The 70,212-nt window shown below is 50.8% G+C and overlaps 3 protein-coding genes across 4 annotated transcripts; all 3 read right to left on the bottom strand.

The window, feature by feature from the left end:
- Positions 1 to 4,663: 4,663 nt before the first annotated feature.
- On the bottom strand, positions 4,664 to 9,626 carry GJB3 (gap junction protein beta 3). Of its 2 annotated transcripts, none has more exons than XM_059896772.1 (2): positions 9,239 to 9,626; positions 4,664 to 6,307 (listed from the first exon to the last, which is right to left on the bottom strand). In XM_059896772.1, exon 2 carries the CDS (start codon positions 6,271 to 6,273, stop codon positions 5,461 to 5,463), a length of 813 nt encoding a protein of 270 aa, XP_059752755.1. In that variant the 5' UTR covers positions 6,274 to 6,307; positions 9,239 to 9,626; the 3' UTR covers positions 4,664 to 5,460. The 2 variants fall into 2 exon arrangements, with proteins under 2 accessions (XP_059752755.1, XP_059752763.1); XM_059896780.1 differs by lacking the exon at positions 9,239 to 9,626 and adding an exon at positions 8,740 to 8,892.
- Positions 9,627 to 36,993: 27,367 nt separating this feature from the next.
- Positions 36,994 to 39,996, bottom strand: GJB4 (gap junction protein beta 4). Its single transcript, XM_059896761.1, is given in 3 exon segments — positions 36,994 to 37,462; positions 37,465 to 38,071; positions 39,913 to 39,996. Coding segments are annotated over 2 exon segments (798 nt in total). The 5' UTR covers positions 38,006 to 38,071; positions 39,913 to 39,996; the 3' UTR covers positions 36,994 to 37,205.
- Positions 39,997 to 41,508: 1,512 nt separating this feature from the next.
- Positions 41,509 to 42,330, bottom strand: GJB5 (gap junction protein beta 5). Its single transcript, XM_059896750.1, has one exon. It carries the CDS (start codon positions 42,328 to 42,330, stop codon positions 41,509 to 41,511), a length of 822 nt encoding a protein of 273 aa, XP_059752733.1.
- Positions 42,331 to 70,212: the final 27,882 nt, after the last annotated feature.

The following is a 70,212-nucleotide window of genomic DNA, read 5'->3' as shown; positions in this document are numbered from 1 at the left end:
GTCCAAGGCCTGGGGCCGGTGTCAGAAAGGTCCTGTGTTTCTCCACAACAGGATTCAATCTTTGGATTCCTGGTGCCCCAGGGTGGGCGCCCCAGGGTCCTGCCTTCAGCCCTCGCAGGAGGACCTCTGGGGCAGCAAGTGTGGTGGGCTCAGCTCAGACCTCAACTTCAGGATCAGGCTAGGCTGGCTTCCCCTTCCAGGACTGTCCCTCAGGGCCATGACGAGCTGAGTCTCCTGGATTTCCAAAGCTGACAAGGAGCCCACGAAATTCTGACCCCTGAGGGCATGAGAACCGAGGTCCCTGGAGGCGGGTTCTCACCACGCCCCCACTGCAGCCTCTGCTCCCAGAGTTCCTCTCATGTGGCTGGGCCCAGGCCCTCCCAAAGCCTTTCTGATCCCAGCTACTGGGAAGGAGGGAGGAACTGCCCTCACCCTCACCCCTTCCTTAGGGGCTCTGGAGGTCAGAGTTTGAATGATCCCTCCCCTTCCTGGAAAGGATGAGCCGGGGTCAGCCAAGACAATCCCACAACCTGGCCATTCCACCTGGGAAACATCCTTAGATCCCCACACCTCCCTCTGTTCCCACTGCCCTGACCCTGTTTAGGCCACCATCTCAGTGGCCTCCCAACTGGTCTCCTGGCTTCCAGCTCAGCCCCACCCTTCCCCAGAAATCAGACCACACACTGCCCTGCTTAAAACCCTTCTGCTCTCCTTTGCCTCCTGGCCTCAGCTACCTCTCCAGCCTCCTCCCTCTTCCCCTTTCACTCAGTGATCCAGCCATACTTGACTCTTGCCTTTGTCCGTGCTGTCCCCTCTGCCTGGGGCACCCTCACATGCTCAGCCCCACAGTCGTTCAGGACTTTGCTCCATGTCTCTTCTCCCAGAAGTCCCCTTGCCGGCCTCCTCTGGATTAGATGAGCCTTTACGTTCTCAGCGGCTCACCTACTGCCCCTGGGTGCGCTGTTTAGTCGTGTTACATACATTCACATTGTTGTGCAACAGATCTACAGAGCATTTTCATCTTGCAAAACTGAAACTCTATACACATGAAACCATCCCCATTTCCCTTCCCCCCACCCGAGGTGCATTGTTTACTTGTCTTTGTCTTTACCCCCTCCCCTATTAGTCTGTGAGCCCCTTGAGGGCAGGCAGCTGAGTCCTGTTTACACGCCCAGCACCTAGCAGGGCCCCAGGCTCATGTACGAATTTATGAATTCAACAAATTATTTACTGAGCACTGCCTGGTGCTGCGGCTCTGTCCTAGACACTGGAGATCAACCAGGAACCAGCAATAACAAAAATCGCTGTCTTGTGGGCTTTACATTCTAGCCGGAGGGAGACAGACAAAATATAGAATGTGTTAGCTGGTGATACCTGTTAGGTGGAGAGTAAAGCAGGAAAGGAGGATCAGGGCGCAGGGGGTGGTGGTTTCAATTTTGAATAGAAGAAGGGAGAAATTCTCATGAAGCAGCTGACCTTTGATGCGGGCCCTGAAGGAAGGGAGGGACCCCTGGGGCTCTCCGGAGGAAAGCACATTCCAGGCAGAGGGAAAGAGAGTGCAAAGGCCCTGAGGCAGGAATGTGCCTGGTGTTTCCTGCTTGAGGGAGAGCAAGGAGGTCAGCATGATTCAGTGAGGTCAGCAAGGAGAAGAGATGAGAGTTCAGAAAGGGAACAGGTGGGGCAGGTCTTGTAGGTCCCTAAAGGCCAGTGTGAGATGCCTTTGGAGGTTTGGGGCAGAGGAGTGACAGGGCTTGATTTAGGTTTTATGGCGTCACCCTGGCTGCTGTGCTGGGAATAGACTGTAGGAGTGGGTGGTGGATGCAGATCTCCCCCTTCAACGGAGGACTCGCTGCCCAGCTGTGCGGAGTCTGGCCAGCTGACAGCCTCTAGGTCTGCTTCAGCTGTGCAGGTGGCCAGGCTCTGCTTGGGGTGGCCCCAGGCAATGGCTGAGCCAAGCATGGTCAAGGGTCCAGCCATTTCCATCCCGTGTGGGATTCCTCTCACCGACCATCTTTGTCTAACGGACACAGAGCTCCCACGATCGGGTCTTGTCGCTCGGTCCTGCTTCCTCCCCTTGCCACTCACAGGTTTTCCTCCCCAGCATGCCCTCTGCACCCCTCTCTTTTGCAGCATCTGCTTCCCAGAGTAGGAGCAGGAAGCAGGGAGATTATTGCAGTGATCCAGGGAGAGATGATGCGGGTGTCTCAGCTCGGACTGCTGTAAAAATACCACACGCTGGGTGGCTTGAACAACAGAACTTTATTTCTCATAGTCCCGGGGGCTGGAAGTCCAAGATCAGGGTGCCAGCCTGGTTGGGCTCTTGGTGAAGGCCCTTTTCCTGGTTTATACCGGGCTGTCTTCTGAGTATGTTTTCACATGGCAGAGAGAGAAAGACCATCCCCCTCGCGTCTCTTCTCATAAGAGCACAAATCCATCCTCCTGACCCCACTTCCCAAAGGCCCCACCTTTTAATAACATCACACTGGAAGTTAGCATTTCAACATATGAATTTTGGGGGAGACACAAACCTTTAGTCCCTACCAAGGGGCTTGGATCAGGGTGATGAATACAAAATAATCTATTTGCCTTGGGCTGCAGGGTGGCTGTCACATCATGCAGTAGATGTGGACTCGGAAGTGTGTATATGAAATCTAAGTCATAATCGTAAGCACTGTTGAAGGAGGCTTGCAGTGAATCCTGACGTGATGGGGGGAAGAGGAGGTAGAGGTGTGTACCCTCATAAGAGAAGGCCAGGGGACATGAGACGTGCGCTGGGGACTCTGCATGGTGAACAGTAGCTCAGTACATGCTGGATGGAAAGCGTGAGCGGCACTGCTGGGGACAACTCTCAGGCCAAATGTGGGACGCTTAGGGCTGGAATATTCCCTCGTCTGTGGTCCTGGCCCGCAGCCTGGAGAAGTGGGACCAGGACTGGAGGCTCAGTCCATGCTGGGATAGCTGATGTTGTTCTCTGGTTGCTCTGACCTCAAAGCCATCCTTATCCAGGCAGTGGGAACCGTCCTGGAAGATGCTGGAATGCAAGACAGCAAATAGGTAGAGATTACCCCTCCCTGGGAGAGATTACCCCTCCCTGGGACCTTGGCAACCATCCACTCCAAGCTGGGACTGACACACGAGATGGCCTGGGCAGCAGGCAGAGACTTTCCTAAGCATGGTTGTGCCTGGATATTTACTGGATACGTTAGCGCTAAACTAACATGTTATGACACTGTATCCTTTTATCTCTACAACAATCCTAGGAGTGGATACTGTCCTGAGTGCTGGGCTGAATATGTTCCTTTTGCCCCTCAGATCTGCTCTGTGCCCTGGGAGGCTGACCCGTACTGACTGCCTCAATAGGCTTCTGTGCCCTCTGGTTTCTGGTTGTGTTGGGTCAGTGGGAGCCTCTGGCAGGTGAGTAGGAGATGGTAGAGTGAAGTCATGGTATTTATTTGATTGCTGTGGTTAGATGCATCCTGGCAGCCTTTGTGTGGCAACCCGTCCATTGCTACCCTGGTACTAGCCCCAGGGTACCTTTTATGGGTTTCCTTAATCATGCCTATACCTTCAAAAACAGTCCCTCAAGGAAACTCTTTGAAGTTCCTTGGTTTGAATGTGCCATCTGTTTCCTGTTGAGACGCTGACTGATAAAATTCCCATTGTATTGATGACAAGACTGAGGTTCTGAAAGCCTGCCCAAGGTGCAGCATGGTGAAGCTGTGGTCATGAAGTGGTTAAGCTGTGATTTAACCTGGGAGGTGAGTGTCAGCCCAGCCCGGGCCCTTTAAACTTGGCTGGCTTATGCACGCCAGTAACGACCACACGTGAGAGCAAAGGTGAACCCCAGCCTGTCCTGTCGACACAATGACCCGTCCTTTCCCTGCCTGCATTGGCTCTTGGCTCACTGCCTCCTGGATTTCTGGCTCCTGGCCTTGGCTTTGATAGATACTAAATGTTCCTCTGGGTGAGTATAGCCTTGCACCCCCTTTTGCTTTCCATCCTGTCCTGGCTTGGATGTTGGTGTTCCCGAAATTTCAGGTCATCCCACAGTGCTGGGAGCGGGGCTGGGATCCACCTGGGGTTGGTTAGTGCAGGAGCTGAGTGTGTCTGTCTCCCCCAGGCTCTGACCTCCTTGGGCTCAGGTCCTATTCCCCTGTGCAGTCCTCGTGTCTGCCAGGGGCCTGGGGTGGAGAAAATGCTCAGGGACAATGGAAGGAGCTGGATAGTGCTTGGGTGAGGCTGGGGCTTCATGCCTTTAGAAGAGCCTGTATTGAGCATACAGGAGTGAGAGTATGAATAACAGGGATTTTGTGTACACAGGGTGGGGATGCACGTTGTGGATGGCGGTGACTGGGTTACAAAGGAGGAAGGAGTGTGGTTTGTCTGCAACCAGAGGGCTGTGACTGTGTGTGCTCAGGGCAGGGCCTCACTATGAAGGGCCAGCGGTGCTGTTGTAGAGGGAGCACAGCGCCCTCTTGTGACCACATCTACAATCACAGCATGTATATCTGTAGGTTCCGCCCCAGATCCCTCCTGGGTCAACCCCAGCCCCAGCCTAAATTCAGCTCCAGCCATGGAGCATTCTCCCCTTCTGAGGGGCTACCTTCTCTGCCCTCAGGGTCTTGTGGGTGGGAGTGTGCGAGAAAAGAAGAGAGTCAACCTGTATAAAAGACAGCCTTTATTGATTTCAAATAAATTGCCTTGGGGATGTTCCTATCAGCACATCCACCTCAAGTCCCTGAGAGTAGGGTCTGAAAGGCTGGCAACAGACTGAGTACACTTGTGGGAGGAAGATGGGAGCAAAGCTGCCTGAGGGTGGAGGAATAAGATGGGAGGGGGGGTTCTCAAAGGGCAGTGGTGACCCAGAGGATCTCTGGGTGTCTCGAGCCGGGGTTGGTGTCACCAGAGCCTCCGCCTTCTCTTCCCAGGCTCACTCTCAGCCTCCAGACCTCCACTGCTGGGAGGATACTTCCTTTCCATCCCAGGAATCTGGGTGCTTCTCCCGAAGGAGTGAAGATTCCCTTTGGTCTGGTACATCTCACCAGACCCAGGGCAAGCATCTTTCTTTTTGTGGCCTCCAGGCCCCTGCACCTGCTTTTGTCTGCTAGGAAGCACTTCTCACCTCTCTTAAACACTCCTCCCTCAGGGAAGCCTCTCCTGATCATCCCCTCCTGGCTTAGGTGAAGCCCAGCAGAGTCCTCTAAGTGTCCCCTTGCAGGCAGTAGTTAATTCGCTTGTCTTTCTCCCAGGAGGGCTGCCAGTGGGCCTGTGGTGTGACCTATGACCTATACCAGATAGACAGCACAGTACCCAGCGCTCAAAAAAATCTGCTCAAGGTGAAATTGAATAGCGTAGTGAATTCAGAGTGGGGCCCCGCAGCACCGGGAGGACAGCTCCACCGGCACAATACCTCCCTGCCTGTCCCCAGGGGCAGCCCCACGATCGCTCCCCAGCCCGTGGTCAGATGGGGGTCATGTTGGGTGCCGAAGCACATAGCTTGTCGTCGCCAGAATCCGGGCCCAACTCCCCGGCCTCCACCAGCTTGTGGTGGCAGCGGCAGGTGGAGGCCCGGCTGGCGGAGGACGGGGGGCCGCGGCCCCGGGGGCCGCTCTTTCTGGGAAGGCTTCGCACGACCCTGTGGAAGACGAGGTAGCAGATCTCACAGAAGGTGAGCACGATGCAGACGGCGGAGGCGCCCACCATGAAGTAGGTGAAGAGCTTCTTCTCGGTGGGCCGGGCGATGTAGCAGTCCACGATGTTGGGGCAGGGGGCCACGTTGGCGCACTGGACCAGGCGGGGCATGCTGAAGCCGTACCAGAGAGTGTGCAGCAGGTAGAGGAAGAGGAATTCGATGAGGAGCTTGAAGATGAGGCTGAACAGGTAGGTCCACCAGAGGCCGCCGTGCTTCTTGCCCGCGTTGTCGTACAGCTTGGCGCACTGGTCACCGTGTTTCTGGCGGTGCCGCCGCTCCCGCTCCTCGCGGTAGGCCACGTGCAGGATGACCAGCAGGGACGGGCACGTGACGAAGATGAGCTGCAGGGCCCAGAGGCGGATGTTGGAGATGGGGAAGAACTCGTCGTAGCAGACGTTGGTGCAGCCCGGCTGCTTGGTGTTGCAGTCGAAGTCCTTCTGCTCGTCCCCCCACACGCGCTCCGCAGCCACCACGTACACCAGCACGCGGAAGACGAACACCACCGACAGCCAGATGCGGCCGAAGGCTGTGGAGTACTTGTTCACCCCGCTCAGCAGGGCCTGGAGCGTCTTCCAGTCCATGGTGCCTGGTGGGGGCGCTGGGGGCCGTGCCCGCCTGACAGGATGGGAAAACCGGTCTGAGAACGAGTAGATGCCATTTATAGAGCATTTACTACGTGCCAGGCGCTGTTCTGAGTTCTCTATGTGGATGGATTCGTTTGATCATCCCAACGACCCTATGAGATCAGGACTGTTATTCTTCCTAAGCTACAGAGAGGAAACAGGCACAGAGAGGCTAAGTAACCTGCCCAAAGTCACAGAGCTATATGCCGGAAGGAAGGGAATGTGCATTTGCTGATAATAACAGTTATTATTTATTGAGCGTTTACAATGAGCCAGGCAAGGAGCTAAATACTTTATGTGCTGGATCTCATTTAATCCTTATAAGGACCTTGTGAGGTAGACACTATTATGCTTCTCATTGACAGATGAAGAAACTGATAATCAAATGAGAAAATGATTGCAAAGCACTCAGTACACAGTAAGTGCTCAATAAATGCTGGCTATCCATTGTGAAATCTAGAGTGGTCAAGTCACTCATTTAAAACTAGAATTGAATTCAAGGCTGGGCTGTCCACCGCCTCCTCTCCATTTCTCTGCTGGATGCCTGCGCCAGACCAGGTTCTCAAAACTTACCTCGTTGATGCCTCGCTATCATGCTGTGAAGTTGGGGTGATGAACCCCAGATAGGAAACTGGGGCTTGGAGAGGGGAAATAATCTCCCCAAGGTCCCACAGGCAGTGGGTGGTGAAGTTGGGAGACCAATTCAGGTTGGGGGGCGTGCATGGAGAGGGTAATGGTCTGGTTCCTGGGGACACCAGATCCAGGAAAAATCTAGGGACACCCCCCTTCCCTGTGCCAGAACCTGGGGGAGCCCCAGACACACCAGCAATCCGGGATGCCGGAGCTTTGTGGGGGGGAGTCATGCTTTGTTCAGGTCCCCAGATCACACATCTTCCTCCCAGTCCTGGAATGACTCAGAGGGTGTGGACAGGTGGGTCTGCCTGAGTGCATCTAGTGTCTACATGCTGCAAAGGGTGTTGGGAGCATGTGCCTCTCCGTGTGTACGTGTGGGCTTGTGTGCACACGTGAGTGCTCCTGGAGCTGCTCTGTGACTCTGAGCATGCATGCTGACTGAGGGTCCACCCCTGCATCACCACTTCTCACCCCTCCACCGCCACCCCCTGCTCCAAACCGCAATCACCCTTGCTGGTATTATGACCAAAGCCTCCTGGCTGGCCTTCAAGTGTCTGCTACTGTGCCCGCAGAGTCCATTAAATTGAATCATGTCACTCCCTTGTTTAAAACTTTCTACTAGCTTCTCATTACACTTAGAATAAAACCCCAGGTTCTACATTCTCACCCTACTCTCCTACACTCTCCACCTGCCTCTCTGCTCGGGCCGCAATGGGGGCCTCTGGGGCTTTATAATTATTTCTGCTGCCTAGAATGCTCTTCCTCCAGAAACTTGCATGGCTGCATCCTTCTCATTACTCAGGCCTCTGCTAAAATATCCTCTTCTTAGAGGCCACCCTAGATTACCCTGGATCTGGAAGCCCCTGCCCTCCCCGTCACTCTGCTCCTGTCCCCTTTATTTTCTTCCCAGAATTTAATTACCAGTGGGAATTAAAGTATTTGTTTAGGGCTTCCCTGGTGGCACAGTGGTTGAGAATCTGCCTGCCAATGCAGGGGACACGGGTTCGAGCCCTGGTCTGGGAAGATCCCACATGCCGCGGAGCAACTGGGCCCGTGAGCCACAATTACTGAGCCTGTGCGTCTGGAGCCTGTGCTCCGCAACAAGAGAGGCCGCGACAGTGAGAGGCCTGCGCACCGTGATGAAGAGTGGCCCCCGCTCGCCGCAACTAGAGAAATCCCTCGCACAGAGACGAAGACCCAACACAGCCATAAATAAATAAATAAAATTAAAAAAAAAGTATTTGTTTAATCCTCTACCTCTGCATTTTCATGAACTTCTGTTTCACAAGGGCGATTATTTTATATGCGCTGGCAGCAGCATACAGTAACATACTTAGAATAAAAAAAAAGTGTCTCCCTCAACTCTGCTCCTTCTAAGACCTGTCCTTTGGGGAGGGGCGGTGGGATGTGTACTGAGCGTGGAGTCACATCTGGATTCAAGCCTCAGCTCTACCCCTTCTACCTGGGTGACTTCCAAGTTTTCCTAATCTCTTTGACCTTCTTTCCTTATCTCTAAAGGGAAATAATTCCTACTTTCTTGAGCTGTGGTAAGAGTCGTAAAAGACCATTCCCTCCCCAGCCTGCCACTCCCCTGGCGAGAGTTCAAGAAGACTGAAGTGGAGGTTGGAACCCTGTCTGCCAGCCCAGGAGGAGAGGGGCCCTGACAGGTGCTTCCACCTGAGCCTTCTCAGGGCGGCCCACCTGGGGGCTGCCCCCTCCTGGGCCCCCACCTTCCACCTTCTAGTCCTGTCTGCCCAGTCCTGCCTAACACACCCTAGGGACGCGACTCACCGGCAAAGAATTTCCCTCCAAGCCCGGGCCCGGGACTGGTGGAGCCGGTTCTGGTCCCCTTTGCGGTCCCCCAGCAGCAGCTCCCAGCTATCCGCTTTTCCCCTGCCCGGGGACCAAGGCGCGCCCAGCTTTCGCCGCCACTCCACAGTGCCGGCCGGCCCCCTCCTCGGGGCAGAACTCCCCTCCCCTCTCCACCCCCCACCCCAGCCGTCCCCAGCACCAAGTTTCCATCCATTCCAGGCAGCTTGGGAGCCTGCCGACGGGGGAGGGGGTTGTCCGGGAACCTTCAGCAGCTGGAGCCCCCTCCCCGCCCAGAACCGAGGGGTGAGAAGGCAGGTGGGGAGTGGGGTGGGGCTAGTTCCCTCGACCTCCTCTCCCATCCCCTCACCTGCCAGTCTCAGCCTGGCCCGAAGGCAGGATCAAGCCCCCTCCCCGCCCGGGGTCGCTGGGAAGCGCTCAGCGGCCGTGGGCGCGGGGTGGGGAGGCGCCCCGCACTCACCAGCAGCGGCGCGGCCAGCGGGGGGCCGGGACCCCGCGTCCTCGAGGCCCGCAGCGGAGGCGAGCGGGGCCGGAGCCGCGTCTCTGCAGTGGCGGCGAGGCGCGGGGCGGCAGGCACAGCCGGGGGCGGCGTGGAGGAGGGAGGGTCAGGGGAGGAGCTCGGGAGCCGCCCACCGCAGAGGGTCGGGTTTTAGTCCCGATGCTGTCACTCGTTCCCCCGGCAACCTTCTCCCGGGCTTGACGCCCGTCGGAGCCTCGGCTTCTTCATGTGTGAAACGGGGGCATCTGTGGCCCTGGGCAGGGCTGTGGCAAAGGGTCCGATGAGATTTGGAGCGTGAAGCGCTCTAAACTGTTAAGTGTCAAGTGGTCCCCGGACGGACTGCAATCGGGACTCGCCCACGTGCGTTACCACGGGTACTGTGTCCGCGCCCTGCGGGTCACGGTCCCCGCCTGGCGCTGGGTCTCGACCACTCCCGGAGGCTGCCCTCCCCGCGTAGGTGCGTGGCTCAGGCTCCGCGTCCTGGAATGGGCATGGGCACTTTGGAGAACCAGGGTGGGGGGCAGACCCTGTGCCCGCAGCAGGAAGGGGCACTGCGCCTGGAAAGGAGATGGGGGGATCCTTTGTCCCGGGGTGAGGGCCGGATGGGGGGAGGCAGTTGCCTGGAGTTACTGCAGGGGGCAAATCCCGTGTGCGGTGTGGGGCGGGGGTAAGAGAGAGGTGAGGGAGCGGAGCCTTCGCTTTAGACCCCCTGCGGAGGGAGGCGGGGCCTGCGGCTGGGCTGGGCTGGGCTGGGCTGGGCTGGGCTCTGGGGACAAGGGTCTTATTTACTAGTGTGCCATGACTAGGAACGTAATGAGAGCCCCGGGGCCTCAGCCTGGTCGGGGAACCCCCAGTGTTTCCGGCCTTCCCGGGAGTCCCGGGATTTTAGTCACCAAAGGGCCTGAGCACTCCCTGTCTGGACAGAGATGGTGTTGCTAGCTGGAGGGTGATTATACATGGCATCTTCCCAGGACTGTACTGGTTTATGCCTGTGGCCCTGGTGTAATTAACAGCCTCCTCTTTTACTCTCAAAAGTAACTCCAAACTTGGAAAGATCAATTACACCATCACCCTACCTACTACTCCTGGTAGAAAACAAACACTGCATTGGGGACTCAGAGACATCTTTGGTCCCGGCACTGTCCCGCAGGCTTTCTTTCATCACCACAGTGCCAGATGAGGAAGGTACAATCCTTCTCACTTTTATGAATGAGAAAGCCGAGGCACAGAGAGGTTATGTGACTTGCCCTGGGTCACACAGGAGCAGAGCCAGCTCTGGAGGCCTCAGCCATGTTGAGTTTCTGGATAGGGCAAAACCACAGGGCAGAGGCCATCTTTTACTTTGAAAATCATTGCTGAGACTGACCAGTGCTGGGGTGGGCCGGGTGCTTCTGTGCACGTGTCAGTGTGGGACTATGTGTGAGTATGATGGTGTCCTGTGGGGGGTCCATGACTGCCACCTGCTCCTTACCTTCTCCGGCTCTGCTGCATTTCAGAGCAAAACCCGTTCCCCACTTCCTCACCTCCTAGTCACTCTTCAACCCGTTGAACAATGTTTTCACCCAACCATATAACTAAAGACAGCCCTATCAAGGGTGATAAATCCGACAGTAATGTCTCTGTCCTCCTCCTGCACCTTCAGAAGTACCTGACACAGCTGACTGCTCCTTCTCTCTCAAAACACTTTCTTCCCTTGGCTTCCTTGACGCCCCACTCCTAGTTTCCTTGTACCTCGGAGGCCTCACATCCGTGTCTCAGCCACCTCTCTCCTGGGTGAGCTCATCCAGTCCTCAGGCTTCCAATACTATCCATTGGCTGCTGAGTCCCACATTTCTAGCGCTTCTCCCTGAACACCAGACTGTGTATCAGGGCTGCCCACCTGACCACTCGGTTCCCAGTTATTGTTTTTTCCTTCCTGAGATCAACTGCATATTCAACTCTGTAGATATTTATATTTCCATTTACCCTATGGAGGTGTGCTGTGTACACGGTTCTGCACTTGGCTATTTTCATGTCCTTTCATGTAACAAAATATAGGACATTTCCTCTATCAGTAGATATAGAGTTATCTCATTTTTTTTTTAATGCTTGAATAGTATTTCATTTTCCCCTATAGTAGATGGAGAGCTGTCTCTTAAAACAAACAAACAAACAGCTGAATAGCATAGGCACTATAATATATTTAATCACTCCCATATTGATGAAAATTAAGGATGTTTTCACTCTTGTATTTCTTTCTGTTGTAAACATCATTGCAATAAATACACTTGGATAAGCATCACTGAACACATTTTTTTTTTTATTGTATCTATAGGATATATTCTTAGAAGTGGAATTTTGGGGTTAAAGTATGCTCATTTAAAGTTCTGATAGATATTGCCAAATCCCCTCCATAGATGTATCAGTTTATGCTACCATCAGACATAAAGTGCATGTTTCCCCATATTCTTGCCAATATAGAGCATTAGCAAACTTTATCTTTGCCAGTGGTATCTCACTATATTTTATTTTGCATTTCTTTTATTATGAGTGAGAATCAGCATATTTTCATACACTTAAGGGCCACTTGTGTTTCTTTTTCTGTGAAGTCTTTTGCTTTTGCCCATTTTTCTGTTGGGTGGTTGCCTTTTTTAAATTATTGATTTCCTAGGAGCTCTTTACATACTAAAGAAATACACCCTGTGTCTATGATGCAAATAACAAGGATTTCACCCTCCCCTCCAAGTTTGACACTTGTATTTTGACTTTGCTTATGGGGTTTTTGCTTTGCAGAATTAAACATTTTTTTATGTAGTCAAGAGTATCAATCTTATCATTTATGGCCTCTGGGATTGGTCATAATTAGAAATGCCTTCCTCCCTCTGACAACTGAAAAAAGTTTTTCTTCCATGGTTTCTTCTAGCTAAACTAGTGCTTTAATGATATAAATCAGATCATGTCCCTCGCCTATTAAAAGCTTACAGTGGCTTACCTTTACTTTTATCCTAGCACCCACTCTCCTGACATTGCCCTACAAAGCCCCAAGTGACCTAGTCCTGACTCACCTCCCATCACACGTCCCCTTGATCACTGCTCCCCAGTCACACTGGCCTACTTTCAAACAGCATGTTCAGTCCATGTTCAGTCCAGCCTTCTGGGCTTTGCATTTGCGCTTCCCTTTGCCTGGACTGCTCTTCAGCTGGCAGGTTCTTCCTCCTTATTCAGGTCTCACCTTCTCACAGGGGTATTCCCTGGTCACCCCACCTGAAGAGACCTCACCCACTTCCTCAGCAGTCACTCTTCATTCTTTGAAATTATTTCCAGGAGAGTAGGGAGCTCACTGGTTGTAGACATCAGTTCTACAAGTTCTATTTGTAAAGTAAAAGTTGGGCGTACATAAGTTTGTGTGTGAGGACTGTCTGTTACTGTGTGAGTTGGGGTAGCTGGGTGTTGAAGGGGTAGCATGAGGCGTAGGTGTGTATGTTTGGTGTGTGTGGTTGTGAATGTGCATGCTTGTGGAAGTGGCTGGTAGGGTTTTGTGAGGTTGTGTGCATGTGTGGCTGTGTGTGTGGTTGGGTTAATCTGCTCTGGTGACCAGGTGATTTGATTGCCCAGGTCCTATTGTAACAGGAGGGAAGGGGGCAGGGCACAACCTTTGAAAGAATGACATAGCCCGAGGACATGACATAAACTGATTAGAACCAAGTGGGTCCAAGATGGCGGACAAGTCGACTTCCACTAGACCTCGAGCCTCAGTATACGCTCACTGTAACACGTCAGCAAGCTAAATGACACACCCACAGGCGCCATGACAGTTCCAAGGCCGACCATAAGGATCAAAAAGTGGGCGGTGGCCCAATTCCTGGAAATCCCCACCCCTTCCCGAAATAGCTGGAATACTCCTCCCACTCATTAGCCTATGAAATGACCCACCCCTATAAAAAGTGACACTCCCATACCCTGGTGCCTTTCTCACCTTCTGAGATGGCCCACACTCTGTCTGTGGAGAGTGTTTCTCTCTAAATAAATCCACTTCTTACCTATCACTTTGTCTCTCACTGAATTCTTTCTGCGATAAGACATCAAGAACCTGAGCTTCATTAAGTCCTGAAACCAGGGGTGTGATCTCAGTTGGAAGACTGTGGGTTTTGTCCGAGTTCGAGTCCTGGCACGTGGGTTCACAAGTCCCAATCTGAGGTGCACGGTTTCACTATCACTCCGACCTTGCCAGATGCCACCACTCATTCCTGACATCAGGCAGCGCCCCCAACAACCGGCCTTTGCTTTTTCTGGAGTGAGCTGGAAGAGTCCCCATTCCAGGAAGAGGCTCTGAGGACCCCCAGGCCCTGCTGGCCCACTCCAAGTTTCTGCTTCCTGAGCAGGGGAGTATGTGGGAGGCCATCTAGGCCATCCTCCTGCCTCAGGGCAGGGCTGTGTTGCACCAGGGCTTAGCAGCTGCCCTGGCCACCCCACTCCCCTCAAGGCCACCCCACTCCCCTCAGGGCCTGCACCTGCTCTCCGGGGGCAGCAGGCCTGAAGCCTGTCACTGTGTTCTTCCTGCTCAGACCTTGGCCCAGCTGGTCTTGCTCCCAGGCAAGAGCCCCTGTGTCTGAAACTCTGCCCAGGCCTCGGGTGAGGGCTTCCCTCTCCTGCTGGGATTTTCTTGTGTTTGTGTGTGTGTTCGCGCGCGGCAGGGACCTGGGCCCTCTCCTGGGCCTGAAGGCCCTTTCTACCTTTGAGCACAGAGGTGAGGCAGGCACAACCCTCTGGAAAGCAGGTTGGCGGAAGCATGGGGGCTTTCCAGTCCTGCAGTGTGTCTGGGGCTGTGGGTAGGAAGAGATGCCCCAGGATCTGGGCTAGAATGTTGCTTTCCTTCCAAGACATCCCAAGTGACCTGGAACTTCTGCCCAGCTTTATCCTCAGATAGAGGTAATCCAGGACTTTTCTGAGTTGAAGTCGGGATTCAGCCATTCTACATGTGTCCTGGGATCCCACCCCTTCTCACCACCCCCAGACCTCACGCCATGTCATCACCCTTTTGCTCTTTTTTTTTAAATTATTTTTTTATTTTTAAAATTTATTTATTTATTTATTTTTTGGCTGCGTTGGGTCTTCGTTGCTGTGCGCGGGCTTTCTCTAGTTGCGGCGAGCGGGGGCAACTCTTTGTCGCGCTGCGCGGGCTTCTCACTGCGGTGGCTTCTCTTTGTTGCGGAGCACGGGCTCTAGAGCGCAGGCTCAGTAGTTGTGGCGCACGGGCTTAGTTGCTCCGCGGCATGTGGGATCTTCCCGGACCGGGGCTCGACCCCCTGTCCCCTGCATTGGCAGGCAGATTCCTAACCACTGCGCCACCAGGGAAACCCCACCCTTTTGCTCTTTACCGGGTCTTTCCCATGACAGTAGATACTCTGGTATTTCTCTATCTTAACAAACAAAAGTCCCTTGACCCCACATCTTCCAGCACCTGCCTCGTTTCTTTCCATTCCTTTATAGCAAACCTTCTCAGATGAGTTGTCTTGATTCCTCACTTCCTTTTATTCTCTCTCTGGAACTCTAATCAGGCTTTTGCTCCATATATTCCACCTAAACTGCTCTTGCCAAGGTTCCCATAGCTAAATCCCACAGTCAAGTTTCAACCCTTATCTTTCCCTGCACTCCCAGCAGCGTTTGGCGGCCAGCACATCACATCCCCTGACTTTTCACCTTCTTTTCTGGCCTTTCTTTCTAGGTCTCCTTTGCTGGTTCCCCCTGATCTCCCTGACCTCTAAATATTGGGGTGCCCAGGGGCTTAGTCCTAGGACTCCTTCTCTGTCCTCACTCACTCTCTTGGTAATGTCATCCCTCTCAGGGTTCAAAATATCAAAATTAGGCTGACAACTCCTAAATACTTATCTCCAGCCCAGACCGTTTCCCTGAACTCCAGACCCCTGTATGCAGCTGCCACTCAACCTCTCCCTCAGGACATCTAGCAGGTATCGCAAACTTCTCACATCCCAAATTCATCTTCTTAATAGGATTGCCAGATTTAGAAACGAAGCAAAACAAAAGCAAAAACAAAAAACCAAACCCAGGACACTCAGTTAAATTTAAGTTTCACATAGTCCATGAGACATACTTAAAACTAAAAAAAAAAAATTTGTTGTTGTTTATCTGAAATTGGAATTTCACTGGGTGTCCTGTATTCTATCCAGCAACCTACTCCTTAGATTCCGCTCCACCTTCTCTACTCATGTACTCCTGGAGTAAACAGCAGTGTTACTCATCTACCTGTTCAGGCCCCATACAGAGGCATGTTGACTCATTTTTCTCATACCTCACATTCAATGGCAGTGAATCATTTTTCTTTTCTCTTCTCTTCTTTTCTTTCCATTTCTTTTCTATTTCCTCCCTTCGTTCCTTCCACTCTCTCTTTCTTTCTTCCTTCCTTCCTTTCTTTTTCTCTCTCTCTTTCTTTCTTTCTTTTTCTTTCTCTCTGTCTCTCCTCCTTTCTTCTTTCCTTCCTTCCTCCCTTCCTCCCTTCCTTCCTTCCTTTCTCTCTCTCTCTTTCTTTCTCTCTCTATTTCTTCCTTTCTCTCTCTCTCCTTCTTCCTTTGTCTCTCCCTCTCTCTCTCCTCTCTTTCTTTCTTGACTTTGGAGCAGAGAAAGGTTTATTGCAAGGTCTGAGCAAGGAGAACGGGTGGCTTGGGCTCAAAGAGCCCACACTTTCAATGTCACTGAATTATTTTGTCTCTACTTTCAGATTATTTTTAGAATCTGGACGCTACTCACTGACTCCATTAGTGTTATTCTGGTAACATTAAAGTCACGAATCATTTCTTTCCTGCATCACTGCAATAGCCTTACAGCTGGTCACCCTGCTTTATTCCTTGCCCCGTCTATCTATTGCTAGAAATGCTCCACGGGCTTCCTGCTCACTCAGAGTGACAGCCAAAGGCATCAGGATGGCTTTTAGGACCCTATGTGAGCTGGTCCTTCTCAACCTCACCAGTGTGCTCTGGCCTCATATTCCACACCTCTTGACTCTCCCACTGCCCTGCCTCATTGACTTCCTTGCTGTCCTGGGTCCACACTGGGTCTTCCCAACCTCAGCACCTGTGACCTTGCCCTTCCTTCTAGCTGACACACTTTCCCCCAGACCTCTGCCTGGCTTGCCCCCTCACCTTGCCTAGCCTCCCCATTCAAATTGCAGTTCCCGTCCCCATGCTCCTTCCATGCCTTCCTGCTTTATCTTTCTCCTTAGCGCTAGAATCATGTGGCGTATTTTATATTTTGCTTATGCTTCTTGTTAATTGTCTCCCAATCACTAGAATCTACAGTCATTTTTGTCTGTTGTGTCCACTAGTGTATTCCCAATGCCTGAAACAGTGCCTGGCACTTTGTGGACAAAAGTACTCACCAAATGAGTGAATGGCACCATCAAGCACAATAAGCTCCTGTCCCAGGCCAGCACATAGCAGCTGTTTAATCAGCCCCTTCTAGCTTAGCCTCCCACCCTCCAACCCTCCAGAGGTCTCTCCCTGACTGCCTGCCCTCCTCCAGGAAGCCTTTACTGACCGAGCCTTATCTGTCTCCCTTTCTTCTTGCCACCAGGCCCAAACCCCTGGAACTCAAGGGTCAGGTGGGCTGTGTGTCTGGCTGAGTCTGTCTGTCCTCATCCAGCCACTGCCGTCCTTCTGGATGGGAGGAAGCTCTTCGCTTGGGCATCAGGGCAGCCAGGGAAGCCAGCCTGGGGTGCGGCATGTGCAATATGCCTGAAGCCAAGCAGCCACCTGCAGTGTGGGAGGTTCTGGAGCCTTGGTCCTGGGCCGACTAGGTGATGGGCACCGGGCACCGGGGACTAGAGCCTAGACTGGGTCTGGGCTGCAGGACTGTGTTTCCTGAACTCACTGTTCCTGCGAACTGGGGAGGTCATGATCTTGGCACCTGTGTAGGTGGTTTGCCATTAGCTGAGCTGGGAGCACAAGAGGAACAGACAGGGTGGGGAAGAAGAAAATGGTGGGGGCCTTGTGCCTGGAGTTTGCTAAATGATATTTGTGTTTGTAAATGACATTCCCTTGCAGCCACTTTGACAGGGGCCATCGGGACATTCTGACGTGGCTGTAAAAACCCTTTCTTGCGATGCAAGCACGTAGAAGACAGTTTTGCCCCGTTTGCCACTCCACCCCTGAGCCTTACCGGAAACCCAACCCTTGGCCTGTCCCAGGTCCTCAGGGCTGGGGCGTGGCTCAGGACTGGTTGTTTCTATACAGCCAAACTGTCCTCTGCATCCAAATGCCCTGCCAGGTGGTCTGAGCTCCCTGTGGGACAACACGCACGTGGATGTCCGGAGACATTTGGATGCATGGGCCTGGGCCTCGGGAAAGAGAAGAACACTGGGAACTCTCATGCCTTGCTAGTGCAAATGCAAAACGGTGCAGCCGCTGAAAAAAACAGCTTGGTGGTGACTCAAAAAGTTAAGCATAGAATTACCACTTGACCCAGCAAGTTCCCACCTAGGTGTATACCCGAAAGATCTGGGAACAGGGACTCAAATACCTGTGCACGAATGTTCATAGCAGCACTGTTCACAATAGCCAGTGTTTGAAAACAACCTGAATGTCCATCAAAGGAAGAATGGATGAACAAAATGTAGTCTATCCATACAATAGAATATTATTCAGCCATAAAAAGGAATCCAGTTCTGGGGCTTCCCTGGTGGCACAGTGGTTGAGAATCTGCCTGCCAATGCAGGGGACACGGGTTCGAGGCCTGGTCTGGGAAGATCCCACGTGCCGCGGAGCAACTAGGCCCGTGAGCCACAACTACTGAGCCTGTGCTCCGCAACAAGAGAGGCCGCGGTAGTGAGAGGCCCGAGCACCGCGATGAAGAGTGGCCCCTGCTTGCCACAACTAGAGAAAGCCCTCGCACAGAAATGAAGACCCAACACAGCCAAAAATAAATAAATAAATAAAAAATAAGTAAAAATTAAAAAAAAGAAAGTAAAATCAAGTTCTGATACATGCTACAACATGGATGAATCTTGAAAACATTATGCTAAGTGAAATACACCAGACACAACGGACAAATATCGCATAATTTCACTTATATGAAATATCTAGAATAGGTGAATTCATAGAGACAGTAAGTTGTCAGAGGTTACCAGGGGCTGGGTGGAAGGGTGAGTGGGGGTTAGTGTTTAATGGGTATAGACTTTTTTTCAGAGGTGATGAAAAACTTCTGGAAATGGTAGTGACGGTTGTGCACCTTGTGAATGCAATTAACATTATTGAATTTTACACTTAAAAATAATTAAAATAGTAATTTCATTTTGTATATATTTTATCACAATTAAAAAAAATGAAGGAAAAAGAAAAAGGGGATGGAAATACGGGTTTGGGGGTCAGTGGTGTCCAGATGGTAATGAAGGCCATGGGGGAGGACGAGTTCACCCAGGGGGGGCGTGGACACTGAGGACTGCGGATGGACGGCCTGGGACAGAGCCCTGAGGACCTCCCCAACGAAGGGGGCAGGTGAAGGAGATTGAGGGGGAGTGGTTGGAACAGCGGGAAAACTGGAAGAGCGGTGTCCTAGAAGCCTGGGTGTATTTGTCGGCACCCTGGATTGCAAATGACAGAAACCCACCTTGAGTTAGTTTGGGCACAAAGGAGAATTGATTGGTTTGCAGAAACGTGGGAAGGGCAGGGGTACCTTGGGACCCCACAAGCACCTGGCCCAAGTCAGGTCTGCTTTCTAGGACCTCTCTCCTGCTTGCCTTCCTCTGTTCCTCTGGGACTCCTGGCTTCCTCTCTCCTCGTATGGACAGGCTTCTGCAACAAGGCTTTTTTTTTTTTAATTTTAAAAATTTATTTATTTATTTATTATTTATTTTTGGTTGCATTGGGTCTTTGTTGCTGCATGCGGGCTTTCTCTAGTTGTGGCGAGCGGGGGCTGCTCTTTGTTGCGGTGCACGGGCTTCTCATTGTGGTGGCTTCTTTTGTTGCAGAGCACGGACTCTAGGTGCGTGGGCTTCAGTAGTTGTGGCACGCGGCCTCAGTAGTTGTGGCTCGTGGGCTCTAGAGCGCAGGCTCAGTAGTTGTGGCGCACGGGCTTAGTTTCTCCGCGGCATGTGGGATCTTCCCAGACCAGGGCTCAAACCCGTGTCCCCTGCACTGGCAGGTGGATTCTTAACCACTGCGCCACCAGGGAAGCCCCTGCACAAGGCTTTTGTTCATGGCCTGCAGCAACCTGAGCACACACCTCCCCAGGTGTTGCTGCTACATGCTTCCCTTAGGAAGGATTCAAGTAACCTGGAGAAGACACCTGAGTGGGCCCACCTCGAGCACATATCCACCCTGAGGTAAGGGGGCCAGGATGCATGCTGATAGTTGCTTTTGTTACCGAGTCTAAGCTCATACTGCTCGCTCCACGCAGGCCAATAATTGAGAGGCGAGTTGTTGGGGCAAGGGATAACGACTTTATTCAGAAAGCCAGCAAACCGAGAAAGATGGTGGGCTCATACCCCAAAGAACCATCTTGCTCGAGTTAGAATTCAGGCTCCTTTTATACCAGAAGGGGAAGGAGTAAAGTCAAACACTTCCTGGTTCCCATCAGCCTCCGGAGGGGATGTGTTAATTTCTTCCTCCCCGCAGTCATTCACAGGTGGGCCTGGCCAGGATGTTTCCTGTGAGCTAAACAAAGGTATTTGAGCTTAATGCTGTTACCTGGGTAACAGGGTTCCCAGAGCTGGGCCATTATGTATAATTTAAGCTTATAGGCAACATTCCTTTAGTGATTAACTTGTAATAGAATACAAAAGGTTCTTCCCTATTATACCTTTAGCACCCCAGTTTAGAGGGAGGGGAGACTCCTGGGTGCACAAGACACATAGGGGAAGAGGCTCAAGAAGGAAGGCTGTTTAACCTGTAGGATGACTCACGGTTTAAGATGAGGACTAGGAGCACCTGCTGGGCTTAGCCACAGAAGAGTCTTAGGTGTGCTTGGCAAGGGCAGGTCTGAGTGCTGGGGCAGAGACTGGCTCATACCTGGTGGGAATGAGTGGGAGGTGAGGACATCGAGTCAGTACGTGAAGACCAAGACCTCTGACTCAGGAGGCACAGCTGTGAGAGCCAGGAGAGAGATGAGGAGGTAGCTGCGGGAGATGGGTTCGAGGAAGGGTTTTGTTTTTGTTTTTTGGATGGAGAGAGGTGAGCATGCTTGGATGCTGGGAGAACCTGGAGAGAAGCAGAGGTTGAAGAAACGGGAGAGAGTAAGGTGATGGGGAGGGAGGGCATCTGAGCATGGGGTGAGGGGCAGATTAGAGCCTTGGCTGGAGCAGGCTCACGCCTTTTTCTGTGCTGGGGGAAAGGAGGAGGACCCGTGTGGATATGGTTGGTCTATAGGTATGGTGGCTGTAGACGGGAGAGCGTTCTTCTCAGGCAGCTTTTATTTTCTTGGAGAGGTAGAATGAAAACAAGATGGAACTGGATAGAAGGAGAGTAGAGAAAGTTGAGAAGGCTACCAGCATGAACAGCAGCAGAGAGACCAAAGCAGGGAAGAATGAGGACAGTCAGACTGGACTGGAGAACATGAATTTGCAGTGGCCTCATGCTGGTGGCTTGATTCACACCAGCAGAGCCCATCACAGGGTGTAGAGATGGGAAAACAAGCAGGAGGGGCAGAGGGACAATAGGGGTATTGGTACGATGGCAATTCATTCCAGTTTTATCTCAGCAACTATTTCTTACCCCTTGACTGTATATCAGGTGTGGTGTAGGGCCTGAGGATACATTGGCAAGCCAGGCAGATTCTGTTCCTGCCCTCAGAGAGCTTGCCCTCTAGTAGGGAGGGCAGACATCAATTTATTTTATTTATTTATTTAAAAAAATTTGGGGGGGTATAATTGATTTACAATGTTGTGTTAGTTTCAGGTGTACAGCAAAGTGAATCTGTTATACAAATACATATAACCACTCTTTTTTAGATTCTTTTCCCATATAGGCCATTATAGAGTATTGAGTAGAGTTCCCTGTGCTATAGACTAGGTCCATATTAGTTATCTATTTCAGCGGTCCCCAACCTTTTTGGCACCAGGGACTGGTTTCGTGGAAGACAATTTCTCCATGGACCAGGGCGGGGGTGGGGGTGGGGGTGGTTTTGGGATGATTCAAGCGCATTACATTTATTGTGCACTTTATTTCTATTATTACTACATTTTAATATATAATGAAATAATTATACAACTCACCATAATGCAGAATCAGTGGGAGCCCTGAGCTTGTTTTCCTGCAACTAGATGGTCCCGTCTGGGGACGATGGGAGACAGTGACACCCAAAGTGTGTTGCTTATGTCCAGTCTACTCCATAAGATGCAGCTTAATTGTCACTTGCCACCAACTGATAGGGTTTTGATATGAGTCTGCAAGCAATTGATTTATTATGGTCTCTGTGCAGTCAAACCTCTCTGCTAATGATAATCTGTATTTGCAGCCACTCCCCAGCGCCAGCATCACTGCCTCAGCTCCACCTCAGATCATCAGGCATTAGATTCTCGTAAGGAGCGCGCAACCTAGATCCCATGCCTGCGCAGTTCACGGTAGGGTTTGCACTCCTATGAGAATCTAATGCTACCAATGATCTGACAGGAGGTGGAGCTCAGGCGGTAATGCAAGCAATGGGGAGCGGCTGTAAGTACAGATGAAGCTTCACCTCCTGCTGTGTGGCCCGTTTCCTAACAGGCCACAGACTGGTAGTGTGGGGGTTGGGGACACCTGGTCTATTTTATATATAGTAGTGTGTATGTGTCAATCCCAATCTTCCAACGTATCCCTCTCCTCCCTGTGCCCCCCAGTTAACCATAAGTTTATTTTCTTTTTTTTTTTAGAATTTTATTTATTTTTTTATACAGCAGGTTCTTATTAGTTATCCATTTTATACATATTAGTGTATATATGTCAATCCCCATCTCCCAATTCATCATACCACACCCCCTCACCACTTTCCCCCCTTTGTGTCCATACATTTGTTCTCTACATCTGTGTCTCTATTTCTGCCCTGCAAACCAGTTCATCTGTACCAGTTTTCTAGGTTCCACATATATGCATTAATATAGGATATTTGTTTTTCTCTTTCTGACATTTCACTCTGTATGACAGTCTCTAGATCCATCCATGTCTCTACAAATGACCCAATTTCATTCCTTTTTATGGCTGAGTAATATTCCATTGCATATATGTACCACATTTTATCTATTCGTCTGTCGATGGGCATTTAGGTTGCTTCCATGACCTGGCTATTGTAAATAGTGCTGCAATGAACACTGGGGCGCATGTGCCTTTTTGAATTATGGTTTTCTCTGGGTATATGCCCAGTAGTGGGATTGCTGGGTTATATGGTAATTCTATTTTTAGTTTTTTAAGGACCTCCATACTGTTCTCCATAGTGGCTGTATCAATTTACATTCCCACCAACAGTGCAAGAGGGTTCCCTTTTCTCCACACTCTCTCCAGCATTTACCATTTGCAGATTTTCTGATGCTGCCCATTCTAACTGGTTTGAGGTGATACCTCATTTAGTTTTGATTTGCATTTCTCTAATAATTAGTGATGTCGAGCAGCTTTTCATGTGCTTCTTGGCCATCTGTATGTCTTCTTTGGAGAAATGTCTATTTAGGTCTTCTGCCCATTTTTTGATTGGGTTGTTTGTTTTTTTAATATTGAACTGCATGAGCTGTTTATATATTTTGGAGATTAATCCTTTGTCTGTTGATTCATTTGCAAATATTTTCTCCCATTCTGAGGGTTGTCTTCTCATCTTGTTTGTAGTTTCCTTTGCTGTGCAAAAGCTTTTAAGTTTCATTAGGTCCCATTTGTTTATTTTTGTTTTCATTTCCATTACTCTAGGAGGTGGATCAAAAAAGATCTTGCTGTGATTTATGTCAAAGAGTGTTCTTCCTATGTTTTCCTCTAAGAATTTTATAGTGTCCGGTCTTACATTTAGGTCTCTAATCCATGTTGAGTTTATTTTTGTGTATGGTGTTAGGGAGTGTTCTAATTTCATTCTTTTACATGTAGCTGTCCAGTATTCCCAGCACCACTTATTGAAGAAACTGTCTTTTCTCCATTGTATATCCTTGCCTCCTTTGTCATAAATTAGTTGACCATAGGTGCGTGGGTTTATCTCTGGGCTTTCTATCCTGTTCCATTGATCGATATTTCTGTTTTTGTGCAAGTACCATATTGTCTTGATTACTGTAGCTTTGTAGTATAGTCTGAAGTCAGGGAGTCTGATTCCTCCAGCTCCATTTTTTCCCCTAAAGACTGCTTTGGCTATTCGGGGTCTTTTGTGTCTCCATACAAATTTTATGTTCTAGTTCTGTGAAAAATGCCATTGGTAATTTGATAGGGATTGCATTGAATCTGTAGATTGCTTTGGGTAGTATAATTATTTCCACAATATTGATTCTTCCAATCCAAGAACATGGCATATCTCTCCATCTGTTTGTATCATCTTTAATTTCTTTCATCAGTGTCTTATAGTTTTCTGCATACAGGTCTTTTGTCTCCCTAGGTAGGTTTATTCCTAGGTAGTTTATTCTTTTTGTTGCAATTGTAAATGGGAGTGCTTCCTTAATATCTGTTTCAGATTTTTCATCATTAGTGTATAGGAATGCAAGAGATTTCTGTGCATTAATTTTGTATCCTGCAACTTTACCAAATTCATTGATTAGCTCTAGTAGTTTTCTGGTGGCATCTTTAGGATTCTCTATGTATAGTATCATGTCATCTGCAAACAGTGACAGTTTTACTTCTTCTTTTCCAATTTGTATTCCTTTTATTTCTTTTTCTTCTCTGATTGCTGTGGCCAGGACTTCCAAAACTATGATGAATAATAGTGGTGAGAGTGGACATCCTTGTCTTGTTCCTGATCTTAGAGGATATACTTTCAGTTTTTCACCATTGAGAATGATGTTGGCTGTGGGTTTGTTGTACATGGCCTTTATTATGTTGAGGTAGGTTCCCTCCGTGCCCACTTTCTGGAGAGTTTTTATCATAAATGGGTGTTGAATTTTGTCAAAAGCTTTTTCTGCATCTATTGAGATGATCATATGGTTTTTCTTCTTCAGTTTGTTAATATGGTGTGTCGCATCGATTGATTTGCATATATTGAAGAATCTTTGCATCCCTAGGATAAATCCCACTTGATCATGGTGTATGATTTTTTTAATGTGTTGTTGGATTCTGTTTGCTAGTATTTTGTTGAGGATTTTTGCATCTATATTCATCAGTGATATTGGTCTGTAATTTTCTTTTTCTGTAGTACCTTTGGTTTTGGTATCAGGGTGATGGTGGCCTCATAGAATGAGTTTGGGAGTGTTCCTTCCTCTGCAATTTTTTGGAAGAGTTTGAGAAGGATGGGTGTTAGCTCTTCTCTAAATGTTTCATAGAATTCACCTGTGAAGCCATCTGGTCCTGGACTTTTGTTTGTTGGAAGGTTTTTAATCACAGTTTCAATTTCATTACTTGTGATTGGTCTGTTCATATTTTCTATTTCTTCCTGTTTGAGTCTTGGAAGGTTATACCTTTCTAAGAATTTGTCCATTTCTTCCAGGTTGTCCATTTTATTGGCATAGAGTTGATTGTAGTAGTCTCTTAGGATACTTCTGCGGTGTCTGTTGTAACTTCTCCTTTTTCATTTCTAATTTTATTGATTTGAGTCCTCTCCCTCTTTTTCTTGATGAGTCTGGCTAATGGTTTATCAATTTTGTTTATCTTCTCAAACAATCAGCTTTTAGATGTATTGATCTTTGCTACTGTTTTGTTTCTATTTCATTTATTTCTGCTCTGATCTTTATGATTTCTTTCCTTCTACTAACTTTGGGTTTTGTTTGTTCTTCTTTCTCTGGTTCCTTTAGGTGTAAGGTTAGAGTGTTTATTTAAGATTTTTCTTGTTTCTAGAGGTAGGCTTGTATTGCTATAAACTTCCCTCTTAGAACTGCTTTTGCTGCATCCCATAGGTTTTGGATCGTCGTGGTTTCCTTGTAATTTGTCTCTAGGTATTTTTGATTTCCTCTTTGATTTCTTCAGTGATTTCTTGGTTATTTAGTAATAAATAACCTAGCCTCCATGTGTTTGTGTTTTTTACATTTTTTCCCCTGTAATTGATTTCTAATCTCATAGCGTTGTGGTCAGAAAAGATGCTTGATATGATTTCAATTTTCTTAAGTTTACTGAGGCTTGATTTGTGACCCAAGATGTGATCTATCCTGGAGAATGTTCCATGTGCACTTGAGAAGAAAGTGTAATCTGCTGTTTTGGACGCAATGTCTTATAAATATCAATGAAATCTATCTGGTCTATTGTGTCATTTAAAGCTTCTGTTTCCTTATTAATTTTCTGTTTGGATGATCTGTCCATTGGTGTAAGTGAGGTGTTAAAATCCCCCACTATTATTGTGTTACTGTCGATTTCCTCTTTTATAGCTGTTAGCAGTTGCCTTATGTATTGAGGTGCTCCTATGTTGGGTGCATATATATTTATAATTGTTATATCTTCTTCTTGGATTGATCCCTGGATCATTATATAGTGTCCTTCCTTGTCTCTTGTAATATTCTTTATTTTAAAGTCTATTTTATCTGATATGAGTATTGCTACTCCAGCTTTCTTTTGACTTCCATTTGCATGGAATATCTTTTTCCATCCCCTCACTTTCAGTCTGTATGTGTCCCTAGGTCTAAAGTGTGTCTCTTGTAGGCAGCATATATATGGGTCTTGTTTTTGTATCCATTCAGCGAGTTTGTGTCTTTTGGTTGGAGCATTTAATCCATTCACATTTAAGGTAATTATCGATATGTATGTTCCTATGACCATTTTCTTAATTGTTTTGGGTTTGTTTTTGTAGGTCCTTTTCTTCTCTTGTGTTTCCCACTTAGAGAAGTTCCTTTAGCATTTTCTGTAGAGCTGGTTTGGTGGTGCTGACTTCTCTTAGCTTTTGCTTGTCTGTAAAGCTTTTGATTTCTCCATCGAATCTGAATGAGATCCTTGCCGGGTAGAGTAATCTTGGTTGTAGGTTCTTCCCTTTCATCACTTTAAATATATCATGCCACTCCCTTTTGGCTTGTAGAATTTTTGCTGAGAAATCAGCTGTTAACCTTATGGGAGTTGTATGTTATTTGTCATTTTTCCCTTGTTGCTTTCAATAATTTTCCTTTGTCTTTAATTTTTGTAAATTTGATTACTCTGTGTCTCGGCGTGTTTCTCCTTGTGTTTATCCTGCCTGGGACTCTCTGCACTTCCTGTACTTGGGTGGCTATTTCCTTTCCCATGTTAGCGAAGTTTTCAACTATAATCTCTTCCAATATTTTCTTGAGTCCTTTCTCTCTCTCTTCTCCTTCTGGGACCCCTATAATGTGAATGTTGTTGTGTTTAATGTTGTCCCAGAGGTCTCTTAGGCTGTCTTCATTTCCTTTCATTGTTTTTTCTTTATTCTGTTCTGCGGCAGTGAATTTCACCATTCTGTCTTCCAGGTTACTTATCCGTTCTTCTGCCTCAGTTATTCTGCTATTGATTCCTTCTAGTGTACTTTTCATTTCAGTTATTGTATTGTTCATGTCTGTTCGTTTGTTCTTTAGTTCTTCTACGTGTTTGTTCTTTAGTTCTTCTAGGTCTTTGTTAAACATTTCTTGCATCTTCCAGATCTTTGCCTCCATTCTTTTTCCAAGGTCCTGGATCATCTTTTTTTTTTTTTTCTGGATCATCTTCACTATCATTATTCTGAATTCTTTTTCTGGAAGGTTTCCTATCTCCACTTCATTTAGTTGTTTTTCTGGGCTTTTATCTTTTTCCTTCATCTGGTACATAGCCCTCTGCCTTTTCATCTTGTCTATCTTTCTGTGAATGTGGTTTTTATTCCACAGACTGCAGGATTGTAGTTCTTCTTTCTTCTGCTGCCTGCCCTCTGGTGGATGAGGCTATCTAAAAGGCTTCTATTTTATTTTTTTAAAAATTTATTTATGGGGGCTTCCCTGGTGGTGCAGTGGTTGAGAATCTGCCTGCCAATGCAGGGGACGCGGGTTCAAGCCCTGGTCTGGGAGGATCCCACATGCTGTGGAGCAACTAAGCCCATGCACCACAACTACTGAGCCTGCGCGTCTGGAGCCTGTGCTCCACAACAAGAGAGGCTGCGATAGTGAGAGGCCCGCGCACCGCGATGAAGAGTGGCCCCCGCTTGCCACAACTAGAGAAAGCCCTCGCACAGAAACGAAGACCCAACACAGCCATAAATAAAATAAATAAATAAAATTAAAAAAAATTATTTATTTTTATTTATTTTAAAATTTATTTATTTAGCTGCATTGGGTCTTGGTTGCAGCAGGTGGGATCTTTCATTGTGGTGTGCAGACTCTCTAGTTGTGGTGCATGAGCTCTAGAGTGCATGGGCTTAGTTGCCCCACGGCCTGTGGGATCTTATTTCCCTGATCAGGGATTTAACCCATGTCCCCTGAATCGGAAGGCAGATTCTTAACCATTGGACCACCAGGGAAGTCCCCATAAGTTTATTTTCTACATCTGTAACTCTATTTCAATTTTGTAGATAAGTTCATTTGTAGACTTTTTTTAGATTCCACATATAAGTGATATCATATGATATTAGACATCAATTTAGAAGCTCCCATGTGAGAGGAGGGTGGTGGGAGGGATTCTGTGGAGCCTGAGTGTAGGCTGGATACATACGGAAGGGAATGTAGGGAGGGCTGGCAGATTGGGAGAGGGTCACAGGGTCAGGTCTGGAGGTGCCCGTGAGGTCAACAAACATGGGCAGATGTTGAGGGAGAGCGAAGTGAGAGGGCTGGGGTAGCTGCGGTTAGAGAGCGGGTTGAGTCATACCTGCCTCACCCTTTCCTCCTCTCCTCCTGTTACAGTAACCGAACTGTACTTTTCCTGTCGAAGTCTGAGCCTCCATCTGGGCTCTGCACCCCATTCCCTCTGGCTCTCTTGGGGACCTTGACCTCCTTTCCCTTCTACTGGATTCATCTCACCACTTTTAAATATTCCCAAGCCTCTCTCATTATTAAAAAAAAAAAATTGCTTGACTGCCCCCATTCTCTTGCAGCCAATACCCTTTAATTTTCTATTGTTCCCACAGCCACCATTTTCCAACCAGTTGTCTGCTCTTGCTATCTCCATTTGCTTGCCCTTCACTGTCCTTCACTTTGTTGGGACCTGGTTTCTGCACCCCATTCTCTACAGATGATATTCCTGCCATAGGTACCAGTGACCATCTTTGTTAATCCAAAGAACACTTTTCAGTCTTTATGTGATTTGACCCATGACAGTGTTTAGCACCAATGATCACTTTCTCCTCTTCCTAGAAACTCTTCTAGAAACTTCTCTTGGCTTCCGTGACATCAACTTCCTCCTCTGTGACATTGTTTTCCCTTGGCTTGTATGATACCAGTTTATCCCACAGGCCCACTCCATTTGGTCTTTAAGCCTCCATCCTAGGGCATCTTCTCATCTCTCCCCCAAACAGTCTCTGTACAGTATTAGACAGTCTCAGGGCTTAAGTTACCACCTACCACAGAGGCCCAGATATAAGATAAAAACCAAATTAAAAGCAATCCCCTAGATTCCCAATGAGGAGACTCTCCAAAGAGTTTGGAGCCTAATTTGAATACATAAACTTTTAGTGTGGTTGAAGTACTGATGTACTTTATTAACTTAGTTCGCTGTACATTAAAAAAATCACATATTATATAAGACTTTGTAGTAAGACATTATTTTTTTTCTCCCCTCATATTTTATGAAGCAATTTTATTTAAACTTTTAACATTTCTCTTTAACACCTGGGTCAGTACCATTAGAGCTTTTGTTTGTTATCATTAACCTTTTATAGAACACACAAACTTTATTTTTGCCCAAGTTATTTGTGTCATAGTGCTTTCTGAATCTGTGTGATGCTGGAAACTTTATTCTTTGCCACAAAAACCTGATTGCATAATATTAGGTTGCATAAGCTAAAAAAAAAAAAAAATCACCTGTAGGTGTGTATTTGTCATCTCCACAACATAACCAATTTCTTTATTATTCTTGAAGTGATTTTTTTTTAGAAAGACTTGCTTAAAAAGACGAATACTTGCCATTATAAGGTCATACCCCTAGGAATAATGATTGAATCTGTGTGAAATGTCTTTGCCTCCATTTTTTTTCTGATTCTACCAGCGACCTCCATGCATATCCAAAACTTCATTGATTGAGGTTATTTCAGGCTAACGAGTTTTCCCCAAAGAGCATTTTGTTGTTCAAAACGTGGTAATTGAGAGCCTGCCCCGTAATTCAGGAGACTTTGTTAGGACTGGAATATAAGACAAATCTTTCCTACCTCAGAGATAATTTTGGAGCAAAATCTTATCTCATATTTAGATGTTTTGCTGACAACTCCCAAAGTGATATCTCCTGGCCAGGGCTTTTCCCTCTTATACCCAACAGCTTGCTAGACGTCTCCACCTGGGTGCCAATCACTCAGTGGGTGAACGCATTTTTATTGAGTGCCTACTACGTGTGAAGCACTGTTCTGGGTGCTGGTGGATAAAGGGGTGAACATGACAGAGTCCCTGTTCTCAAGGAGCTCATCCTAGTGGGATGATACAGAGAATAAACATGTAAACAAATAGGAAAATTTCATATACTAGTAAATGCCATGAAGACGATAAAATGGGGTGATATGGTACAGGGCGACTGTGTGTCCTGTGTTTCATCGGCGGTGGGTGGGTCACAAAGGGCCGCCTGGAGGAGAGGATGTTGACTTGAGATGAGAATGCTAAGAGGCAGTTGTGTGAAGCTCTGGGGAAGAGCACTGGCAGCAGAAGTCAGAGCAAAGACACTGAGGTGAGAGAAGGCTGGTGTGTGTGTGCGTGCGCGCACACACGCGCAGTGGGGGGTGGGGCGGGGAGAGCCGGGGGTGGTGGTGGTGGTGGGGGGTGGGTGCGAGAAGGGGAGGGGAGGGCTTAGGAAGATGAGTTTGGAGAGGTAACTAGGGCCTAACCAGGTAGGGACTTGCGGGCCATGGCAAAGAGTTTATCTTCATTTTTTGCGGCCCCGATGGGAAGTCACTTGGAGGGTTTTAAGCAAGGGAGTGACTTGGCCTGATTTACATGATAGAAAGTTCTCTCAGGCTGCCACGTGGAGGAGGAATTGAAGAGGAGCAAGAGTGGGGGCAGGGAGCCAACTGCAGGTATCCAGTGTTCAATGAGGTGGCACTTGGAGATGGTAGGAAGGGAATGGACTTTGAACATATTTTGGAATTATATCCAACTTGACTCACTAATGGTGTGGATGTGATTATGCGGAAAGAGGCACCTAGGTCTTTGAATCGAGCATCTGGGTGGACGGGAATAACATCTTCCAAAGTGGAGAAAACCAAGAGGAAACATAAATCTGTTCTCTGTTGCGGGATTAGGAGTTCTATTTTGGATGACCAACAGGAAGTTGGATGCATGAGTCTAACACTCATGGGAGTGGTTAGGTCTGAACTTAAAAATGTGAGAGTCAGCAGTTTATAGGTGATTTTATGGATGGTTCTGGACAAGATCACAGAGGGGAAATGTAGATAGAGGAGAAAAGAGGGTAGAGAACTGGGCCCTGGGGCATCCTGCGTTCAGAGATCAGCAAGAGGAAGAAGAAACCATGGAGGTCAAGAAAGACCCATCAGTGAGGTGGAATTCAGGAGAGGGTGCTGCCTGGGAGCCAAGGGGAGATGGTGTTTAAGGAGGGAGCTCTCAACATCCAAATGTTGCTGAGGGAGTTAAGATTAGGATGACCAGTGGATCTGACAATGTGTCGGCCATTCATGACCTTGACAAGAGCAGTCCTGACTGCAGTGGTTAAAGTGGTGAGGAAGTGGAGCTGTCAAGTGTAGACAACTTTTAGAGGATTTTGTTTTTTTTTTAAACAGGGTAGTAGCTGGAGAAGGATGTGATGTCAAGAGGGAATTTTAAAAAAGAGAGAGGGACTTCCCTGGTGGCACAGGGGTAAAGAATCCACCTTCTAATGTAGGCGACGCGGGTTCGATCCCTGGTTGGGGAACTAAGGTCCCACATGCCATGGGGCAGCTAAGCCCATGCGCTGCAACAAAGACCCAACACAGCCAAAAATAAATAAATAAATATTAGAAAATAAAAATAAAAAAAGAGAGAGAGGAAAACCTTATAGGATATATTTATAGAAAGGAATCATGATGCAGTGGAGGTGAGAGGTGATGGGGTCCAGTGCCCACATACAGTTGAGGGTGGGGGTACCAGGAGCAGGGATGCTTCATCCATGTTATAGGGGAGAAGGCAGAGTGAAGGGGCACTCATGCCAGGAGGCTGGCAGACTTGGTGGTGGGGGATAAGTTAGTGCTTGCCTACTGCTTCTATTGCCCAGTGGCACAGGATGCCTGGCTCTTGGCTGAAATGGGGGATTAGGAGAGTGGGGGCTGGAGGTTTGGGGAAAGAGAAGGTATGATATAGTTATCTTGGAGAATAGAGTTAAAGTTTTAGGAAAACGTAGAATTTCTTAGAGATTCTGAGTGCCCACTTGATCTTTGTGGCTAGAAGTTGCACCTGAAACCAGCCGGTCCAGTGGTATTATTCTCCAGGTGTTCTGGAACAGGGGCCACATGGAGAGTTGGGTTTAATTGAAGTTAGGGTCTTGCCTGGGGGGTGATGATAGAAGCACAGAAAGGCAAGGGGGTGAGGTTAACTACGAGTCGGCAATGACATGGGGGCCCATGGACTCTAAGCTGGGGAAGGAGGGAAGGTGGGGATATGAAGGGGGTGATGGACATTGAGATAATGGGGTTATTGACTAATAGATGGGGCAGAAGGATTGCTGGCGTGGGAGCGAGAGAGAGTGAGCTACACGGATAGGAGGTTGTGCAGCTCTCGGTACAGCTCTCGGGTCTAGGGTGTGAGCACACATGTGGGCAGGTTCAATGGGTGGAGAAAAAGATTGTTGGAAACAAGGAAGTCCAGGAACTGAGAGGTCAAGGTTTTGGGTGTGAAGTCGCCAAGAAGGATAATAAGTGTCTTAGTAGTGAGCCAGGGTTATAAGGCAGTCCATGAATGAGAGGGGATAAACAGGTATCTTATTTGTGTCTCAGACTAATTCCTCTGAAACGGAAGTTATCAGAGGTTATCAGGTGGAAGTTATCACACCTGCTCCTCCACTTGGTAAATGGCACCACCACCCAGAGCCAGAAACCCGGGCGTCTCTTTGATTCCTCTCTCTACCTGATCCCCACACCCAACCAAGTCACCAAATCATTTCGATTCTATCTCTTAAGCATTTCTTCAATCCAGCTACTTCTTTCCGTCACCACTGTGCACACCCTAGTTGAGGCCGCTGTTGTTTCTCACTTGGACTATTGAGTCAGGCTCTAAACAGAGAGCCCTGCCTCGGCCCCTCCGCACTGTGACCAGACGCTGTGAACTAGATCGTGTGGCTTCTGTACAAAGCCTCCCCAGTGACTTTTCATTGTTCTTAGGATAAAGTCCAAAATCATTAATGGAGATTTCCAGAGAAAGCACTGCATGATCCAGCCCCTGTCTACTTCGGCCCGACTCCTACCATGAGCCCTCCTGGGTTGCTTCCTGTCCTTGGCATCAGGTTTGCTCTCCCTTCTAGGCTTTTCATATACTCTCCCCTCTGCCCGGAATTCCCTCCCCTCTTTGCTTGGCAGAATCCTCCTCTTTCTCTAGGTGTCAGCTTAAGAAGTCCCAGGGACTTCCCTGGTGGTCCAGTGGTAAAGACTGTGCTTCCACTGCAAGGGGGCACAGGCTCGCTCTCTGGTCGGGGAACTAAGATCCCACAGGCTTCGTGGCGCGGCCTAAAAAAAGGAAAGAAGTCCCAGAGAAGCTTTTCCTGGGTGCCCGGATGTTGGCTCCCCCTCCCCCAGCACCCCCTGCTTCCCCAGGTGTCACGAGTTCAGCAGCCATCCTCTTTATAGCAAGTAAGCTCCACGAGGTCAGGGACTGTGCCTGATTCTTCCCAGACAAATCCTGTGCACCTGGCACAGGGCTTGTCACATAAAAGTGAACAATAAATATTCACTGACCTGAATTGGATGGAAGATTTTAGAGGTGGAGCAGTTCTGGGTGAAGGCAAGGTCCGGGGTGTGGTCCTGCAAGTGGGTAGCTAAATGGAGTGGAGGAGGAGGTCACAGGACACGAGGATGGCATGGAATGAAGAGGGCAGAGTGACACATGGGTGGTCCCTGCAGCCCTGGGCCGTGAGAGAATACAGGAAGACTGCAAGTCACGTGCTCAAGTCTTTAATGAACGAGGAGAAGTAGGTGCAGCCATGGGGCTGGGTGGAGGGTGGAGGAGAAAGATGGCGGGGACTAAGAGAGGGAAGAGATTTCAAGAAGATGGAGGTGGAATGTCAGAGAGTGGTGGCCTCAGGCTGGTCAGATGGTGTTTGGTCTCCACCTGGCTCAGTTGGCTCAGGACTTGAGACTTCTGGGAACAGTGCCCATGAAGAGGGCTGGCGTGGGAGTAGTCAAGGTCCTAGGATGCTCTCGCCCTGTGTTGGACCCAGCAGCAGCCCTTGGAATGGGGAGCCTGGAATCTCAGAGGGTGTTGCCTGTGGCTTGTCTCCTGTCCTGCATGCGGGAGCTGCCTTGGGCTGAGCAGCTTGGGGCCGTCTGGTTCTGAGCTGGTCGAGAGGGCCACCCTGTTCCCCGGGGTTGGGTGATCACAGCTTGGTGGTGGGGGCCACCTTGTTTCTTGAGGTCAGGAGTTCAGTGGATGGTATTGGTGCCCTGCCCATGTCCCCTTTCCTGGGGGGCATCCACTCATGGCTTATAGCTGCCCCTGGAGAATTGACCTTGACTGAGTGGGAGCCACCTACCCCTCCTGCCAGCCCTCCTGCTCGGGGTGAAACCAATGACTGACGGCTATGGGAGTTCCTAAGCCTGATGCCCTTTCCTCCGGGGGGGGACAACGCTGTGGTGGGATTTATGATCCAAATGCCCTTCACCCCATGGGGATCAATCAGGTCAAGGCTGAGTCTCCCTGAACACACACCCTGCTCAGCTCCTCCCCCTCCCTATCCTGCTTCCTCTGTTCCTTCCTTACATGCACACAAATTCCTGCCACTGGCTCTGCTTCCAGGGACCCTGACCTAAGATGCAGTGACTCTCTGATCTTGTTCCATCATCAGGGGTGGGCTTGGAGGCTCTCCAGGGATCATAGGGGACACAGCCCCCTACAGATTCAGTGGGCTTGGAAGGTCCCCTTCCCTCTTTAGGCCAAAGTTTCCTCACCTATAAAAACCTTTAGGCTGTGTGCAGGTACCAGAAATGGAATGACCAGCTTCCCAAAAGCTTCTGTCTTGGGAATGACGCTGCTACTTCTCATCCATCCACAAATGATGCTTAATAACTACTTTTAGATGAACAAGTGAAAGAGTGAATGAAGGTGCCCACATGTGAACTGAAGTTCTTTTTTTTTTTTTTAAATTATTTATTTATTTATTTATTTATTTATTGGCTGTGTTGGGTCTTCGTTTCTGTGCGAGGGCTTTCTCTAGTTGCGGTGAGCGGGGGCCACTCTTCATCGCGGTGCGCAGGCCTCTCACTATCGCGGCCTCTCTTGTTGCGGAGCACAGGCTCCAGACGCGCAGGCTCAGTAGTTGTGGCTCACGGGCCCAGTTGCTCCGCGGCATGTGGGATCTTCCCAGACCAGGGCTCGAACCCGTGTCCCCTGCATTGGCAGGCAGATTCTCAACCACTGCGCCAGCAGGGAAGCCCCTGAACTGAAGTTTTTAAACTATTTGGTGGGAGACTGAGTCAACCAAGATATGTAATATGGACTTATTCAGTGTATCTGCATAACGCCATTCCGTTCAGACCTAAGCTTCCTGCTGCTGTGCCCTCACTGTATGATGGGGGTGGATACCTTGGGAAAAAGTACCAAGTTCCCCTGGAAAGCTGAAGAGGCTGGCACGATGTTCCTTCTTTCGAATTCTAGCTCCCAATGAAGTTGATTAATGGATGTATACTCCCTATGAAATGGTGTCTCCTAAATGATTTAGTATCTCTCAGCTCCAGTAACAATAAAGAATAATTGCTGAATACCTTAATAAAACAAACAAACAACCTTTAGGCTGGATGAGTTAAAACAACAACAGCAAAAACAACAAAATACACAAGCAAGGAAACACCATGCTGAACTCCCTGGGCTAGGTGTGGTGGAGGATTCAGATTCAGCTAAACGAGTCACGGTCCCTTCTGTCAAGCAGCTCATAGCCCGTTTACTCGTTTAACAAACTTTTACTGAAGGCAGCAGGGAGCTGGATGACTCATTGTCCTGTGCGTGAAGGGCTCACAGACTCATGCAGAGAGGACCCCTCCAATTCGGGGAGAATGGCAGAGGTACAGGCGAGGCTGGCACACAGAAAAGGTGGTTGAGGCTGTCCCTGGGGTTTGGGGAAGCGTCCCGGCGGAGGGAGGAAGCGCATTCCAGGCAGAGGGAACAGCATGTCCAAAAGCTCCCGGCACGACCCAGTGTGATGTGTCTGGTTGGAGATCCGCAAGCCCTTTGGTGTGTTATGATGGTATGAGGAGGGTGGGGGGGGTAAGGCTGGGGAGGTCAGTGGGGCCAGGTGGAGGGCAATGGGGGTGGTGGTCATGGTGGAAAGACTGTCAGAGCAGGAGGAATGATGTGGTCAGATTCGTATACAACCGCTCTGTCCCCGTAGAGGAGGGCAGATGGGAGAGGCCCAGTGGGAGGTGGTCAGGCTGTGGGGTGGGAGAGGAGAGGTAGATTCAGAACACATTTAGGGGTTGAAATCAGTGGGATTTGGTGCTGTACTGGGACGTGGGGTGTGAGGGGCTGGGAGATGGGGCGGGGATGAGGATGTCAGGCTAGCTCCCGGCTTAGACAATTGGGTGGATGGCAGTGTTATTCATGGGGGAGGTGTGATCCTTGAGGAGGGCAGGTTTGGGGAAAGATGACACGGTCAGGTTGGGGGTTGCTGAGTGGGAGATGCCTGGGGGTCCCCCAGACGGTTGTCCCATGAGCCATTTGTGTGTGTTCTGGGACTCAGGGCAAGTCTAGCCTGGTTTTGGCCGTTGTCAAGGTCTGAGTGGTGTGTATAGGGGAGGATGAGGGATTGTGTAGCCAGTAAAGAGAAGGGAAGTTCCTCATCCTTGAGGATATGTGAGGGACCCGTTAGCTTGGATGCTCTCTGTGGGTCCCTGGCCTGTGGGCGTGGGCCTCCTAGACACACTGGCAGACTGCCCATCTGGGACGTGCTCTCGGTGCTGCCCCACGCACAGCAGACCTGCCTCTCCTACCCTCCAAGGGACTTACCTCTGGGGACCTGTGCTGGGCAGGGTTAGGGAGGCCGGAATGGGGGAGCCATGTGCACTCATCTGAGGGACACTCGCTGAGAACCAACTCATGCTGGCACAGGGTCTCCTGGGGTACCTCCCCTCCTGCTTTGACCAGCTGGTTGCAGAGTCCAGAGACCACTGGGTCAGCCTCTGGGCTTCCCACCACGTCCTGAGGGCATGGTCTGTGTGTGGTGTGTGTGTGTGAGTGTGGTGTGACTGTGTGTGTGTGTGTGTGTGTGTGTGATGGGTAAACCTGGATCTGAGGTTCCAGGGCTCAGAGGCCCACTGAGCGGTCTTGGCCTCCTCTCCAAGGTCCATCATGAACCCCCCTGCTTTCCTTCCCATCACTCCCTCCCTGGTCTGCAAAACACTGAGAAAATCATATTTATTAAGGGTTTGACATACCCTATCGCCATATACAAAATCCCCTCCAGCCATCAACCTTCCTCCCCTGGGGCTGAGGACCCAGAGACCGATTTGCTTCCCAGCATTGGCCCCTGGGTGGGTCTCCTTAGCTCCACACCCACGTTCCTCACCTGCCCTGCCGTGGCCTTAGGGACCAGGCAGAGGCTCTTGTGGTCTCAGCCGCCGACCTCACTGGTTATGGACACCCACCTGCATCCACTGTGGTTGACCCAGCCTTCATTAGGACAGAGTTCCCATCCTGGGGGTGCTCCCCCTGGGAGAGGGCATACGGTGGGCGTGTCTCGGGCAGGCGAGTCCAGTGCTGAGACCCCCGGCGTCTGGAGCCCAGGGTCTGCAGGCACCTCTTGCCCACCAGGTAGGTGACCTCACTGAGGTTGAGCAGGATGCAGAGCATGGCCGCGGCCACCACGAAGTACGTGAAGACCTTCTTCCCCGTGGCCGGGAGATGTAGCAGTCCACAGGGCGGGGGCATGGCGACTCGGAGCAGGCCAGCACGTGGGGCATGTCATAGTCCTGGTAGAGGCGGTGAAAGATGTAGAGGAAGCCGGAGTCGACGGCCGCCTTGAGGAGAAGACTCAGCAGGTCCGTCCACCAGAGGCCGCCCCGCTTCTTGTCCAGGTTGTCGTACAGGGATGGGACATCGGGCCCGTGCTTCGGGCGGTGCTTCCGCTTGCGCTCCTGGCGGTAGACCAGATGCATGACCACGAGCAGTGAGGGACACGTGACCAGGATGAGCTGCAGGGCCCAGAGGCGCACGTGGGACGCGGGGAACAACTCATTGTAGCAGACATTGGGGCAGCCCGGCTGGCGGGTGTTGCAGATGAAGTCCTTTTGCTCATCGCCCCACACCTCCTCGGCCGCCACCGCGTACACCAGCACGCGGAAGATGAAGACCACGGACAGCCAGATGCGGCCCGGTGCCGTGGAGTACTTGCTCACCCCATTCAGGATGCCCCGCAGGAACGCCCAGTTCATGCTGACTGTGGCCTTTGTTCCTCGTGTGGACGATCTAGACCAGGGGGTCACAAGGCCTAGGAGAACCTGGAAATGGGAACCTTCATTAAGGGTGTGACTGGCAAACCATTTCACAACCACCATGTCATCATGTCCACACTGGCAATGACTCGGTGGGGTAAGGATGGCCATTGTCCCCAATTCACGGGAGAGTAAGCTAAGGCCCAGAGAGGCACACGCCCAAGGCCCACGGCTGGAAGTGACAGAGCTGGTCTTGAACGTCCATCTTCCAGTTCCAAAATCAGGGCATATTTTATTCTACAAAGTAATAGATACATGTGAAGGGTAATCATCCTGCATGGATGTGCCCACCAACCTCATCGACTCCAACCTTCAGGCCTGCGGGCTCACATGAATTCTAAAGAAATAGTAACAAAGTGTGGGTTGGATGATCCGCTCTCCCATCAGCTGCCAGGGCTGGACCTGGCAGGATGGGAGGGACATGTATCTTTTTTTTTTGGCCACATCGCACAGCATGCAGAACTTCTCCTACCAGGGATCGAACCCGTGCCGCCTGCAGTGGCAGCGCAGAGTCTTAACCACTGGACCGCCAGGGAAATCTGAGGGGTGTGTATTTTTTTTAAATTTAATTATTTATTTATTTAATTATTTGTTTATTTATTTATTTATGGCTGTGTTGGGTCTTCGTTTCTGTGCGAGGGCTTTCTCTAGTTGCAGCAAGCGGAGGCCACTCTTCATCGCGGTGCGCGGGCCTCTCACTATCGCGGCCTCTCTTGTTGCGGAGCACAGGCTCCAGACGCGCAGGCTCAGCAATTGTGGCTCACGGACCTAGTCGCTCTGCGGTATGTGGGATCTTCCCAGACCAAGGCTCGAACCCGTGTCTCCTGCATTGGCAGGCAGATTCTCAACCACTGCGCCACCAGGGAAACCCAAGGGATGTGTATTTTTATCCTTCAACTTTCTCCAACTGAGCGCCAGCATGAGCCAGGCCCTGTGCCTGGTGGGCAGACCCCAGAGTAATATCCATCCTCATTCTCCTCTCCGGCTCCAGGATGTCCCCCACCCTGACATTCCCTTCCAAATGAAACAGGCTCTTTGGAACCATGGTGGCTTGGTATCATCCTGCCACCCCTTCTTTTGGTGCTGAGCCTGAGGGCTGACTGTCCTGACCACAGTGGGTTCCTCTAGAATTCCAACCATTCCAGCCTTTGGAAGGGATTGGGGAAGGGACAGAGCTAAGACTCTGGCACGGTCGTCCCCCCACCATCTACCTTTTCTTTCAGGGACACCTCCCTTCTCCGTCTGCTCGGTGGCTGTTTGCTGCCCACACAGGCCATTGGTTCATTCAGGCTGTGTCCTGCGTGCTCCTTCCTCCACACCTCTTACCTGCAGTGACATCTTTTTCCATCTCTGGCCCTGGGCCCTCCCCTATCCCTGACTCAGGTATCAGCATCTTCAAACCTTGTGCCTCTGGGACACTTTCTGAGCGCCCTCCTCCATCGTTTCTGGAAGAATGCCTCACTGGTACTTAAATGGTCTGTTTACCTGTTTTCCATGCCAGACTGTCAGCTTCTGGAGGGAAGCCTCCGCATATCATTCGTCTCTGATCCCCCAGGACTCAGCACCGAGCCTGACCCAGTGAACACACAATAGACATTTGCTAAACCCAGTCAAAACCCCACTTCTTCCTCATCTCTCCTCTTATTTATCTCTTCTCTAGTCTTCTGTCCTCCCTTTGGTCTGGCAGGACATTCGTTCCCCTCCTTGGGGCTTCCCTGGGGTTTCTCCAGAGATCCTCTGTCCCCCCCTACTCCTCCCTGAAGTCTGGCCCACAGCCCGAGTTCCCCTGGGGATCCTCAGCCCATCCCTGCCTCCCAGCCCAGCCTCCTTCCCGATTTGGTCCTCACCTTTCTTGGGTCTAGCAGCCACTCTCCTGTCCCTGGGCCGGTCTCTCTGCCCGTCTGCCCGAGGGCCTCCTGGAGGCAGCTTTTGTTTCTCACTCCCCTGCTGGGGGAGCTTTCTGAGCCAATGAGCCAAATGAGAGCGATCGGGTGGGCAGGCAGGTAGGCGGGCGGGCTTGCGGAGCACACGTTCAGAGCAAACACCTGTGTCTCTTCTCCCCTGGCCCACGCCTTCTCTGCAGCTTGGCCAGGCATGGCTGGGTCTGGCTCCCCGTGCTGGCAGGGAAACTGCCCGAGCAGGCGCAGGAGCCTGGTAGCCTCGTGTTCGGGACCTGGTCGGCACCAAATGGTGTTGTCCCCATCCCCCTCCCATTGCCCTATTGCCCCCGTCCCCCTGTCCCCAGGCCTCTCTCCTACCTTTTTCTCTGGAAGCCTGGTTCTGAGGCCCTTAGCAGCTGACATCTATGGAAAGGGGCGACCTTGATCCAGTCCAGGGTTGCATTCTACCCTGGCAGGACATTTCTGGGGACTAGAGCTTGGGCTGCTGGTGAGTTGTGTAGGGCATGGGAGGGCCTGCCTATGGTTCCTCTGGACAAGGGTACCGCTGCCCTGGTGGAGACAAGGAATGCAGGTCGCAGCGTGAAATGCACAGCCTCCCTGTCAAGCCTCCATGGGCCTGGGTTTCTGGGGAAGTCGGAGCGTGACCCAGTGGGGGCTGCAGAGAGGCCTTGGGCCTGGAACAGTGAAGGTTAATGTGCAGCCAGGGAGGGGCTCCTCTGCCTCATTTCCCACAAGCATTTATAGAGCACTTCCTAACACCAGTGACTAACGCTTATGTGGCCCTTTTTACAGCCGGCTAACCCCATCTGCAGTCGTGAGCTCATCCAGACTCACAGCCCCACCAGCTCAGTATTATTAACCCGGTTTGGAGAGGGGCTGTGGTCGCTTTCTCAGCGTTCCACTGGAACTTGTGTTCAAATGCAAGTGTTATGACTCAAAAGCCCATTAACTTTCCACCGAGACACGCGGTTCCCCATGTAATAAAGCTCCATTCTCTTTGCAGACAACCCACGGGCCTAAAACTGCAACTGGGGATAAAGGCTAGACTTGAGCATGAGCAAGGAGCATGACCCCCCAGGAGTGCTGGGGGCTGTCTTACCTGGCTAGATCAAGCGCAGCCCTTTGCAGGGGCAGAGATGTTGACCCCATGACCTGATAAGGCTCGCAAAGGTCGAAGGATCAAAGGTCACCTTGAATCAGTGAATGAATTGACTTTTATTAAGCCCTGACTGTGGGCAGCACACACTGAAGGCATGTGCACATCCGTTCTCGTATTAAGCCCCTCCTCACAGCAGCAGACCTGTTGGGGGGTGCCTCATCATCTCCGTTGTACACAAAAGGAAACCGAGGTACAGCTCCGAAGGGTAACTTGCCCAAGGCCACACAGCTGGGGCAGGCGGCAGGAGCTGGGGAAGAGGGATCTGAACCCAGGTCGTCAGACCCTCCCTCTTGCCTGTCCCCACTCTCTGCACAGTGCTCTCACCCCCAAGGCTGCACCTTGGCTGCCGGGTCCTTCCAACCCAGGCCTGACCAGGCAGCCCCTCACAGGATGGTTTTCTTCACGTGGTCTCGAGGGTGGTCTGGTAAGAGAGGAGGGGGAGCGTCTGAGCCCAGAAAGATGAGGTCGCCCAAGCGGAGGTCGTCCTGTTTGGAGGAAGTGGTGGCCCAGTTCCGGCGGTGGCCCAGGCCCGTGGCCCGGGCTTTCCTTGCCAGCAGGCACTCGCGGCACCTCTTGCTCACCAGGTAGGCCAGCTCCACAATGTTGAGCACGATGCAAACGACGGCCGTGATCACCATGAAGAGAGTGAAGATGTTCTTCTCCGTGGGCTTGGAGATGAAGCAGTCCACCGTATTGGGACACGGAGCCACGTGGCACCTGACCACGCGAGGGAGGGTGTATCTGGGGTAGAACGAGTGGAACACGTGGAGGAAGGCGGCATCCACGCCAGCCTTGAACACCAGGCTGCAGACGTACGTCCACCAGAGCCCGCCCCGCTTCTTGCCGGGGTCTGGGTAGAGGTGCCCGCCATTCTTCCCTGCCGCCTCTTGGTGCTTCTTCTCCCGGGCCTCGCGGTAGGCCACATGCATGACCACGAGCAGCGAGGGGCACGTGACCAGGATGAGCTGCAGGGCCCAGAGGCGCACGTGGGACACGGGGAAGATCTCGTCGAAGCAGACGTTGGAGCAGCCCGGCTGGCGGGTGTCACAGTCGAAGTCCTTGTGGTCGTCACTCCACATGCGCTCGGCTGTCACCAGGTACACCAGCACGCGGAAGATGAAGACCAGGGACAGCCAGATGCGCCCGAAGGCTGTGGAGTACTTGTTGACCCCGCTCAGGAGACCCTCGAAGATCCCCCAGTTCATGGTGGCCCCGGGCGTTGGCCGCTACTGCAGGGAGAGGATGACTGTCATCTCCCAAGTTTACAGAACACTCACCCGCAGCACCTTATAGAACAGCGTCGCCGGGTTGGGTCCTCCCAGCCATGGCAGAGCTAGGTTCTATTGTCGTCCCCTTTACAGCTGAGGGAAACCGAGGTTCAGAGGGCTTCTGCAGGGTCACACACGATTAGGTGCAGAGCTGGGCCTTGAGCACAGGTCATTCAGCCCAGAACCCAACTCTTAGCCATAAAAGTGGGTGAAGGCAGGTCTGGGGAGCCACTAGTCCTCCCAGGTCTTAAGGAGGTGGGACATGCTGACTTCCCTCTCTCTCCCAACCATGGCCCCCCTCCTCAGCGAGTCGGACCTGGGGCTGACTTCTCCTTTCCTTTCGGAGCTAGGCTGTCTCCCCTTAGACAGCTTCCTCCCAAGGGGGACCTGCTCTTTGCCTTTTACCTGGCTTGGGGGATGGGGCTAGAGAGGAGGCTGGAACCTTGTCCCCAAACTCCTGTCTGGTCTAACACTATAAATATCCAGGCAGTGTCCTGCTCACGTGCGGCTCACTTGAAGCAAGGCCAACGGCAATGCAGCTGAAACAAAAGGGAGGGAGCGATGATTCTCTTGATATTGATACAATAGGCTTCATAGAGTAGCCTGGTATTCCTGTGCTTCCCAAACTGGTGTTCCATGGAACCCTGCTCGATAGGCTGGCAACAGAAGCAGCAAGAGAAAAGGATTCTATTCTGTGCTCAAGAAAAGTAGGCAAGCACTATGTTCAGTGCAAAGTTAAATAGGTCCCTTTACTTGACCATGCGAATAAATTCACATTATGAGTCTCCCAAAGGAGGACAGAATATGTAGCATGGCACCAACTCCTTTGACTATAGAACCCTTTTTTGTCATCTTGTAGAACAGCCTTGTCAAGACACCGAAATGGGAAATGCTGCTCTGGTCAGTTCTGCTGGCGAGTTTGGTGTGATGAACACACAGGAATCGGATTTACCTCCAATTAGGGAATGTGACTATGGTTCAGAGTGAGGGGTGCCCAACGACCTTTCTTGGAATTCCTCTGCCTGGTTCCTGGGGGGTCCACTGAGACCTATGCACGGTGGTCTTACCATACTGGGCTCCCTGGGACCTCAGGGAGCCTGTCTGCACAGCCTGTTGCTCTAAGGGGTTAGTGCTGGTCCAGGCCAAAGGTGACTGTGCTGTCCTGCCCCCTCCCCCCCCCCCGCCCTTCCCCCCCCCCCCCCCCACTGCGTGATCCTCTGCAGATGGGCAGGGTAGTGATAAAAGCCAGCATTTATCAGGTGTTTATGCAGTGCCAGCACTGTTCTGAGCACTTGGCATGAATCAATACAGCAACTGTATAAAAGGGTATATGTTTTATTCCCAATTTACAGATGAGGAAAGTGGAGCCCGGAGAGGTTTGCTCATAGTTACACAGCTGGTAAGCGGCAGAGCTGGGATTTGAACCCAGGCAGGCTGGCTTCGGAGCCCACACTCTGGGCCTGGGCCCCTTTCCTTAGGTTTCGGGGAGGTGCCTGCTGTGTCCACTCCCTCCTCCACCAGGTGAATCCCCAGTAGGGGAGGCTGTGGGTGACTCTGCTCCCTGCCCTGTCTCTCCACTGTCCTGTCTACACAAGAATGTGGGCCCTGGCTCTGAATCATCCACTTGTCTTTGCTCAGTCCTGCTTAAGGTGGGCGGAACTCCTGGCAGCTTCTCAGGGAACACCCAAGGAGGCTCTAGCCCAGGGGGTCTCCGCCCAGCCCAACCTGGGGTTGGCGGGGTTTTGCAGGCCCAGGCAGAGCTGCCCCACCTGCTCAGCTCCTGGCCCCTCTGTGAGCCCCTCTCCCACTCAGTCCCTGGCTCCCACCTCTGCTCAGCTGGGGAGCAAGGGGAAAAACTCAGAGCAGAGGAGGGAGGGGCCCATCTTCATTCCTCCACCATCAGGACGCAGGGTGGTCTTGTGTCCAGGCCACTCCCCCTGCTCTCCACCAGAGAAGTCTCCCCCTTCCAGGTGTGCCGAGGGGCAGGGCACATCTGGACACAGATGGCCTTACCTGAGTGGCTACTCCTCAGGGCTCTCTGGGTACCGGCTCCGGGCTGCCAGCCGTCGAACTCAGCAGGCAGCCGGGACTCATGTCAGAACCAGGGAGAGTGTCTGGGGAAGCCCGTTCCTAGGACAGAGCCTGCAGATTTCGGCAGGCAGCCTGGGCGTGCCGCCGGCCAGGAGGAGGAGGAGCTGCACCAGGCACGGCCATTGGCTGGGCCCCAGCCTCCCCAGACTGCCTCTGATGAGGCCCAGGAAATTTAGGGGTTCCCTCCTCCCAGGGGCTGAGCCCCAAATCCTGGCATCCGTTCGGGGACAACCACAGGTCCACTCTGACTCCCCGCTTGTCTTCCCATCCCTGGCCTTGTGTGGAAGAAGCCGAGGCCTGACCTGGCTTCTTATCCTTTCCAGAAATTCCCACTGCTACTTCTTGGGACTCTATGGGCTGCTCCAGACTCTCCTCCCTCTCTAGTTGCTGCTCAGTGGCCTTCTGTTCTCACAGCTTCAGTTACCTTTGGAAATGCCATGAGTTCCAAATTCTCTCTCCAGCCCAAATGCTTTTGCCCGTCAATAGTCCCCACCTGGATGCCCTTCCTTCACCTTTCTCCTCACCTGGCCTACTCCTCCAAGAAGCCTTCCCTGACTGTGCAGCCCCAGGTGGCTTAGGGCCCCATCTCAGGGCTTCCACTGCCCTCAGCTTCCACGCCCTCATCAGACTGTATTGGAATAGTTGATTTTAATTGAATTTGCTCTAGGGACCCGCCTGTTGAATGAGCAGATCAGTCCCCAAGAACGGACATTTTTAGGGGCTTGTCGTGAGCACGACATAACACGGATCAGCCCCTGACCCCCAGGAACTCACCAGCTTGACCTTAATTACCAGCTGATAAGTCTAGTACCAGCTGCATAGCCTCTCATGATGGCGAAGAGGTCATGGAACAGTTTCTGGGCCCAGCTTCCCATTGCTGCTGGAATCTAGTTTCCTGCACACACAGCCCCACTCCTCCCCAAACACGTACACCAAGCTCCTCCCCAGCCCTTTCATGGCTGACTGCCCTCTACTGTCCACCCCGACCCCGAGGGGCTGCTCCCCACCCCCATACCACACACACTAGCCTTTCCACCAGCCCGTGTTTTGAATTCAAGAATCATTGCTGAGACACGGCTGTGTGCCAGGTGCTGTGTTTGGGGCTGGGCTACACAGATAAAGAGAGGAGCAGAAGAGGCTGGCAGGGTCCCCCAGCCCGGGGCAGGCACACAGATGGGGTCCCAGAGACACAGAGATGTAAGAAGGACGTTGAGGGTGAGTTCCAGCAGAAGGGACTTGGGGTCCCTTGGGGTGGATGAGTCCTGTCCGGAGTAGGTGCCTCCCTGTCTAATGGGTCAGGCGGAAGAAGGAACTGCCTTAAGGCAGGGGAGATCTGCATCTGGAGCTCATACACCCCTACGTCTGGGCCCACACCCCTGCATCTGGAATCTCACAGCCCTGGATTTGAATCTCACCTCTGGTACCTTCAGATCTGGGTACTTCCCCTGTTTCTCGGGTGTACAATGAGACATTTTGTGCCCGTGAGGGGTGTCCTGTGAGGACAGTGAGCGCAGTGCAGGGCGGTGCCCGAGTGCAGGCTGCGTGGCCTGGATCCGGCTCTGCCTCTTCCTCTCCGTGTGGTGCCAGTTTCCTATCCGTGCAGTGGGACAATAGCATTGCCTACCTCGTAGGGCTGGCACACAGATGAGCCCAGCCAATAGAGGCACAGTGCCAGAACAGTGCCCGGCACAAAGGAAGCCCTTTCTACCACTGCCTCTGATGTATGTGAACTGCCCTCACACACCTGGCACGTGGTGGGTACCCAAAATGACTTCCTCCCCCTTTCCCTGTTCCTCATCTCTTCTCTCTGAGATGTAAGGAAGGCAGAGAAAGGAGGGGGAGACAGACTACTCGCCAGAGAAAATCTCACGTGGATGGATGATGTCTTTGGGTTAAAAAGGCAAAACCCGGGTCAGGCAGTGACGGTTGGGGAGTGGGGAGGGCAGGCAGGGTGTGCCCCGGGAGGGTTTCTCATTAGTGCCTGGACGCAGCCTGTTGGTCTAATTAACTTTTAAGATGCCCTTTATCAGCAGGTCACACGGGGCCTGAATTCAATGGACAGTGTGTGCAAGAGCCACAAACACCACAGGTCTACAGCGAGCGTGGCACATCCCACACGCACACACTCTTACACACAGGCCACACTATGGGCATGATGCTACACACTTGTGGGGCAGTGCTGAGCCCTGGGTGCCTAGTACGGGGCCTGTTAGTTACCACGTTAGGCCTCCGTTTACATTTATGGAATGAATGATGTATGAAATGCACACACCTTGCAAAGAGAGTCACACATATCTATCCCCCTCCACGTTCTTCCTCCAAACGACTGCCAAGTACAGGAGAGAGGAGACACATGAATGGATCGGGTACAACTTTGTGAGAAGAGCTATAAGAGACATATAACAGAGAGGGGAGTGTCAAGTTCTGCCAGAGGGAGACCCAGACAAAGTGACATTTAAGCTGGGTCTTGAAGGATGTGTAGGAGTTCACCAAGAGGAGATGAGGAGGAGAGGCCTTTGAGGCAGAGGGCATAGAGTGTGCAGTGAAAGATGATGGAAGAGCTTTGGAGAGTGGGCTGGAGGAGGCAGCAGTGGGGGCACTAAAAAGCAAGGACATTCTGGACCATGAAAGATCTGGGACACTGTGTTCAGGGGCTTGGATTTATCTTGTGTGCAGAGGGAGACCTGGGGGAAGGAAGGAGGCTATGTGGTCAGATTGGTACAGTCAATTCTCATTCTTCGTGGTAGTTACGTTCTGTAAGTCACCACAAACACTGAATTAGCAAATCTTGATACTTTGCCAGTAGGGGAAATACAGGGTTCGGTTCCTGCGAGCCTCTGGTTACAACATTTTCATCAACTGATCAATACGTAACCTTGTTCTATGTGTGTTTCTCTTGAAAGACACCTTAATTATATATAGTGTTGAATCATTAATGTTGAACTCACGGCCAACAGCACTATTACTCACTCCTGAACGAAGCTCATCTTTCTATCCTCTTTTGTTTTGGCCGCGGCATGTGGGATCTTAGGGATCCAGGGATTGAACCCATGCCTCCTGCAGTGGAAGCGTGGAGTCTTAACCACTGGACCACCAGGGGAGTCCCCCTGAACGAAGCTCATCTAATACGTATTTTCTCCCTAAGGCCCGTCACAACCTTCCTATGCTTGGGAACACAGACAGTACTTCAGTGCTCTGCTTGGGGGCCAGTTTAAACAGCAGATTCACCTTCCACAAGCACAAAAATGCAAAAAAGCGGTACTAAATCAACCTCCAGTGGGGCATTTGTGTACAGTATCAGCTGAAACAAGAAGACAAAGCATCCCCTTGTTCAGCCTCAGCTGGGAATGTGCACATAGGTGACTCAAGTGTTTTGCTGCTCTGTGCGTGTCCACGGATGACAGCGAAAGCACTGCAAGTATTGATTTTGGGGTTAAACAAATAAATTTTAGTGACTAGACAAACTTACCCCTATGGAATCTGTGAATCATGAGGATTGATGGTCTGTTTAGAAAGCTCCTGCTCTTTGAAGAAAGGGGCGTGTGAGACCAGTAAAAAAATTACTGCAGTGATTTGGGGAAGAGATGAGCCAGAGGGATGGATTTGGGAAACAGCTGTCAGGTACAACTGGCAGTGTTTGGAGTCTGAGTGGATGCAGGGAAGGAGGCAGGAGGAAGACCCAGGAGGGCGCCCAGTTTGCTAGTTTTGGTGATTTGGCAGGTGGTGGGTCTCCTGATGGAAGGAAGGAATACAGGAGGAGAGCAGGTTGCTTGGGGGGCGGCGGGGGGGCAGGTGAGGGGGAGTTCGTCCCAGATGTTTGGGAGTTAGTGAGTTCAATGTTCCATGTGCTGAATGGGAGGGTGTGGAGGACAGCCATATGGATTGTCCGTAGCCAGCAGCTGGCAGCAACAGCTGGGCATGTACTTTGGGGGTTCTCAGCCCCAAGGGGGTGGTGGGAGCCACCGTCGGAGTGGACGAGGTGGCCTTGGGAGAGTGTGTGGAGTAAGAAGAGAAGATGGTCCAGGCAGAGCTCGGGGGAGCACTGATGTTTAGGAAGCAGGCAAGAAAGATGCTTGTGGGGGAGAAAGCGCAGTGAGGGACAGAGAAACCAGGGCGGGCTGGGGAGGAAACCCAGCGGCAGAGAGGCCGGTCAGGTCCCTGGGGACTTTTGCCCGAGTGATTTCTGCAGAGTGATGGGGACAGAAGCCAGAGAGCCGTGGGTGGCACGTTTTCAGGAAGCTGGCAAGCGAGGGAGAAAGGCGGGGGATCAGAGCTGGAGAAGGGTTCGCTTCTTCTGGGGAGATGGGAACAGACATATCAAAGGAGCTGCTGGAGAGCCATCTGACCTGCAGTTAGATCTTGTTTTATATCCGCCATCCTATCCCTTCCCCACTCTGCTCTTTCCTGGTTCCCTGGCCTCTACTCGGCTCTCTGTGTCCCCCCAGTTTTCAGCCCAGGCATTCCTGACTCTTGTCACCGCCTCCAACATGTTCTTCTGGCTCAGGCTGAGCCCTGCCTGTTCTCCCTGTTAATGGGTGCGGGGTGGGTGAGAGTTGGAGTCTTTTCTGGAGACTAGCCATCCCCCCAGGCTCCCTTCTGAATGCAGAGGGCAGAGGGCAGCACAGGCATCAGGGCCCGATACCCTACCAGTTACCCATCAAAACTACTGCTCCCAAAGGCAAGTAAACTTTTGGTCCTGGACGAACAAGCTAGGTTGGCCAGTAGGGTGTCCATTTACTGTTCTCAGGAGAGGTCAGAAGGCTGGACACTGGGGTAATACTATCAGCTTCGTCACCAGGCGCCTCCTCTGTGCCAGAAACCGTGCCAAATGCTCTACGTGCATCTTGTACGTAACACTCCCTGCTCTCACCTTGCCCCTCTCTAAGCAGCTGTCCACACAGGCAGAGTCATCTTTGGAAAATGCAAATCATATTAAAACAATCTGTTCCGGGTCTTTCAGAGGCTCCCCATTGTCTTGAAATAAAATCTCCTGTTGCTAATATGTCCTATAAAGTCCTGCATGACCTGGCCTCTGCCAGCCTTTGTTCCCAGCCTCTTCCCTTCCGTGTTTGTGCTCCAGCACAGTGGCCTTCTTTCACTTTCTAGAATGGAGGAGTCTCTTTCCCACCTCAGGGCCTTTGCACATGACTCAATGCTCTTTCCTCATTTTCTTTGAGCTAGCTGCCATCAAGTTCCAATATCAATTTATTTTATTATTATTATTTTTAAAATAAATTTATTTATTTATTTTTGGCTGCATTGGGTCTTCATTGCTGCACACGGGCTCTCTCTAGCTGTGGCAAGCGGGGGCTACTCTTCGTTGTGGTGTGCAGGCTTCTCATTGCGGTGGCTTCTCTTGTTGTGGAGCATGGGTTCTAGGCGTGTGGGCTCAGTAGTTGTGGCTCATGGGCTTAGTTGCTCCGCAGCATGTGGGATCTCCCCAGACCGGGGCTTGAACCCGTGTGTTCTGCATTGGCAGGCGGATTCTTAACTACTGCGCCACCAGGGAAGTCCCTTTGGATATTAATTTAAATGTCACTTTCAGGAAAGCCGTTCTTAACCCCTGAAACTAGGTCAGGATCTTTGTTATCTATTCTCTTTGCATGTGCTTCTCCTTTGTATCCCTGTCACAACTGCGTTCCTAGAGTTATGGGTGTGCTTGTGTGTTTAATGTCCTCTCCTCCTTTAGACTGTAATCTTCAAGAGGACCAGGCCCAGAGGTTGGGCCATGGGCATCATGCTCGCCACTCCATCTCCACCATCTGGCACAGCACCTGGCATGTAGTAGGTGCTTTATGAGTATTTGAAGATGAATGGATGAATGATTCTCTTTATCGAAAGTAAAAAAGCCAAGAACACTGCCAAATCCTTGGGCACAAGTGTATTGAAGTGATACTGTTCTGAGAGCCTGGACTCTGGAGCTTGGCTGCCTGAATTCCCACCCCAGCAATCCTGCTTACTGGCTGTGCAGCCCTGCACAAGTTTTTAGCCTCTCTGGGCCTCAGTTTCACATGGAACATAGGGACTACGATAGAACCTACCTCATAGGATCGTTGTAAGGCTCAGATGAATAAAAATATATAAAATATATACACCTGGCACATAATAAACATGTAATAAATGCTAGCTACTGTAATTCTCAGCAAGGACTGCTATCTGGGAGTGAGACTGAGTTGATGCTGCTTTCTGATTTCTGTCCCCCATGGTTTGGACATGTCTTTGGGAGAGCCCGTCTCAGCTCCGCTGAGGGGAAATGCGGCGAGAGGTAAACAGCCGTGTGGGCCTGAGCAGTCCAATCCTTCTCCGTCACTGGAAGGACATGAGATGCTGCAGATCGGATTCCTGCCCTCCAGATGCGTAGAGGGGGGTGGGAGAGACCCAGTCACGTAGGTTCTGGGGGAAGAGCAGGACCCAGCCCCCGGGAGAGCTTCCTCTGCTGCTGACCTGCGTCTGCTGTGAGGCCTGGGCTGGCTTTAGCCAGACAGCCTGCTCCTTTGATGGAGAAGCTTTGCTTTCTCCTGGAAAGAGTTGTGAGTTCCCATCCCTGGCGAGACTTCACGGCTATGCTTTTGCAGAACGAGGGGAGTTGTGGGATGGCAGGAGTCTAGCAAAGGTGGGAGACAGGCGTGGCAGAGAGGAAGCAGAGCTGGGAAGGGGAGAGAGCTGGGTGACAGACAGAGCCCGCACAGACCCGGGCTCAAGTCCCCTCCTACTCCCTAGCCGCATGTCCTTGATCAAACCAAGTTTTCTTTCTGAGCCTTAGTGTCCTTCCTGTACACGGGGGTCACAGCTGTTGTGGAGAAAAATGATGGAGAGGAAAAGTACGGTGGGTCATGGCTGGCACGGCCAACCCCCATTCCTTTACTTCCCTGCTCTGCAGGCTACAGCTCTCTGGTTGCTTGGGTGGACATTCTTATTTTTTATTTCATTTTTTTAGATATTAGATTTTCATTAATTAATTAATAATATTGGCTGCACCGTGCAGCATGCGGGGGGATCTTGGTTCGCTGACCAGGGATCAAACCCGTGCCCCCTGCAGTGGAAGCGCGGAGTCTTAACCATTGGACCGCCAGGGAACTCCCAACATTCTTATTTTATCTTCCTGGGGCCCCAGGTGGGCACATAGCCACGCTGTTCCCCTGGGGCCCTAGACCCACCCCCACTTCTGCCAGTGCTCCCGTGCTCAGCCCGAGGGGGCCGGAGCTGCCCTTGCCCCTTGGCCTCTCTCTACTATTTCTGTGGCTCTGGGCGGATTGAGTCACGGCAGCAGTGAGACCCACCGTCCCTGAGGCTGGGGGCCCAATGCTTCCGTACCTCCCCATCCCTCCAGCCAGGCCCACAGTAAGACTGAGCTGATAGCCCAGATCACCGGGTGCCCTGCTGTCTCTGGGCAGCTTGTGCAGCCTCCTTTGCAGGGGGTTGGGAGGCCGATGTACAGTTCTTGCAGCTTTGGCCACTGGCCACCACACTCTCTGCTGCTGGCATTCCAGGGCCAGGGACCTCCCTGTGGGCTCTGGCCTGGACGCTCAGCGCCTCTGCTCGGTCACGGTCTCGTGTGGGGACCACGTGGCTTTACTGCAAACAATGGGGCACATCTGGGCTTTAAACTTTGTTCCATCAAGCGGTGAGTACAGGGAGCGGGTGCTGTCGGAACCCAGCCCACATCTCCTTGGCCTGTTCTGTTTTGGTGGTTGAGGGGACCTATGTAAAGCATGGTGATTTACAGTAGGTGGGCCCAGTGCCCAGTGGCCAGCACCTGCCACTCGGCCGGCCGGGGCTCTCTGGGCTTCTGGGGTCTCTCTGCCCATGAATGGGGCAGCCTGGAAGTGCCAGGGAATTGCCGCCTCACGGGGGGAAGCCTTCAGCCAATGCCTTGTGGAAGTTAGGGCATGATTCCTCCCGCCTCCTCCTCCTTGGGCTGAGATCACTGTGAGGTCCACGTCCTAGTCTTTCCCAGACTGAGTTCAATCCCCAGCATGACTGAGCTCACTTGTCCACAGAAACTCACTCAATTACATAGCTGCACCAGCTTCCTTCCCTTCTCTGCCTCACTCCCCATTCCCATGTCCACATTTCCTGGGATCACCTCCCAAATAAGCAACTTGCTTGCAAATCCGTGTCTCAGGCTTGCCTTTTGGGAGAGCCCAAACTAAGACATCTGTTGTTGAACAAGCAGCAGCCTCACTTCCTGGGCGATTCCCCCATCCTTAGGCTAACCAGCCTCACAAGCTTGCTCTCTTGTTGACTGTTGATTGGCCCAGGGGTGAGGCTAGCCCCAAACCGAGCTCATCAGTCACACTTACCTTGCTCAGTTGATCAACCCAAAGTGACAATGTAACCCATGCTGATCTGCCAAGGGTCCTTCCCTGGGACTTTTGAATATGGGCAGGGACAGAGTCTGTCGATGATAAACACTGGACCTGCTGGTGTCCGGCCGTTTGGAAATGCTGCTCGGCTGGATGAGATAATGATTCTGGGACAGAGCAGGAAGCAGAGACGAGGAGCAAGTGAGTACTTGGAAGATGTTTGCGTCTCCGGCTCCATTCATCTTTGGAACCCAGTGTTGTTTCCCCACTGCACGGTCCCTCTGCCCGAGTCTATTTAATTTAGGTTTCTGTCACTTGCAACCAAGAATACTCTGTATGACCTTGGGTTTGCCATTTAACAGAGCCTGGTGAATGGTAGGTGTTTGGTAAGTATCTGTTGACTGATGTACACTCTCTGGACCCCGTTTTCCTCATTTGCATGTTAGGGTCAATAATACTTTATAGGTTGTTGGAAATATAAGTTAGACAGTGAAAGGGCAGGGGCTTTGAAGTGTTGGACCCAAGCAAAGAGCTCCCTTCTGCCCAGAAGACCAGGAATGGGGTGACCCAGGGAGCGGAGGCACCTTGGATGAGGGGTGCAGAGCCCTGCCGGGGTCTGTGGATGGACAGGGCCTGGTGTCTGCTGGCCAGTGAGGGCTGCATGGAGATGATGATGATGGGGGTGGAGTGGGAGGAACGGCCGGGAGTGACTTTTTTTTTTTTCCTTTTGAGAGAATCAATAAGCAGGGCAGAGAAGGGAATTAATGTTTATTGACTCTCTGTTATGCGCGGGCACTGGGTCCAACTCCTTGCACACATCAGAGAGTACAGACTGGTGACCTGGAGGCAAATGTTTTGTTTGGCCTTCATGGGGCTTAAAGAAACATTTCAATTAATTGCTAACATATACATATCTGGAGATTCCACATGAAAAGCTGGTTGGGGGCCGCTCTTGAAAACTTGGAAGTTCTAGCAACACGGGGCCCATATTCCCTGCGGCATCAATAGCTAGAGTGACGAACGGCTGCCCCCTTCTGATAAGGCATCTGCTCTCTAGTTTGCACTGACCCCTCCCGGCCTCTTCCCTCATGCATGGGACTTGCCTGGCCCTATAGTCATTTGAGATGGTCGTTCTGGGTGTTTTCTCAACAGCCCTGCAAGGTGGGTACCCTTAGCCCCATTTTACAGATGATCAGACTGAGGGTCAGAAGTGAAGTCATCTGCTCCAGGTCACACAGTTAGGAAATGATAAAGCTGGGATGGTAGCTCAGTTCTTACCGACCCCAAAGTTCATTCTCCTGTCAAAAAACAGGGAGTGTTTGGCTGCAGGTAGAGAGGGGGAGGAGGAGGAAGAGAGGTTTGGGATCAGTGATTGGGAAGAACGGGTGCTACAGATGAAGCAGGGAGACTGGGGGGAAGATGATATAGTCAGACCCGGGCATTGCCAGTTTGAAGGGACCCCAGGCTATCCTGAGGAAGGGATCTGTTCCCAGGTGACTTTTAGGACGTGGAAGCTGGTGGTGGTGTCTGTGGTAAACAGAGAAATGGGTGGTTATGGAGGATTAGCCGAGGGGAGTGAGGCAAGAATGATGTCAGGTGTATTACTGAGAGCCTGGGTGGCTGGTGCTTCGGGACATCAGGAGGCGGAGGGTAGGGATGGGGGAAGTAGGGGGAGATGGTGTGTCCAGGTTTGGAGGTTTCAGGGCCAGTGGGATGTACATGGGGAGGTGTCCCAGGGAGAGTTGGCCAAACAAGGCTGGAACATAGGAGAGCTCCAGGCTGGAGATAATGGTCTAGAGATTAAGCTGTGATGTCCAGGGCAGGCAAAGGGCCCAAGTGGGTGTTGGGAGTTGAGGGGATGGGGTAGGGAAAGGGGTAGGGGGGTGGGGGGGGGTGGGGTGTCACGGCCATAGTATTTGGTGGAGGTTGGAGGGATGCCCCCATTCACTTTCTCTGACCTTCCACCCCTCCTCACCCAGAGGGCTTCTCCATAATCAGCTTCCCTGGGGACGTTTTAGGGAAATGGACGAACGTGAGGCAGGCAGGGAAGGAGGGAGGAAGAACTGGTTATTGCTTCCCCTGGGCTCCAAGTGGATAATTACACAGCTCTTTGAGCCCCAGGACTGGGCCAGGCAGCAATCCATACAGACAGCTTCTCAAAATTAATGGGATTCCAAGGGGTTTGAGACGGGGGGGGGAGGGCCAAGGCTGGGAGAGGCTGAGGGGAGATGTACTAGAGACAGGAAGACACTGTTTCTGATAGAGAGAGCCCCCGACGCAGGGTCTGAAAGAGAGATGGAGAGAAAGGGAAGGAAAGAGCAAGGAAACCGAAGCCCAGAGAGGTTAAGTCACCTGCTCAGAGTCACACAGCGCTGAGGTGAAGCTGGGCTTTGGCCAGTCGGTCTGTCTGCTTCCAGAATGCCTCGTCTTCGCTCACTTTGTGGTTCTGCCTTTGTCTTCACTGGGAAGTCATGGGGAAACGGGCCTGTAGGAACCCCTTTGGCTTCTGGAGATGGTGAAGGAGGAAAAGGGGGCAGGCACTACTTGTCCCTCAAGGCTGGCTCAGACTGAGACCCTCCCCTGCAGGAACTAAGGGCAAGGCATGCTTCCTCTCTCCGGGTAATCACTCGTTTTTCCATATCTGGTCCCGGCCCCGCCCCAGGCTGTGAGTTCCTTGAGGGCAGGGCTGGGCTGGGGACACCTCTATCCCTGCACAGAACGCTCAGCAAATTGAAACACCAGGCAGAAAAGAGACAGAGAAGGTGGAGTCTGAATACATCTTGAGTTCGGTTTACAGAATTGTGTGAATGTTAATCTCTTGGTTTTGATAAGCATACCACCATGGTTGTGTAAAATGTTAACAGGAAGGGAAGCTAGGTGAAGGGTATACTAGAGCTCTCTGAACTACATGTGTAATTTTTACATTATCTCCAAATAAGTTTATTAAAGGAAAACAACAGGGCAGATTCCAGGTGTTGGCTGGGGGCAGGGAAGGGGGCTGATAACACTGGGCAGAGGTCAGGGCCCCAGAGGGGAGCTGGGGTGCGGACAGTTGACCCAGGCATCCCACAGCAATGTTCTCACCCAGATGGGGCATCTGAGGCTCGTGGCACCTAGGGTACCCCAGTCAGGGCATGCAACTCACTTAGGGCCCCATTGGCCAAGTGTCACCAGGGCCCCAGCCCAAGTGTGATTTAGTTCACCAAAAGGGTGGAGGTGGTGGGAAAAAGTACCATAAATATCCTGGCAGTCTCTACCATCTACTTCACACCTATCATGTGCCGGCAGCCTCCTAAACTGCTCCACACACAGTATCTATTTGAATTCTCACAAAATTCCATTTCATGGAGTAGTCTGAGGCTCAGAGAGGTTAGGTAACTTGCCCAAGGTCACACAGTATGTTCTGGCCAGAGCTCAACTGAGAGCCAGGGTGGGAGACTTTTCAAAGCTCGCCCCATAAAGGGGGTTTCTTGTAGATGCAGCAGGGTTTCCAGGTCTCCGAGGGCAGGAGCGCCGGACCACCAGGCCTCCAGCAGCCTGGAACTTGGGAGCCGCAGAATCGAGGTTGTCTCAGGCCCCTCGCCCAGTAGCTCCTCTGTCATCTCATCTTGGCTCTTGTCTGCACTGCCGCTCTGTCCTCTCTGACACCGGGCCCTGAAGGCCATCTGTCCCTGCTACGTCATGGATGCTCAGCTTCTCCTTTTGGCCTCTGTGCCCCCTGCTGCCAGTGTAGCTAACAGAGCAACTGATTGGCCTGCCCTTCCTCTTGTGGACTGGCCACCCTGGGGTCCAGGCAGCTGTGGCCTAGACGGGCGGGGCACGCAGGCCAGTACGGCTCAGGCTGCACTCTGCTGATGGAGAGCTTGGCTTTGAATCCCTGCTTGGCCCCTGTGTGATTCTGGGCAAGTTACTTCACCTTTCTGTGCTCTCAGTTCATCATTGGAGGTAACAATGGTCCATGCCTCATGTGGTTGCTGTGAGGACTGAATGCATGTAAAGGTCTTAGGACAGTGCCTGGCATGGAGGAAACACCCTCCCACTACAGGTTATTATTATTATTTTTGTTGTTGTTATTACCATTACAGAATATGGTGTGTCTGCTTGGCAGGGGCAGTGAGTGGCGCCAGCAGTGATGGACACGTCTGCTACACCCAGCCAGTCCATGGACTGTTGACTCCAACGCTCTCCTTCCTAACCTGTTTGTGATCCTGTCTGAAGGACTCATCCTAAGCAAAGGGAGAGTTCAGGCTTCCCCGTACAGGAGTGTGTGTGTGTGTGTGTGTGTGTGTGTGTGTCTGTGTGTGTGTGTGTCTGTGTGTGTGTGTGTAAAGTAATTCTGACCCTCCCTCCACCACTGTGGCTGGGACCTTGGGCCATGACTCTGCTTTGGCCTTTACGCCATCACAGTAGTGGAGGAGGGCTCCTTCCTGCTTCGGCAGAGCACAGGTGGATGTGTGGGCAAATGGTGGGATTTTAGTGGAAAGTAGGGGCTTTGCCTGAGAATCAGGAATTTTATAGGATTGTAGGAGACTCTCACTGGATCTGGGTAAGTTAGCAAGTGGGTGATGGGAAAGGAAAGCAGTGATTTCAGGAGAGAGCTGCAAAACTTGAATTCCTCCCATCCCCATCTGTGGAACAGCTGTTTCTCCCAGAAAAATTTCTCTCAGGATCCCATCTAGAAGCCTCTCTGGACCCCCAGCTGCTGGACGTGTGGGTGGAGATCAGGGGCGGGAGAAGACTGAGGTGGCAGGTGAGAGGATGGCTCAGGCCTTCATATATCGGGTACAGGCAGGACATGGGAGGAGGAATAGAGGCCAGGAGGAGGCTGGATAATAATAACAAACATAGAGGGCTTACTTTGTGCCAGATACTGTTCATTTGACCCCCAACAACAAACTAATGGGGAGCTGTGATGATCACCACCCCATTTTACAGATGAGAAAACAGAGGCTGAAAGGGGTTAAGTTTTTTTCTGTTCATTTTGAACATGCCAAGATTACATCTACCCCAGGGCCTTTGCACTTGCTCTTCCCTGTCTGCAGTGCTCTGCCCTCAAATCTTCACAAGGCCATGTAACAAATGGTGCTCAAAATTTGGTAATTTGGTGTAACAGATTACCCCCAAACTTAGTAGCTTAAAATAGCAAATATTTATTATCCCAAAGTTTCTGTGGTCGGGAATTCGAGAGCAGCTTCAGAACCACATTATGATGTTTGTCTTTGTTGGCCCCTTCCTTCTTAAAAGAATATTAAAACTTATATTTTGGGAATTCCCTGGCGGTCCAGTGGTTAGGACTCTGCTTCCATTGCAGGGGGCATGGGTTCGATCCCTGGTTGGGGAACTAAGATCCTGCATGCCGCAGGGCATGGCCAAAAAAATTATATTTTATGATTGTGTTGGTATAACAATAGATACATTAGTATTATATATTAAAGCATTTTCTTTGGCCTAAAATTTCTTTCTCCTAACTTGAATGGAAATTAAAACATTTTTGTGGGTCCTAAAAGTATTGTGGGCCCTGGGCACTGTGTCTCCTGTGTCTAGTGGATGAATTGGCCCAGAGTGGCTCAGCCAGGTAGTTTTGGCTCAGGGTCCCTCATGTGGTTGCAGTGAGGATGTTGGCACTGGCTGCAGTCATACGAAGGCTTGACTGATCCCGGAGGATCCACTTCCAAGATGGTGCACTCATATGGCTGTTGGCAGGAGGCCTCAGTTCCCAGCCACCTGGGCCTCTCCACGGGGCTCCTTGAGCATCTTCATGGCTGGCTTCCCCTAGAGTGAAAAAAAAGAGAGAGAGAATCAGGTGGAATCCACAATGCCTTTTTTTTTTTTTTTAATTTATTTTATTTATTTATCTTTGGCTGCTTTGGGTCTTCGTTGCTGTGCGCAGGCTTTCTCTAGTTGTGGCGAGCGGGGGCTACTCTTTGTTGCGGTGTGCAGGCTTCTCATTGTGGTGACTTCTCTTGTTGCAGAGCACGGGCTCTAGGCGCGTGGGCTTCAGTAGTTGTGGCGCTCGGGCTTAATTGCTCCGTGGCATGTGGGATCTTCCTGGACCAGGGCTCGAACCCATGTTCCCTGCATTGGCAGGTGGATTCTTAACCACTGCACCACCAGGGAAGTCCCCACAATGCCTTTTATGCCCTATCTTGGAAGTCATACATGGTCAACATATCCTTACTTCTGCCATATTCTTTTTGTTAGAAATGAGTCACTGAGTACAGCCTGCACATAAGGGGCCTATGGGGAGGGAAATTAGATTCTACTTTTTGAAACCAGTGGACATATTTCATAGAATTTGTGGACATACTTTAAAACCATTACACTTGGCTTCAGAGAGGCCTTCCCTGACCACCAATTTCTCTCCTCACTGCCACCCTCCTAGTACTCTAACTCATCACAGTGTATCACTACCTGAAATTACCTTGCTCATTTGTCTGTCTGTCCACCCCAGCTAGAAGATAAGCTCCATGAGAGGGGAATCCTGTCTGTCTGCTAGCCGCCATCACCCCAGGGTCTAGTGTAGAGTCAGGTACCTAGGAGGCTCTCAGTAATTCGTGAATGAATGACAGGACAAACATGGTGGTGGGAAAGGCAGGTACCATTTCAGGCAGGTGGTGGAGGCGGTGTGTGTGGAGAGGCTGAAGCTCTACCGGAGTTAGCTGTCCTGAGATGTTTGCCCAGGATCCAGGGGTTTGGGAAGGAAAGGGCAGAGCGGTAAGGGCGCGAGACGCTGGGGAGGCCGGCTGACCACAGATCAGGGGATTATCCTGTGAGCAGAGACCTCAGATTACACGGTCTAGTGGGAGCCAAACGTGGGAACAGGTAAATTACAAAGCATTATGGCAGATGCATAAAAGAAATGTGTTTAGGACCCTTTAAGCTGGATCCTGACACTGTCACCCCGACGGAGGCCCTTGCTTTTGGCCCCTCCCCTTGACCGGACCTTGTTCACCCTTGAGGAATCCAGGGGAGAGGGGCTCCCCTCCGGGTCGCTGCGACTAGCTCATCTGCCTGTGCTGCTCCGTTCAGCCTCTGGGTGGCAGCAGAGGCCCAGGTTGGCTGAGCTCCCCGTTCGGCGGTCTCCGCCATCAGAGCCAGGGGAGGAGCCATTCTCTGGTGGCAGGTCCAGCTCCGCTGGGTGAGTGGAGGGGCGCTCAGGCCAAAGGCCTGGGGTGTTGCAGCTTGTGCTCCTGCCTTTGAATGCTTTCCAACACGCTCCCCCCAACCTTCTCCTGTGTCCGCTCCTCCCCTACAAGTCTTCTTTCTGGAAGTTGAGAGCAGAGGGGTGTGGGCAGTCGGGTGGAGGTGCAGAATTTGCCTGACTTCTACCAAGATGCTTGGACTTTACCCTAAGGCGGTGGAAAGTTCGCTGAAATGTTTGAAGCAGGGAAGCAACACTATCAGATTTGTGTTTTTAGAAAGGTCACTCTGGCTACAGGAGGAAGGATGATGGAAGCCGAAATCCAGACAGGAAGCTGTGGCAATACTCCAGGAGGGAGGAGGGCAGGGTCCGTGAGGAACCAGCCAGGCTTCTAGGCGGCTGGTGGGAGGCGTCTTGCGGGGCAGCTGGGCTGAGCACGGGGGTGGGTGGTGCCAGACCCCAGAAGGAGCCCGCCACTGCCGTGGTGCCCGAGGGCTCGGGACACGGGTCCAGCCCAGACAGGAGGGGGGCAGCCCCCAATCCTACGTGGACTGGCTTGCCAGGAAGGTGTCAGGGCTGCAAATCAGGACCAAGGGCTGGGGCCCACACCTGGAGCACAAGGTGAGGGGTGACCTTGGCAACAGGTGGAGTCTCTGACCAGACCTGAGACTCAGAGGGCAGCTGGCCCTATGGTACCTAAAGGCTGTTTGCCCACATCCATGTGCCCCGAAGGTACTGTTGCCAGACTTCAGGGAAGATGTGGGGAAGCCTAGAGGATTCGTTTGGGCTTGACCCTGACCTAGAGTTGACCACAGTCCTATGCCTTGCCACCCGGGGCTGAATCCATGGGTCCCACCAGCCCTCACCCCACCTAGCTCCAGGTTCTCCTTCAGTGCTGGTATGGAGCTGGAAGCTGGCTGTGTGATCACAGGTGGCTTTGTGCCTGGAGACTGCAGCTGCGTTGGGTCTGGCAGAGCGCCTGGCTGCCTCCCAGGGCTTGGGAAGGGGCTACTGCTGCTTCTAGCCTGGGAGCTCTTGCTGCAGAGGATGAAGGATTCACCTCTGAGCCTCTTGAAAGGTTTGGGTTTATCTCCTTTCCTTCTTCACCTGGGCTATTACCTATGTCTAGAACATTCTCCCACTGCTCCCTTTTACCTGCCTAACTCCTATTCATCTTTTATGTCTCAGTTTAAATGCCACCCCTTTGTAAATAAGTTTAGTTCCCCCCATTATTCTTGCTCAGTGCATCCTTTGCCTTTTCCACAATGCATTTATTACAAGTTATTATACTTTTATTTGTGTGTGTGTGTTTTAACATCTTGGTCCCCTGAGTGACTGGAAGCTCCCTGGAGGCAGGGACCATTTCTCTTTTACTCATCATCATATCCTCAGACTCCAGCCCAATGCCAGGGGCACTCTAGGTACTCCAAGAATATTTGTTGAATGAGTGAATGAAAGACAGAATGACTGTATTGTGGATGCCCCTAGGGACACCCTAGGTGTGTTGGGAATTCATAAAGCCACAGAGTGAACCTGGCGTCTCCCTGGATCGTCAGTTTTACTCGATGGTAAGGAATTAGAAGCATTATATTTACTTACTAACTGAATATTTTACATTACAAAATAATACATGTTCCTTGTGAAAATTCAATCAATTGGCATTATTTTATATTGAAACAAACCCTGATGCATTATGGAGTAGAATGCAAAGTAGACATGGCTTTAAAGAGAAACTATGAGGCTTCAAAGACATTTTGAGCTTAAGAGGGCCTGTGGTCCAAACCCCCGCTGGTCTGGGGTCACTCCTGTGGGTTGGGGCACTTCTGTGGTGGGTCTCAGAAACTGTCGTCAGGCAGTCGCGCTGCTGTCAGTATTGTAGCTGCAAAGCACAGGGTGCAGGACTCCAAGCGAAAGCAACCACCGCCTTTTTATAACGTGAAATCTGCTGGCCAGATTCTAGGGCAGGGGCCTGGGGAAGAGTGTTTACGTAGAGGGAGGCACTCTGCGGGGTGTTAGGAACGAAAGCTCCCTGGTGGGGAAATAACAGATCTTGCAAGCAGCCCAAGAAGGAGAGTTCACTTGCTGGGAGGGGTCAGCCATTTCTGAGGTGCAGAGCTGGCTGCCCAGGGCCAGGGCCCTCATTGCTGCAGAGAACGGGGGTGGGGTTGGCGGGGAAGATGCCATTGGCTTGGCAGGAGTGGGCAACCTACAGCCACTCTGGGAGACCAGAAGTGAGTGAGCCATGGAGAATGACAGTGTTATGTGCAAAATGCAAAGCACGGAGTGGAATAAAGAACATGGACCACAGCTCCGGGTTCAAATCTCCGTAATGCCACTTTTAGTTACGTGACTTTGCTCAAGCACTTTCCCTTTCTGAGCCTTAGTTTCTCCATCTGTAAAAGGGGGATCCTGATCTCCATCTTTAAGGGGGGGTAACGAGGGTTACCTTAGGACTTTGTTCTCTGCACATTAGAATCACCCGGGTAGCATTTAAAAAATGCTGATGCCCGGGCTTCCGCCCAGACCAACTGCATCACAATCTCCGGCAGTCGCTCCTGGAAGCTTTAAAAGCACCCAGCTGATTCTGTGCTGCAGCTGTAATAGGTGATCCGACTAGAGCCCGGTGAACATCTCCCGCAGAAGGAGAAGTTGATGTTTCCCAATGAATCCAGAGCAGACTTTCCAGGCTTTGTGGTCAGTCAACAAACTGCTCTGTGCTTCTAATTGGGCAGCTCTCCTTTTCTCAGATGTCTGCTCTTTGTTTGCATCTGAGCTTTGGGGACAGGGGGCAGCAAGTGAAGTACACCCCTGGGGATGCAGCTGCTTCCCGTCCCGTCTCCTTGGATGTGACAGGCATAGACCTAGAGGAGAGTGACACAGTGACAGATGAGGCCGAGAGCAAGGAGCCCCTTCCATCCCCCACTCCCAACAGAGCCAGAAAGATTGACTTGGTGTTTAAAGTTGGCCTGTTATCAGACACCCCCAGCTACCTGGAGGGGCTTTTAGAAACAGAGATTGCTGGGCTCAACCTCAGAGTTCAGATTCAGTCTGTTTGGGGTGTTAAAGGAAAAAATATTCAATGCTGCTTGTTACAGCACAGTAAGGAAGATTTTATTCCCGGGGGTTGGGGGGGGTGGGAAATGGGTGTCCTGATAGCTACAGGGACTACTGCAATGGGATTCTGCAGTGAGGGAGAGAAATTGGGTCAGTGGGAACTTACAGCCAAAGAGCAGGGTAGGGGGTCAGTGGATGGAAAATTACTAAGAGGAAACGTCAGGGGTGAGGGGAGATTTTGGCTAAACCAACCTAGCGGGATTTTTGCTGAAGGGAGGCCAGGGTGATCAGACATCAGGTGAGGGATGTTGGAGGATGAGGAACCTGATCAGATATCTATCGAGGGGTGGGGGTGGGGTGCTTCTGGTTAAACTGACTTAACAGGATTCTTGCTAAAATTGGACAATGCAGAGATGAACATGGAAACCAATGAAAAAGAGCTGAGTTGGAAAAGAGCGTAGTTGAAGAAGAGCTCAGAGGAGCGTGAATAGAGTTTGGTCGAAGACAGAATCTTTGCAGGGGGGAGGGGCCGAGAATGTGTATTTCTACCAAATGCCCAAGAAATGCTACTGGTCTCGGGACTACACTTTGAGAATCACCTACTTAAAGAGAGGCCCAGAGAGACGTCAGGCAGGCAGATGGATGGACAGACAGAATCAGACACGGAGAAACCCAGCTGCGTACCGCCCCCATTCACACATACTCAGAGCCAGAGAGAGAGAGACTTGAGAAACAGGCCCAGGAGGTGACAGACAAGGCAACCCACGGATGTGCTCTGAGGCAGAGATACTGGGAGACCGAGAGACCCAGAGCCCGGGAGAGACAGGGACCCACAATATGGATCCAGGAAGGAGACCCCTCCCTGGCCCCTCGCCCCAGGTTGGAGAATGACCAGATACCTCAGGAAAGAGAGAGACTGACCCAAAGAAGACAGGCAGACAAAAATGCAGAGAAAGGGAGACAGAGGGAAGGATGGAGAGGAGGTGACCAAGGGGAGTGTCCACCCACGTCATGACCCTTGGGGAGCCCGCGTTGGGGGGCTTTATAAGCAATGGCTCCTCCTCTCTGTTCGAGGTTTGCCCAGATGAGACTTTGCTCTTTCACGCAAAGTTTGGTCCCCGTGCCCTCCTCCAGGAAGCCTTCCTGACTGCTCTGCCCATGGGGCCCTTGTCTCCCAGGAATCCTGTGGCTCCAGCTTCTTGGGCTCTCTGTGGATTTCTCAGAGCTTTGGTCCTTGTTTCTGGTGTGACTCTGGGTTGAGTGTGGTCCCCTTGCTGGCCCTCAGTGTCCGCATGTGTGAAATATGGGTGGGGGTTGGTGGAATGACCCCTAGGCCCCTTCCATTTGAAATAATTTGTTTTACTCCCTCTCACCTACCCTTTTTTGAATCATGTTCCCCTGTCCTTGAAACATGCTTGAATGAGGCCATATATATAATATATATAAGCATCATAAGACATGTATAAAATATAAATATAAATTAAAAAGGATGAGATAAAAACACAAATGGAAGTTACAATATGTGGGTATTTTTTTCCCATGGGAGACCTCTGCTCTAGTTTGTAAGCCCCCCCCGAAGCCATCTCTGTCTCCTGACACCCACACAGGGCTTTCTTGGCCCCGGGGCAGCTGTTCTGTGATTTTTTTTGTTGTTGTTGTTAATAACAGTAATAGAATACTTACTCAGCGCTCACGATGAGCTAGGTACCGTGCTCAGTGCTTTCCATGAATTAACTGTTTTAAGCCCCATCACAACCCTCTGAGGGGGGGGGTGCCATCATTATTTCTACTTCCCAGGAGGAGAGACTGAGGCACAGAGATGGTGAGTAACTTGCCATGATCACACAGCCAGTAAATGGTGCCATGGGGATTGGAACCCTGGTCCAGCCACCACACTCTCTGGCTTCCAAAAGTGTGAGGTGGAAGCCAGAGGTGGCTTCTGCCTCTGAGGCTTGGCCCCCGAGTCTGCATGCTTCCATAAGGTGGAGGCCATGCCATCTGTTTTCATTAAAACCGTTACTACAGCTGCTAAATATTCTCGGAGAACTTCCCTGGGCCTGTGCCAGGAGCCGTACCCACATCGTCTCATTTACTCCTTCCCCAGACTCCTGGAGGTCAGTGTTCCTTTTCTTAAAAAGCCTGAATGAAGCTGGGAGGTAGCTCCTTCCCCCGGGGCCTAGCTGGGCCACTCTCAGGCCACCCTAGCTAAGCCTGAAGGTGCGATTTATCCATAAACACAGTAAGAGATGCATCAGGTTGCCCTAGAAACTAGACTCTAGTTAAGTGCCTAAAAAGTAATTATAGACTCCAGAATCTCTCTCAGCCGAGCAGGTGGCTGGAAAATTAGAAATCTATTTCTGAGACACCTTCTGCTTTCCAGAGAGGCCGAGGTGACGTTTCAGGCAGGGACAGCGCGGGTGGCCTCGGTGGAGTGCGCGCGCGTGGGGATGGGGTGCGGCTGGGAGGGGCGCGTGGGGGAGCCGCCAGTCTGGGGGCGTCGCTGTGGCGCCCGGCCTTCCTTGGCCCTCCCTGCAGTGCGGAGGCGGCAAAGCGCCTCCTCTCCCGTGTCGTCCTCGAGAGCTGGGTTGCTAGGACACCGGAGCTGAGGAGATGCCAGCTGATTTGCCAAACAATTTTACTTCCAATTAGGAATAATTAGACAAAGGGAGAAAATGCGCACTTGGATGGTGGCAAACAGGCTTGGAGCTCGGGGACCTCGAGCAGCCATCAGGGATTCATGGCTGAAGATGCCCGGAAGTTTTGACCCCATCTCCTGGCCGAGAAGGAGCCTCTCTCTGGACCCAGAGCACCCAGCTCTCGCAGGGAGGAAAGAGAATTCACGTTTATTAAGTGTCTACCGCATGTCTACTGAAGGCGTCATGCCTACTGCCTTCCAAGCAGGATCCTTTTTCAAGCTCATGACAAGCCCAGAAGAGTGACGGGCATCTTCCGCTATGATCCCTTCATTCATTGCACGCTACCCTTGCTGGGCTCCTCCGCTTCCCAAACTTCTTGGGGTTCTGGCACGTGCCCTTCCCTCTGCCGGGGTGCTCTTGCCCCTCCTCTCTGCGTGGCCGGCTCCTTCTTATCCTTAGGGGGACCATTCTCATCCAAAAGAGGTACCCTCCCCTGCTGTTTCCCCTCAGCTCCTTGTTAATTTCCTTCATGGCTCTCATTAGGGCTTAAATCTATTTTGTGTGTTCATCTGTTTTCTCATCTGTCTTCCTAGCTAGAATGTCAGATTCATGAGGACAAGGGACAGTGTGTGTGTCACTCATGGCACAGTTCCTGGCACATAAAAGACTCTCAGTACCTATTTGCTGAATGAATGAATGAGTGAATGAATGAGGATCTCTGTGTTATTGAATGGAAGCTGAGGCTAAATGGATCTAAGGTTCTTCCCTGTGGTCCCTTAGGAAGTGGTAGTCAGGCCTTGGTCCCACACTGATCTGACTCTCAAGCTGGTTCTTTTCCTTTTTTATTTTTAATTGAAGTATAGTTGATTTACAATGTCATGTTACATGACAAATCACAGCAAAGTGATATATATATATATATATATATATATATATATATATATATATATATATATATATATATAAAAGAGCTCTTTTTCAGATTCTTTTCCCATATAGGGTATTACAAAATATTGAGTATAGTTCCTTGTGCTATGCAGTACGTCCTTGTTTTTATCTATTTTATATATAGTAGTGTGTATACGTTATTCCAAGCTGGTTCTTTTCCTGAAACATCATGCCGCCTTGGTCCGTGCCCCTCTCCAGAAAGGTCTGTTGCATCTCCTGTGCCTCTCCCCATAAGAGGGAAGGCTGCAGGGTCTCCTGCCATCCCTAAATTTGGGATTTCAAATGATGGCTATGTGGCAGTCTAGGGTAGTGGTCCCTGGAATCAACCTACCTGGGTTCAAATTCTAGATCTGCCAATTTCTAGCTGTGTGACTCTGGGCCTCAGTGTTCCCATCTGTGATAAGACCTATTTCATAAGGCTATTGGGAGGATATAGTGAGATAACACATCCGGATAGAAAGTTTAGAACAGTGCCTGGCACACAGGAAGTTCCTCCTACAATCTGAGTTCTAGAAGCAGCAGGGGTGACAAACTGCCCACTGTGTGTCTGTGACGGATCAGAGGCCACGTCATGCAGCCCTTTGGGGGCATGGTATAAACTACTCCGCCTGGCATCTGAGACCCCCAGTTCTTAATAGCTCCATTATCGGGAAGATAGAGAGAGGCTAGCAGATGTGGAAGAGCCTCGTATAGTGTCTGCCTCCCCACTTGCTGGAGCATATGGGTGAGCCATACTGGAAGTACACCCTCCAGCCCCAGGGGGGTCCTCTCAACTGATGCTGCATGAAACAGAGATGAGCCATTCTCCCTGAGCTCTGCTGAAATTGCAAAACCGGGAGCAAATACGTGATGGTTTTGTTATGCCATTAAGTTTCAGGGTGGTTTGTTACAGAGCAAAGGCTAATCATATAGTTTGAGATGCTCTCCTCCCAGATCTTTACTTGGCTAGCTCTTGGTCATTCTAGCCACCTCCCACAAGTGGTTTTCCCTGACCACACAATCTGAGGTAGCCCCTTTCTGTAACTAGTAACTTTCTATCATGTCACCTTTCTTATTTTCTTCATGTACTTTTAACTATTGGAAATGATCCTATCTGTTTACTCATTTATTATCTGTCTCTTTTCACTAGCCTGAGAAGCTCCAGGAGAGTGGGCTTTGTCCAGGAGTGTGGCTTAAGACAACAACAAATATATTACCTTATGGTCCTAGAGGTCAGAAGTGTAAAATGGGTGAGTGGGCTGTGTTCCTTCCGGAGACTCTGGTGAGGGGGGCATCTGTTTCCTTGCCTTTTCTAGCTTTTACAGGCCTTCCACATTCCTTGGCTTGTGGCCTTGCATCACTCCAACCTCTGCTTCTGTCAACACCATCTTCTCTTTTTCTCTGCCTCTGACTCTCCTGCCTCCTTATAAGAATAAGGATCCTGTGATTACTTTGGGCCTACCCAGAAAATCCAGGATAATCTCGCCACTGCAAGAGCCTTAACATAATCACACCTGCAAAGTCTCTTTTGTCTTATAAGGTAACCTTCACAAATCCCAAGGAGTAAAATGTGGACATCTTTAGGGGCGGTTATGCTGCCTTTCACAGGCCTGATGCCCATCTGTCTTCTTCAATGATTTCTTCTCTTCCTCCTTTCTCCCTCCTCCCCGACCCCCCACCCCTGGCCCTAGGCTTCACAACCTAGAGAGGCTGCCTCAGTGGACAGGCCACGTATTCTCTTCTGAAACAGCTCTTGACCATGAAATCTGGGAGTGATAAGGGGATTCTAAGACTTTTTAAAATGTAATATTCTGGTGTTCTGGTACTCTGTATTGTTGTACTGAAATGCAGGCAATTTTGGTTACTGTACCAGTGTTATTTCAGTATTTTAAAAACACGAATCATGGCCACCTGAGGCCTGCCCAGAGAATTATATGCTGCATTAAGATTTCCAATTGAACAAAGCTGCACTCATTCAGAAGCGTTCTGAGCGCATCTCGGCCCTCTGTGAGACTCTCTGAGAGCCCTCACTGTGGTTTTAATTCCTACACCCTGGATGACAACGAGGATGAGTGTCTGAGCCCCTTTCCCCATGTTTCGGTCACTTGTGTTTCCTTCAGAGCCACTCGGGGTCTCTGATGGCATCTGCCTAGACTTGGGGTGTGGGATGGTTGGGTGCAGAGGACTTTGGAGAAAGTGGGAAGAAGGTTTTGTAAGGTGACATAAGGAAGAAGAGAGGGCAAAGGTGGAGGGAGAGCCCCCAGACCCAATTCTTAGTGCTCCTCCACGCTCTTCCCCAATTTATGTACAGAACTTAACAGGTGCCAGGCTTTATTCCAAGCATTTTATAATATTAACTAATTCAATCCCCGCAAAGACCCATTGAAGTAGGTACTACTATTTTCCCTGCTACACAGACAAGGGCATAGAGAGGACAAGTAACTTGGTCAAGGTCACCCAACCAGTGAGGAGCAGCCTGGGATTGGACCCAGGCAGTTTAGCGTCAGATGCCACGACTTTATCGCTGCATATACTGTATTTTCCCTGAGGATTAAAGTCCCTATAATCACCCCTCCTTTATCCTCCTGAGCCAGCTGCTTCCTCCGGGGGCCTGCTCCTTCCTTTCTGATCGTTTATTTTGGCTAGGGCCTTCTTCCCCCATCATCCTACCTGGAGAGACTCAAGCCAGAAGGACCAAGGAGGCTCAGCCATGGTCCGCACCCCGTCTTGGGTGGAATGACCTCCGAGGACCATGGCTGGGGCTCAGTGGTAACTGTAGCTTGCTTTTAACAAAATGTTGGTATGAATGCTTGTGTTTTAATAGCATGTAAACTAATTACTGAGGTATAGCCATTGAGTGTTTTGCTCCAGACTTGCAGCCACTGGGCCAGGATCAGAGCCTCATTAATCATTAGGCCATCTGGGCAGTGATCTGGAGCACCCATCTATCAAGAATTTCAGACATCTCTGGAATAAATTAGGAATAAACTGAGGTTTCCACACAAGACTTGGTATAGGGCTGGCGGGATGTAAATGAATCCTACTTCTGCTAAGGTAGGCAACGCCCTCCTCCAAGGGAATGTTGCAACATCTTCGACGTGCATTATTTCTTTTACTTTTAATAGCAGTGAATTTTGCATTATTACGCACATTTTACAGATGAGGAAATTGAGGCTCAAAGAGGTTCAGCAAGCTACCCAGAGTCATGACTAGTAAGAGGCAGAGCTGGGTGTGAACCAGGGTTGCCTGTGTCCAGTGCTTGTGCTTTTAATGCAGCTGCTCTGCTGCCTTTAAAGAGGTGAATGGAGGGGGTTCTTGATGAGGATACAGCTTGGACCGTTCCTCTTCTCGTCTCATCTCACAGCAGTGTGGGGTAAAAGGGCCTGCAGCAAACTCAGGTCTGTGCCCAATAAGGACCCATCTGTGACCGAGATATATGCACCATGGCTGGGAGAAAGGGGAAGGGAAGGATGGTGAGAAGACTTCAAGAAAGAGGTGGCATTTGAATGGGGTCTTTGATATGTGGAAGGGGTATCTCTTTTTTAGGACTGTGTACACATGTGTGAATTCATTCAGTAAATATTCCCTGAGCCCCTACCGTGTGCCAGACACCATGGTGATCACAGAGTACATGTTGGTGAGTAGAGGAGACATTGCCCTGCTC

The sequence above is a fragment of the Balaenoptera ricei genome, chromosome 1, assembly GCF_028023285.1.
Source record: "Balaenoptera ricei isolate mBalRic1 chromosome 1, mBalRic1.hap2, whole genome shotgun sequence".
Lineage (NCBI taxonomy): Eukaryota > Metazoa > Chordata > Mammalia > Artiodactyla > Balaenopteridae > Balaenoptera > Balaenoptera ricei.
The sequence above is the reverse complement of the archived record's forward strand: the minus strand, read 5'-3'. Positions and strand labels throughout refer to the sequence as shown.

What these genes read in the sequence shown, in the direction of transcription:
- GJB3 (XM_059896772.1), bottom strand. Translation starts at nt 6,273, where the DNA reads ATGGACTGGAAGACGCTCCAGGCCCTGCTGAGCGGGGTGAACAAGTAC.
- GJB5 (XM_059896750.1), bottom strand. Translation starts at nt 42,330, where the DNA reads ATGAACTGGGGGATCTTCGAGGGTCTCCTGAGCGGGGTCAACAAGTAC.